The sequence below is a fragment of the Malania oleifera genome, chromosome 13, assembly GCF_029873635.1.
Source record: "Malania oleifera isolate guangnan ecotype guangnan chromosome 13, ASM2987363v1, whole genome shotgun sequence".
Classification (NCBI taxonomy): domain Eukaryota; kingdom Viridiplantae; phylum Streptophyta; class Magnoliopsida; order Santalales; family Ximeniaceae; genus Malania; species Malania oleifera.
The window spans coordinates 17,367,671-17,439,759 of NC_080429.1; the positions used below are offsets into that span (position 1 = coordinate 17,367,671).

Consider the following 72,089-nt stretch of genomic DNA (forward strand, 5'->3'; position numbering starts at 1 on the left):
ATTTGAAAGACTTATTAGATTAACTTAGGGATAATTCCAAATTAATTAGGTACCGTTCGTAAGAACGGCCGTGTAGGGGGTGCTCGTACCTTCCCCTCACGTAACCGTTCTCCCGACCCCAATTCTGGTAACATAGACCCATTTTACCCTTAACGGGATAGTAACCATGTGTTCTAACCATACTAAAAGGTTAGTGGCGACTCCGATATTCCTATTTTTTCTTGAAAATTAAAATATGAATTTTATTTTACCACCTTGGGGCACACGCGCTCCGAGACGTCGCGACAACCTCTAAATGATTCGGCATCATATAGACGACTCATAGGTCGCTTGTTGTACTTGACTATCACTCGGCCAGACATAGCATATTCTGTTCAAGTATTAAGCTAGTTTATGGCTCATCCAAGCATGATACATCTTTGAGTTGCTGAAAGGATACTCAGATATATTAAGGCTACACCTGGTCAGGGAATTTTATTGTCTGCAAATTCGTCTCTTCATCTAAAACTTATTCAAATAGTGATTGGGGTGGCTGCTTGGATACTTAAAGAAGTGTAACTGGTTTCACAGTTTTTATTGGAGATTCTCTTATTTCATGGAAATCAAAGAAAAAGGCTACTGTTAGCAGATCATCTGCTAAATATGAATACAGAACTTTAGCTACAACTACTAGTGAAATTCAATGGCTTGTCTATCTTCTAGCTGATTTAAATGTTCAACATTCTCAAGATGCTTTGTTATACACTAACAGCAAACCAGCCTCTGAAATTGCTTCTAACCATGTGCATCGTGAGAGGACTAAGCATATTCAACTGGATTGTCATTTGGTTCGAGAAAAGTTACAAGAAGGCTTAATTAAAATCATCCATATTCCTTCAAAGCATCAATTAGCTGACATATTAACCAGCCTCTTTGTTCCCTACCTTTTCATCATCTTATTCATAAGATGGGAATGATTAATATCCATTCTCATCTTGAAGGGGGGGGGGGGGTGTTAGAGTTTTACAAAGAAATCTGTTATGGCTGTTATAAGTAGTTAATTAGTTTATTTGTTCATTATCTTAGTGGTCCAAATGTAAAGGTGTAATTGGTCACTATTCCTATATAAGCGAACCAATTATACAGCACTGAAATATATTCAATCAATCAAGAAAAGAAATTTGTTTTCATTCTTGTTTTCTTTCACTATATTTTCTGAAGCTTGTTAATATACAACTTCTCATATTTTACAACCTTGATGAGTCCGTAGCTCTTTCGGGGGCCATAACTACGAACAACTTAGCAAGGCCTACAGTACTGCTACGAGAAATCCCACTCTAAAACCAAGTGAAAGAAAAGATCATGTGATACCTAATTCAAATCTAAGCTTTCAGCCGTTGTGCACTTGCCCTTAGCTAAGGATCCTTCAGCTAAAAAACTCAGAATCCTGTGGAAATGATTTGCTTTATAAGCAACTTGCACTAGAGAGTCAGAGAATTCCCATTCTTTTAATTTTCGTTTAAGGTTTGTGAGTACCTATCTCTGAAAGTACTTCAATATGAACCATGAATACTTGTAGTACCCATAAAAAAATTAAATTTGTCGATTTCTTATCTTTAAACAGTCCGTGGAAAATACTACAAAAATTCATAAAAAAAAAACCTTTTTAAATGATTAAATATAAGTTTATCTATGTTAGGTTGAAAACCAAGACGCAAGTAGCCTGTCATAAGTCATACAATCACCACACAATAACCCTGGGAAGTATAGCATGTCTTATTGTCTGCCTTTTCCAAACTACTATGCATGAAAGTTCGTGTAAATGGAAGTATGCTGAGGGATATTTAAGCATCCATGGAACTTTGATGCTCCATTCTGTTTCTGCAGGAGGCTTGGATATGGAGGCCACCATCAATGTGCAAAGTAAGCATGGTCCTGTAATTGACCACTTTCTCTTCCTCACTTAGCTTGAATATGAAGGAACCTAACAAGACTGCTAAGAAGATCTTCATCTGCCTGTAAGCAAACTCCTTCCCCAGGAAAATTCTCGGTCCTGCCTGCATAACAATCCTTGCTTTATAATTTGACAAAGATAATTGTTTCATATTCGTAATTAATTTAAAAGGTAAAAAAAAAAACACTTTTCTTTTAAAATGATAGTACCTAGTGTTCATTTGTCAAGAAATTGTAAGAAAGAAAAGAAACCAAGATTTGAATCTATAAATGTATGATGATGTGGGACTTTACAAACAAGAACTGCACAAGAACACCAGATTCAAAATTTATATTTTTCCCATTTGGTGATTTTTTAATGCTACTGAATGAAGTTATAGCTATTTGGTGTTTAAACTGAATCTTTTCTCAACTAATATGTGTACTGAATGAAAATTATGTCATTTCTTCCAGGCTGTTAACTGAAAGAGCTTTCTTGCCTGGAAGGCTGGTTAGTGAATTTATTGATTCTTTTCTGAACTAATGTATGTACTAAATGAAGAGCATGCTCTTTCTTGCCTGGAAAGCTGTGAACTTGAAAGAGATTTCTTGCTGAAAAATTCCATCTTTATTGAGCCATCTCTCCGGCTCGAATTCCTCTGCATCATCACCCCATAAGAACTTCATCCTACCCATTGCATAAGGTTGATATGACACTACATCCCCTCTCCTCACATTGAATCCATCTGGCCAGGTATCATCAGAAAAACAAAGCTTCCCCTCCTGTGAGAGAAACAGAACAATCTGGTATTAAAAATACAATATAGTTTTTATATATTTGCATCTTAGTCCATGTATTCCTGCAGGGAGATGCATATGTATCATAAATAGGGAAATGCTCAGCTACAGTGAAAATCCAGAATGCTGATCCACAACTGATTTTTTGTTGAGAATTCCTTTTGTGAGTCCCACATAAGAAAACCTAAGGGGTGCTTATTATATGCTTGAGCCCAAGGCTTAAATTTTTCAGTTAAGTTGGTCCTAGAGCAAGCTGTAAGTTGTCAAACATGAATATATATATATATATATATATATATATATATATATATATATATATATATATATATATATATATATATTTACCACTGGAACTGCAGGATAGAGCCTGAGAGTCTCAGCCAAAGCTGCGTTGAGATACTGCATCTTTTCGAGGGCTTCTTCAGTTATGCTGGCTGCAATCTCATCAGGGGTTGAATTATCTGTCCCTACTGCTTCTCTGACTTCATGTGCAATCTTTTCCTGTATGTGTGGATGCTTGCAGAGCATTTGAACAAACCAGGAAAGAGTGGAAGCTGTGGTGTCCTTTCCATCAATCATAAAACTGATAACTATGTCTCTTAAGTACTTTGGATTTGTCTCCTTCAATTCAAGAAATCTCGACAAAATGTCCCCTTGTTTCATCTGCCATTCATGTGAGCACAAAGTGTTTTTATAAAATTTTCCTCATGTTTGATTTGGATCTAGTGGCAGATCAAGAACTTTTGATGGGTGAAGGGGGAGACATGGTGTTAAATTGAGAGAAAAGTTTTTATATTGATTTTTACTTTCAATACAAGGATTACGAGGGTATATATATATATATAAGAGAATTGGAAAAAATGGAAAGTAAATATTGTGCTAAAAATGGGAAGTGTATATATTGCTAATACTCCCCCTCAAGTTGGAGCATGGAGATCCGTAATGGCCAACTTGCGTGATAAGGTTTGGAAATGTTCACGACCCAAAGCTTTGGTGAAGATATCAGCAAGCTGACTGTGGGGTAAGAATATACTTAGTGAAGAAGAGGCCAGCCCGTAACTTGTCACAAATAATATGACAATTGATTTCTATATGCTTGGTACGTTCGTGGAAAACAGGATTCTGGACAATGTGAAGAGCCGTTTGGTTGTCACAATATAAGAGCATAGGTTGAGAATGCAATACGCCAAGATCATTTAAAAGAGTTTTGAGCCATGTAAGTTCACAGGTAGTGGAAGCAAGTGTCCGGTACTCAGCTTCAGCAAAGGAACGAGAGACTGCAGTTTGTTTCTTAGTGTGCCAGGAAATTGGACTAGTGCCCAACTGAATGAAAAACCCAGTGGTGGAGTGGCGAGTTAGTGGACAACTAGCCCAATCCGAATCATAATAAGCTGAGACTTGAAGAGTGTTGGCAGTAGGAAAAAATAAGCCATGACCTGGAGAGAGCTTAATGTATCGAAGAACACGTACAACAGCATCATAATGCGGTTGTTTGGGCTGGTTCATAAATTGACTAAGAATATTGACTGAAAATACAATGTCGGGACGAGTGATGGTGAGATAGATCAAACGTCCAACGAGTCGCCAAAACGAGCTTGGATCGGAGAGAAGATCACCATCAATATTATTGAGCTTCAGATTTTGTTCCATGAGAAAATGGGCAGGACAAGCACCTAGATGACCACTATCGATGAGGATGTCAAGAGCATATTTGCGTTGGTTGAGAAAAATGCCAGTGGGAGAGTGAGCTACTTCGAGGCCAAGGAAATATTTCAATTTTCCAAGATCCTTGAGTTTGAATTTATGAGTGAGCATGACTTTCAAAGTGCTAATATCGGAGAGATCATTGCCTGCCATGAGAATGTCATCAACATAAACAAGTAGAAAAGTAAAATACTGACCCCGAGAGCGGGTGAAAAGAGAGTGATCGGCCTGAGATTGGGTGAAGCCCGCAGCAATTAAAATAGAGGATAATTTAGAGAATTAATTGCTAGAAGCTTGCTTGAGGCCATAAAGGGATTTCTGAAGACGACAAACACGAGTCTCCCCCTGTTTGCAATAACTTGGGGGACGGATCATATAAACCTCCTCATCAAGGTCACCATGGAGAAAAGCGTTGTTGACGTCCAATTGAAGGAGATGCCAACTCCGAGCGGCCGCCATTGCAATAACACACTTGACAGTAATGAGTTTAGCAACAGGAGCAAAAGTATCATGATAATCCAAACCTTCTACCTGAGTGTAGCCCTTGGCCACCAAGTGAGCTTTGTGTCGCTTTATGGATCCATCGGCCCTAAGTTTTGTTTTGAACACCCATTTACAGCCAATTGGTTTTTTTCCAGGTGGAAGATGTTGAAGAACTCATATATTATTGGTTTCTAAGGCTTGGATTTCAAAAGTTATGGCATCACGCCAATGGGAGTGTAGCACAGCCTGAGAATATGAGGTGGGTTCAGGATGTTGGGACATAACAGAAAAAGAAGTTAAATGTTGAGTAGAGAAATGATGATAAGATAAAAAAGAGGAGAGACAATGAACCGTACCCGATGGACATCTTGAAACGTGTGAAGCCGTGGAGGACTTTGGTAAAGTAGGGCAGATATAATCAGTTAAGTGAGAGGGATGTGTGACAGCTCGTTTGGGTCGTGAAGAGGTGGGTGGAGGAGGTGGTAGGGGGTGGAGGGGAAGGGGGTGTGGGTGGGGTTGTCGGGGAGGGGACCAAGGGAGAAGGAGAGAGAGATGAGGGGCTAGGGTTAGGTGTGGTTGGTGGAGGAGGTAAAGTGTAGGAAGGATGTATATCAGGAATAGGAAGAGGAAGGATTGGAGAAGATGTAGGAGTTGGAGAGATGAGATGATAGGGAAAAACATTTTCTTCAAAAGTGACATCACGAGAGATGAAATTTTTTTTGTTTTCAAGAACGTAGACACGATAAGCCTTGTGATGAGTAGGATAACCTAAGAAAACACATCGAAGAGCACGAGGAGAGAATTTATTGCGATGTTGGCGAGTGGTTTGGCCATAGCACATGCACCCAAAAACTCGAAAGTGTGTATACAATGGTGGTTTCTGAAAAAGAAGTTCATAAGGGGACTTATGATTGAGGTTGGGTGAAGGAGTGCGATTAATTAAATAGGTGGCTGTTAGAATGCATTCGCCCCAAAAAGAAATGGGAAGATTGGCTTGAAAACGTAAACACTGAGTCATATTAAGAAGATGAAGATGTTTACGCTTAACAACACCATTTTGTTGAGGTGTATCCACACATGTGCGCTCGTGAAAAATGCCTTGATCATGGAAAAAAAAATTGAAGTGGGGTGCATAGAAATTCTCAACCATTATCAGTGCGTACATGCTTAACAATGCAATTTAAATGATTTTTTACCATGGTGCAAAATTTTTTAAGGCAGGTGAAAGTATCATATTTCATGCGCATAAGATAGACCCATGTAGCACGTGAGTAGTCATCCACAATTGTTAAAAAATAATGTGCACAAGAGAGTGAAGCTGTAGGATAACCACCCCATATATCACAATAAATCTGATTAAAACAAAATGTGCTCTTATGTGTGTAGACACCCTATTTTTTCCCTAACCAAGTAGAACAAGAGGTCCCCTCTTATTATTTTCATTATTAATATTGTTACCTTATTATTATTATTATTATTATTATTATTATTATTATTATTATTATTATTATTATTATTATTTATTTTTTTTGGTATTACCATTATTATTGTTATTATTTTTATTTTTTTATTTTTATTATTATTAGTATTATTTTTATTATCTTTATTTTATTACTACTTTACTATAATTATTTTTATAGCTTCTTCTTCCGCTGCTTCTTCCTCTGGAGCTTCTTCTTCTTCCCTCGTCCACAGCCGCTGCCGCCCTCTCCCATCACCACTCTCCTGCTGCCGAGCCACCACACACCCTCCAAACCAGCCACAGCCGAGAGACTTCCCCCGTTCTAGCCTTCTTGCAGCCAGCGGCATTCCACAACAGCCCTAGCAAGCCACCAGCTCCGGCAGCACCCCCACGGCGGCCCCCTGCGTCATAGCAACCAGCCTTGCTGCTGTTGTCATCTCTTCACTCTCACAGATCCGACCACCGTTCTAACACAGAGCAGCATCCTCATATCTCCATCCGTTCTCTAACTGTTTCCTTTGTACGCAGGGCAGCAACCTCCATCCTCTCACGAACTAGCACTAGCGGGCCTTCCCAACTCCAGCCCCTCCAACTTTGGCTACCATAACCAGCAGCAGCCGCTATGCCATCGCCGTCGTTCGCTCCCTCACGTGCCTCTCCCTCTGCAACTCTGCTGCAACCACCTGAAACCACCTTCGTCCTCGGTGGTGAACCCCCTTGCCTCTAACTCTGCACACACTCGCACACAGCACCCTTGCTAGTAGTTTTCTGCACCCACACACACACACACACGCACAACACTATTGTCTCTGTTCCCTGCACACACAACACACACATGTATGTTTTTTATTGTACATCCTTGTTTATTATATTCTGAGATACTGAAATGGTTGTTTATTTTTGTAGGCATATATATATATATATATATATATATATATATATGTATATATGTATATATATAGATATAAACATATATTTTCTGATTTTGTTTAGATGTTAATATTTAAGGGTAGGTTTTTTTTATGGTTTATGCTTGGGTGGTGTGTGATTTTGTGTATGGTTATTCTTAGTGCTATTATATGTGTTTCTCAATATTATGCTCATGTTATATTCATTATAGAATTTCCAATTTTATTATATATTTATTTTGTAATATTATCAAAATGTGTATAAGTGGGTTCTAATATTTATAGTTTGAGTTTTTATTGTATGTGTGAGTGAATTTTGATATTGTATTATTGTTAAAGTTCTATTTGTTTGTTTTTCTCATATTGTCATGTATTTATTACTATTATAATACGTGTTGATTATTTTTTGTTTAGGGTTTTTGTCATAATTAAGGTTCATATGTGGGGTTATTATTATTTTGTATATTTAGTGTTTATTTCATATGTATCATATTAATTTTTAGGATTGTACATCAATTTTTGATTTGATTTATTTCCATAATTTCCCATTTGATGGTCATATTGGATATTTTCATATTAGTATTAGCTTTAAATTGTTTCCATAGTTTCACACTTGCTTACCCTTTGTATAATTACCTACTAATCTTAGGGTTACTTGATTTAACTTTATAAGTAGATTGTTTCCTTAGTTTTCGTAATTTTGTTTCTATATGTATTAATTGTGTGTTACCATTAGGTAAGTTGCTATTATATTTAGTATGATAATATATAGAATATTATGGTATTACTATTGTACTTATATTAGGTATTATCTATTAAGATATTCTTTTTTTTATTTCTAATATATATGGTATTACCTTTTATGATGTCTTTAGTATCTTGATACATATATTATCTTATGATAATTTGTTACTTATTATCCTATTATTATATATTAAAACCTCCCATATTAGTATTTTCCTATAAAAAAATCCTATAAGATTTCCAAAATTTGGGAGTGTACTTTCCTAAGTATTTTCTTGATTTTTATCCTTATGATTTTAATGCTAGGATATGAGCTTTCGAGCTTTACGTACCTTTAGTTCTGAGGGAATATGTACATATTTATATATTACGTATATTCTTGTATTATTTATTTATTTATATTGCATGTATATTTGTAAATCAACTAATAGAGGAATAATTTGAAAGACTTATTAGATTAACTTAGGGATAATTTCAAATTAATTAGGTATCGTTCGTAAGAACGGGCGCATAGGGGGTGCTCGTACCTTCCCCTTGCGTAACCGAACTCCCGATCCCAACTCTGGTAACATAGACTCATTCTACCCTTAACGGGGTAGTAATTATGTGTTCTAACCATACTAAAAGGTTAGTGGCGACTCCGACATTCCTTGTTTTTCTTGAAAAATTTAAAATGCATTTTTTTAATTTCACCGCCTGGGGCACCCGCACTCTAGGACATCGCGACAATTTGGCGACTCCGCTGGAGACATTTGAGAGTTGAGCCAATAATTAATTAGGAATTATCTCAATTTAAATTTATTAAGTCTTTTAATTACTTTACTTTGTTTTGTAAATAAAATATCCCTATATTTGAATAAAGTAATTTGTTAAAATTATAACATGTTTGACTTAGTCAAAATATATATGTTTCCATAGTTGTAGATATCATGGAGTTAATATGAATATTTAGTTTCCATACAGATAGATACCCTTAATTAATGTATATATTTGGTTTTCATATAGGTAGACATCCTTAATCAATGTATATATTTAGTTTCCATATAGGTATGTATCCTTAATTCTGTGACTATTTAGTTTCCATATAGGTATGTATCTTTAATTATGTGAATACTTAGTTTCCATATAGGTAGATATCTTTAATAAAGGTGAATGTTTACTTCCCATATAGGTATGTATCTTTAATTGTGTGAATATTTAGTTTCCATATAGGTATGTATCCAATTATGTGAATATTTAGTTTCCATATAGGTATGTATCTTTAATTATGTGAATACTTAGTTTCTATATAGGTAGATATTTTAATAAATGTGAATATTTACTTCCCATATAGGTAGATGTCTTTAATAATGCAAATATGTTATTGCCATATTGGTAGATACTCTTAATTAATGTGAGTATTCAGTTCCCATATATGTGAATATACTTGACTTAATGTAAGAGTTTGTTACTATATTTGTAAATATTCTTGATTTAATGTAAACAGTTAGTTTCCATGTTTGAAAATATCCTTACTTTAATAAAAAGATTTGTTTCCATGGGTGTTTGAATAAGCATGTGACAGATATGTGGGGTAACGGAATTAAGTTAAATTTGAATTCGCACACTTTCACGCTCTATACCCGAACTTTACCTTCTAAGATTAGATAGGGGTGTAATAGCGTTTGTCCTTTCGTAGCTTAAGCTTGATGGGACTCGTGAACCACCCCGCTCAGTGCGAGTTTTGTCCGGACCCCTATGGGGGAGGATGAAATTTCAAATTGGAGACCTTTTTGTCAATAGGGATTAGAGCCTACCCACACGTACTTGTCCATAGTTTTCCCTTAACTAGGATAGAACCATGAAGAAACCCTATAAAATAGGTGTACCTATCCTGGGTCGGGACAGGAGCCACATCCTTCTCCACGTATAGTATGTTGTATATATGCTGTGAGATACTTTGTATTATATCATGCATTTTGCATCCATTTTAGACATACATACTACTTAGCCAGTATTTTGAAAAAGCTCAACAATAAGACCATGACCCATCCTTTCAAAAAATGAAGCACTTGGCCTAAAACATTTTAAAATATGGGTTGGCCCAACCCTTTTCAAATAACTCAAGCCCATTTTTTTTTTAAGAAAAACAAGCATAGGCCCGACCTTTTCCTAAGCAAAAACTCGGCCCAGGCCTGATTTTCAAGAAGGGCCAAACCCAGATTTCAAAAGTGGGCCTCGACCCTATCACCTACAAATCCAGGACAACATTTTTTAAGCAATCCAAGCCTAATTTCTTTTCAACTAGGGTCTCATCCAATCATAAAAGAGCTTGAAGCCCATATTTTAAAATACTCGAGGTCCAAGTGCACATTAAATTCCACAAGCCTGCATTGAGCAAATCTAATGGGTTGAGTAGCCTGGTTCAACCCCAAACTCAGATCATAATTTGACCCTTCGTGGGATCTAAGGTACATGGACCATCATCAAAGAAAGGAATGGTTGAGGGAGGAATTGAATTGAAATAGTGGTCCATCAAGCATCATCTTAATCTTGAAGTCTTTCATTAGTGGGATTTTTCCTAAAATACTAGCAAAGTAGTTAGTTAGGTTACATTGTATCCATGCATTCATGCATAATTTCATACATAGTTATGCACGATAGGTCGCATGCATGTTCATATCATTATTTGTATGTATAAGTGCACTAGTTGCATCCATGCATAAACACCCATTGCATAACCTAATCGTGCATTCCATGCTCAATTTCATTACTATGCATGCATAATAATCTCCAATGAGTCAGTAATCATATCCTAATTTCCTGTAAAACCAGTGTGTCAAGGTGGTGAAATCGAGATCTGGTATTCTAAAAGCAGGCGAAACAAAACGGTCTCTGCTCATCCTTTTAAGTTCTGAAAGCCTACATCTCTAAGCCTACATTTCGTCCCGAGTCTTAAGGACCATCTTGAGATCAAAGCATGGGTTGATGAAACTGGGGCAGTTAAAGAGAAAGATAGTCGTCTAGTTTGAGAAATCAACGTTATATGACTTTTGATTACTAGTATGAATTTTCGCCTATGATAGCATTGAAACATGATAAAACATTTTATTTTGTGTGGATAGCCTTTTGATTTAGCAAGTTAATGTCATAGTTGCATAATCGTTCCTCATTCCAAAAAAAAAAAAAAAAAAAAGAAAGAGAAAAGAAAAAGAAAAAAGGAACCCTTCTTACTTTTTAGAACGTTAAAAGAGGATGGATAGTTAAAGAGTTTCACAATCCCTAGTAGTTTCTACGAAAAAGATACTGAGAAAGAGCAGCCTAACTGGGGTAAATGTTATGTTAGGTTTCAAAGATCTGCTTATTAAAAAAGAATCCAACAATAGAGTCAAGATCAGTGACAGATAAATTTAACTGGGGCAAATTTCGAGTTGAGTTTCAGTAGGTCCCATTCAAGCGCTTTCTTATCAGATTGGAATATGAAATCAGGGTCAAGATCAGCTGTAGGTCCATTCAACTAGGGCAAATTTTATGATTTTCATTTAAGCCGAGTCAATCACTTCCATGACTAGATGAATCAAGAAGATTGAGCCAAGATCAGTTACAGACCCATTCAAATGCGGCGAGTTTCATGTAGAGATCAAAGATGAGGTCATTGATCATAAGCGCGTTAGGAGAAAAGATTCATGTATTGTCATGCATTGCCCAAATTTCACGCATTCCCATGTATATCATGCATTACCTAAATTTCATACATTCCCATGCATTCCATGCATTACCATATATCTCAGGCATTGCCATGTATTTCATGCATCACCTAAATTTCATGCATTGCCATGCATTTTAAGTATTACCATACATTTCATGCATTGCCATGCATTTCATACATTGTCATGCATTACTCTATATAACATGCATTGTCCAAATTTCATGAATTCTCTAAATTTCATGCATTGCCATGCGTTTCCTAAATTTCCTATATTGTCATGCATTCCATGCATTACCATACATCTCATGCATTGCCATGCATTACTTACATTATCATGCATTACTCTATATGACATGTATTGTCCAAATTTCATGAATTGCCTAAATTTCATGCATTGTCATGCGTTTCATGCATTACCTAAATTTCCTATATTGTTATGCATTCCATGCATTACCATACATCTCGTGCATTGCCATGCATTTCATGTATTACCAACATTTCATACATTGCCATGCATTACTTTATATGATATGCATTGTCCAAATTTCATGAATTGCCTAAGTTTCATGCATCGCCATGCATTTCATGTATTACCTAATTACATGCATTACCATGCATTACCTAAATTTCATATATTGTCATGCATGTATTGCCATGCATTTCATGCATTACTTACATTTCATGCATTGTCATGCATTTCATGTGTTACCTTACATTTCACGCATTACCATATATTTCACACATTTCAGGCATCATTATGCATTTTATGCATTGCACAAGAAAAAAAGGAAAAAAAAAAAAAATGAAAAAATCACAAGTTAGCAACATGCATATCAATAGAAACATATTACTACATTCTAGCATCATAAATTATCAACATGCATACCTATAACAGCATATCATTGCATTCTAGCATCACAAGCAGCAATATAGCACCCTTCACACTCGTCTTGAGCTTTCGAATGATTATTTGACATCCTTGATTGAGAGATTCCTGTTGTGCTTAATTTTGAGCTAGGGTAGCTGACCCCAAGCACACATTGATTTACTTGGAATTGGGGCAAGTTGACCCCAGACAAACATTGATTTATTTTGAAACTGGGACAAGAGATCCCAAAGACAAGGGGATTCATTCATTGACATTCGGACCTTACCCAAGTGCATTTCCAAATAGAGTAACCATTTTCCAAACTTTGCTTTCACACCTTGTTACTAGTTGAGATGGCTGGATCATTGTATCCCTAAGGCTCGAATTCTTACATTCGAAGCAAGTCATCATTGTGTCTCATGGTTGGATCATCGTATCCCTACAGCTCGGATTCCTACATTCGAAGCAAGCCATCGTTGTGTCCCATGGCTGGATCATTGTATCCCTACTGCTCAGATTCCTACATTCGAAGCAAGCCATTATTGTGTCCCATGGCTGGATCATCGTGTCCCCACGGCTCGGATTCCTACATTCGAAGCAAGCCATCATTGTGTCCCATGGCTGGGTCATCGTATCCCTATTGCTCGGATTCCTACATTTGAAGCAAGCCATCATTGTGTCCCATGGCTAGATCATCGTATCCCTACGACTCGGATTCCTACATTCAAAGCAAGCCATCATTGTGTCCCATGGCTGGATCATCGTATCCCTACAGCTCGGATTCCTACATTTGAAGCAAGTCACATTGTGTCCCATGGCTGGATCATCATATCCCTATGGCTCGGATTCCTACATTCGAAGCAAGCCATCATTGTGTCCCTGGTTGGATCATCGTATCCCCACAGCTCGGATTCCTACATTTGAAGCAAGCCATCATTGTGTCCCATGGCTGGATCATCGTATCCCTACGGCTCAGATTCCTACATTCGAAGCAAGCCATCATTGTGTCGCATGACTAGATCATTGTATCCCTACTACTCGAATTCCTACATTCGAAGCAAGCCATTATTGTGTCCCATGGCTGGATCATCATATCCTTACGGCTCGGATTCTTACATTCGAAGCAAGTCATCATTGTGTCCTATGGCTGGATCATCGTATCCCTACGGCTCGGATTATTACATTCGAAGTAAACCATCATTGTGTCCCATAACTGGATCATCCTATCCCTATGGTTTGGATTCTTACATTCGAAGCAAGCCATCATTGTGTCCCATAGATGGATCATCATATCCCTACGACTCAGATTCTTACATTCGAAGCAAGCTATCATTGTGTCCCATGGCTGGATCATCGTATCCCTACGGCTCGGATTCTTACATTCGAAGCAAGCCATCATTGTGTCCCATGGCTCGAATCATCATATCCCTACGACTCAGATTCTTACATTCGATGCAAGCTATCATTGTGTCCCATGGCTGGATCATCGTATCCCTACGGCTTGGATTCTTACATTCGAAGCAAGCCATCATTGTGTCCCATGGCTCGGATCATCCTATCCCTACGGCTCGAATTCTTACATTCGAAGCAAGCCATCATTGTGTCCTATGGCTCGGATCATTGTATCCCTACGACTCGGATTCTTACATTTGCAACAAGCCATCCCTGTGTATCCCAACCTGGATTCTTACATTTAGTGTAAATCATCCCTGATTGGTAGAACTAAACAACTCTTGATTAACCTGAAAGCCATGCGGGGTTGTGTGGCCTCGCTAAAATAGGTGTTGTTTATCTTTGCAGGCTTGTTGCTACTAAAAAACATAGGAGAGTTCCTACTGTTACATTGAAGCAATCAAGCCTACAAAGAGGGGCAACTGTAGACACCCTATTTTTGCCTTAGCCAAGTAGAACAAGAGGTCCCCTCTTATTATTTTCATTATTAGTATTATCACCTTATTATTATTATTATTATTATTATTATTTATTTATTATTATTAGTAGTATTTTTATTATCTTTACTTTATTACTACTTTACTATAACTATTTTTATTATTATTCATCATTTATTGCTAGTAGTATTATTACTATTACTTTACTATTATTATTTTTTATATTACTTTTATTATTATTATTATTATTATTATTAGTATTATTATTATTATTATTATTATTGTCTTACTATTATTATTATTATAATTATTATTATCATTATAAAAATAACAAAAAACAAAAAAGGAAAGGATCTTTAGGATTTTGGGGCGAGAGCCTATTTATAGGCTCATTCTCACAAGCCAAGAGGGAGGGAGGAAGGGAGGGAGGGGCGCGCACAGCCAAAGAAAAAATAAAAATAAAAAAAGTGAGTCCGCTGCTTCTTCCTTTGGAGCTTCTTCTTCTTCCCTCATCCACAGTCGCCGTCGCCCTCTCCCATCACCACTCTCCTGCTGCCGAGCCACCACACACCCTCCAAACCAGCCACAACCAAGAGACTCCCCCCGTTCCAACCGTCTTGCAGCTAGCGGCATTCCACAACAGCCCCAGCAAGCCACCAGCTCCGGCAGCACCCCTATGGCAGCCCCCTGCGTCACAGCAACCAGCCTTGCTACCGTCGTCATCTCTCATTCTCACAGATCCGACCACCGTTTTGACACAGAGCAGCGTCCTCATATCTTCGTCCGTTCTCTAACTGTTTCCTTTGTACGCAGGGCAGCAACCTCCATCCTCTCATGAACCAGCACCGACGGGCCTCCCCAACTCCAGCCCCTCCAACTCTGGCTACCATAACCAGCAGTAGTCGCTACGCCATCGTCGTCGTTCACTCCCTCACATGTCTCTCCCTCTGCAACTCTACTGCAACCCCTTTGCCTCTAACTCTGCACACACTTGCACACAACACCCTTGCTAGGAGTTTTCTGCACCCACACACACACACGCGCGCGCAACACTGTTGTCTCTGTTCCCTGCACACACAGCACACATATGTATGCTTTTTTTTTTATTGTACATCCTTGTTTATTATATTCTGAGATACTGAAATGGTTGTTTATTTTTGAGGCATATTCAGAATATAATAAACAAGGATGTACAATAAAAAAAAAGCATACACACGTATGTATGTATATATAGATATAAACATATATTTTCTGATTTTGTTTAGATGTTAATATTTAAGGGTAGGTTTTTTTTTTTATGGTTTATGCTTGGGTGGTGTGTGATTTTGTGTCTGGTTATTCTTAGTGCTATTATATGTGTTTCTCAATATTATGCTCATGTTATATTCATTATAGAATTTTCAATTTTATTATATATTTATTTTGTAATATTATCAAAATGTGTATAAGTGGGTTCTAATATTTAAAGCTTGAGTTTTTATTGTATGTGTAAGTGAATTTTGATATTGTGTATTATTGTTAAAGTTCTGTCTGTTTGTTTTTCCCGTATTGTCATGTATTTATTACTATTATAATACGTGTTGATTATTTTGCATTTAGGGTTTTTGTTATAATTAAGGTTCATATGTGGGGTTATTATTATTTTGTATATTTAGTGTTGATTTCATATGTATCATATTAATTTTTAGGATTGTACATCAATTTTTGATTTGATTTATTTCCATAATTTCCCATTTGATGGTCATATTGGATATTTACATATTAGTACTAGCTTTAAATTGTTTCCATAGTTTCACACTTGCTTACCCTTTGTATAATTACCTGTTAATCTTAGGGTTAATCTTAGGGTTACTTGATTTAATTTTATGAGTAGATTGTGTCGCGACGTCCCGGGAGCGTCTGTGCCCTGGGCGGCGAACTAAAAAATCAATTTAATATTTTCATGGAAAAACATGGATATTAGAGTCGCTACTAACCTTTAGTGCGGTTAGAACACATGATTACTACCCCGTTAGGGGTAGAATCGGTCTACATTACCAGAGTTGGGGCCGGGAGTTCGGTTACGCGAGAGGAAAGTACGAGCACCCCCTACTCACCCGTTCTTACGAACGGTACCTAATTAATTTGAAATTATCCTTAAGTTAATCTAATAATTCTTTAAATTACTCCTTTTTATGAATTTATAAATACATGTAAAATAAATAAATAAATAAATAAATAAAGATAATATATACATATATATATATTCCCTCAGAGCTTAGGGTACGTGATGCCCGAAGGCTCATACCCTCGCAATAAAATCATAGGGATAAAAAATAAAAAAAAAATCAAAAATATTTAATAACAAAAATATAATAAAATAAAATAATAATAATCATTATAATAATGAACATAATAATAGCAATAATAATAATAATAAATAACAATAGTAAAAATAATAATAATGGTACTAATAATAATAATAATAATAATAATAATAATATTAATAATAGTAATCCCATAATGACAATAATAAATAATATTAATAGTAACAATATGCACATATTAACAATAAATACATATTCTGAATATCATAATGGTAACGTAATAATTTCACACATGATAATAATAATAATATACTATAAATAAAAAGTAATAATAATAATCTTCCTAATGGTACATACCCCTAATATCCTATAAATACCTTTACACCCATATGGAAATAATTAATAAAAGAAATAAACCAAATTTCAAATTAAAACATGGAAACCAATACAAAAGTAAAGAAATAATGAAATTATGGAAACAAGGTATTGCTGAAAATAATATATACCAATACAACATGGTTGCCAAAATTAATACACAACCCTAAATGTACAAATATTAAACATTGAATGAATGCAATAATAAAAAAAACACCAAATACATACAACAATGAAAATCCTTGCAACGGGAATATTAAATGATAATAACATTAACACTTAAAATGTAGCCATCATAAAAACCCTAGATAGTAAACATACAATATGAAAATTTCCCATTTAATAATAATATACTAATATTGCAATGATAATAACAATAATAACAACATACAAAATTATAATAATATAACATAAATATTTCCATAGTATAATAATAATACTGGTAATAGTGTACAAATAATATAATGCTAATACAATCCACATAATAATAATACCAACCATATGCAAACAATAGAATATTAATACTAATAAAATCAATATGATAATCAATATAATAATAGTACCAATAGTAATATCCAAACAATACCGTAATTTTACTAATAGTGATATACAATCAGTAATATTAGAATAATGCAATCATGTAATTAATAATAATATACAAACTACGTAATACTAATACTAATATAATTAATATAATAATAATGCTAATATTAATAAACCAACTATATAATAATATTACTAATACTAATACATAAACAATATGGTAATAACACTAATACAATCAACATAATAACAATACAACCCATATAATCACAATATTAAAAATAATATACAAACCAAATAATAATATTATTAATGGTAATATACAAATAATATAACAACACTATTAATAATGATATTCACATGACAATGATACTATAACCAATAATGTATAAATAATATTATTAATCAATAATGTACAACTAATAATACTGATATGGTATATACATATATATATGCCTGCAAAAGTAAAAAAATCCTTCAGTATCTCAGAATATAATACACAAGTATGTACAATAAAGTAAAATAAAAAACATGTGTATGCTGTGTGTGCGTGTTCTGTGTGTGTGTGTTCTGTGTGTGTGTGTGGGTGTTTACAAGCTGTGTACGTGATGCATGCATGGGGGTTGCTGTGGGTAAAGCTGGGAACTCACCAAGGGGGGTTGCCGGGAGGCTGCTCGTGTTGCCAGTGGAGACGAACGCTGCTGCTGCTGTGTAGTTCTCGGATAGTTGCAGCGGCAGCAGTTGCAAAGGGGGGGATCTGGTTGCAGCAAGGCTGCAGGTCTGGCTGGTGTTGGCCGAGAGGGGGGGGGGGGTTGCCGGGAGTTCCATTGGCCTGGAGGAGCAGTGAGGATTGCTGGAGGCGCTGGGTGGTCCTGTTCACGGCTGTGCGTGGTGATGCTCTCGGGTGGTCTGCTGTGGTGGCGTGGGAGGTTGCAGGAGTTGGAGGTCTTCTGCCGCTGCTGGGATGGCGGTGATGGCGTTGACGGCGATGGTTTTAGGAACAGGGGCTGGCCGAGGAGCTGCTGGACGGAGGTGGTCCTTGCCGCCTGGTGTGGCTGGATCTTGAGGAAGGCTGCGCCCCTGGCCTGGCTGTGCGTGCAGCGAATGGCTCTCGGATCTGCTGTGGAAGATGGAGCCGCTCGGTGGTGACAGTGCTGGAGTGGGGGCAGTGTGTGTCTGAGCTTTGAGAGGGAAGAGCCTCCGAGAGAGAGAGCGAGAGAAGCTTGAAGAGAGGGATTGAGAGGAATGGTGGTGGATGAGGGAAGAAGAAGAAGAGCTAGCAGACAAGTTTTATTTTTTTTTGGCCTGCTGTGCACCGCCGTCCTCCAAGCTTGGCTATGCGCTGCGTGTTCCCCCTCCATGGCAGTGTGCCTCATTGCCCTTATATAAAAAAAAATTGAAAAACCCTAAAACCAAACTTCCCTTTTTGAATTTAATATTATTTTTTTTTCTTTTTTTTTTTTATGCTTTTATTCTTATGGTAATAATGAAAAAGGAAATAATAATAATAATAATTATCATAATAATATAAGTATCCATAAGATAATAATAATAATAATAATACTACTATTAATAGTAAATAATAATAAATAATTATGGTAAAAATAAAAATAATAAAGATATTTTCAGTAAAATAATAATAATAATAATAATACTAATAAAAATAGAGTAATAATACAAAAAGTAATAATAATAATAATAATAATAATAATATATCAAAAATAATAAAATAAATGGAAAACAAAAATAATTATAGTAAAGTAAAAATAAAATAAAGATAATAAAAGTACTAGTAATAATAATAAAAATGAAAAATAATAATAATAATGATAATAAAAATACTAGCAAAATAATAGTAAAGTACTAATAATATAGGAAAATAATAATAATAATAATAATAATAATAATAATAATAATAATAATAATAAAAATAAGGTAATAATAATAATATAATGAGAAGGGACTCCTTTGTTCTATTCGACTAGGGCAAAAATAGGGTGTCTACAGATTGTTTCCTTAGTTTTGGTAATTTTGTTTCTATATGTATTAATTGTGTGTTCCCATTAGGTAAGTTGCTATTATATCTAGTATGATAATATATAGAATATTATGGTATTATTATTATACTTATATTAGGTATTATCTATTAAGATATTATTTTTTTTATTTCTAATATATATGGTATTACCTTTTATGATGTCTTTAGTATCTTGATACATATATTGTCTTATGATAATTTGTTACTTATTATCCTATTATTATATATTAAAACCTCTCATATTAGTATTTTCCTATAAAAAAAATCCTGTAAGATTTCCAAAATTTGGGAGTGTACTTTCTTAAGTATTTTCTTGATTTTTATCCCTATGATTTTAATGCTAGGGTATGAGCTTTCGGGCTTTACATACCTTTAGTTCTGAGGGAATATGTATATATTTATTTATTACGTATATTCTTGTATTATTTATTTATATTGCATGTATATTTGTAAATCCACCAATAGAGGAATAATTTGAAAGACTTATTAGATTAACTTAGGGATAATTCCAAATTAATTAGGTACCGTTCATAAGAACGGGCGCATAGGGGGTGCTCGTACCTTCCTCTCGCATAACCGAACTCCCGACCTCAACTCTGGTAACATGGACCCATTCTACCCTTAACGGGGTAGTAACCATGTGTTATAACCACACTAAAAGGTTAGTGGCAACTCCAACATTCCTTGTTTTTCTTGAAAAATTTAAAACACAATTTTTTAATTTCGCCGCATGGGGCACCCGTGCTTCGGGACTTCGCGACAATGTGTATTCGAGAAAAAAGGTAAACGAGTGTGCTTTACCCTGACACAAACATCATAAGGCAAATGAAAAGAAGAAATATTTAAGGTTTTCGGAATACATGAAATGGAAGGGTGACCGAGACGTTGATGCCAAAGAGTAGTGTTAGAAACACGTTTAGAGTGGAAAACGGAGGCAGAGGAGGGTTTATAATGGTAAAGCCCATCGCGTATTTCACACATTTTAATCAGCCTCCTCGTTGATAGGTTCTGAAAGACACAAAAAGTGGGAAAAAATATAGTAACACAATTGAGATCAGTGGTAAGTTTGCTGATGGATAATAAGTTAAATTTAAATGAAGGCACATAAAGAACATTAAAAAGAGAGAAATGAGGAGAAAATCGCATAGTGCCCATGTGAGTTACAGGAACAATGTCACCATTTGGAAGCTTAATGGGGCATGATTGTTTGAGAAGCTGAATATTATCAAGAGAAGAAAAATTGGAAGTTATGTGATCAGAGGCACCTGAATCAACAATCCATTCAGTGTTAGAAAGAGAAGCAAAATGACAAGAGGCGAGGTTACCAGCAAAATTGGTAGAGTTGGTGTTCAAGGTTGATAAAGGAGCAAAGAGTCGACGACATTATTTGCTTGTGAGACCAGGGATAGCAATCTCAAAAAAGGTTGAAGAACTTGTGACAATATTTGCAGCCATTGAAAAACCAGATGTTTCCATAATGTCAGATCAATTCAGAGGAATCAAACTTCTGAATTGGGTCAGATCTGAAAGTTACAATGACCAAAAATATAAACCTTTGATTTGATAATATTCGAGTTTAATCAGAGAAGCCAAAGGTGCCGTCAAAGTGTTGAGACCACTAAGGTGAGCGGAAACCGGAGATGATCAACCAAAAAAATGCCGAAGAAGATGGGTGCCATGAAAGAAAACACGACTAAGATGGATCGTCGGAAAACTACGAAGTGAAACTAGCTAAGACGACGAACTAGAACTGAGAGAGATGAAGCCGAAGAACTGAACTAATACAGGATCGTCGGAGAAGACGGCCGGAGTAGCTGGTTGTTGAGGGAACTGAAAACAGTCGAAGGACTGAGAGATGATGGCCAACGAACACCGAAGATACTGGAATTCACTGGAGCTCTGCTAGAAGGCCACCGGAGATGACTAGCCAAAGATGAGAGCTGCTAGAGAAGATGAGACTGAGAGCAGACAAATCGCCAGAGAAGACAAACTGAGATACAAATGCCGCTGATGTACTAAGAGACAGATGGACTCTGCTGTGATCAGAGAAACTAGAGACGAGATGTGAGATTTGAGGACTGAGAGAGAATAGATGTGGCCGGAAAAAGAAACACAGGCTTGCCACGAATCTTTATTTTAACATGTGTTCAACATGAAAGTTTTAGGATTTTGTCTTAGCTTTCGTTTGACACCAAGTTCGTCATATTTGGAGTTACACAGAAAGAAAGAAAGAAAGAAAATTAGGTATGCTCTGATACCATGTTAAATTGAGAGAAAAGTTTTTCTACTGATTTTTACTTTCAATACAAGGATTACAAGGTTATATATACATAAGAGAATTGGAAAAAATGGAAAGTAAATATTGTGCTAAAAATGAAAAGTGTATATATTGCTAATACATAGAATATCTCAATAGTGTTAATCAACTTATAGGTGGACCATGTTTTGATTCTTGCTCCATCTTGCTTCTGATTAGTTTATACACGAGATACTCTCCCTTAACACTGCTTCTGATCCAATATTCAGAAATTGCTTAATCTTCCAGAAGATATCGACATACCGGTACAGGGTTATTGTGCTTGCTTCTTCAAAAGCCTTGGAGAACTGGGTTCCTTTTTCATTTGTTCCACACATGCTATCCACCTCTACACCAAGAATGACCTTGAATACAGAGTGCAAGGATGCTTTCATGAACTGATCCTATTGATGATCACCGCTACAGTGGTTAGTCTATATCATTGAAAGATATATGTAAAATTTTACCGTTTGTACTTTCTTACTTGGATATCTATTATTTCATTAGAGGCCGCAACTTGGGATAGCGTGTGAGCAAGTTTTGCTGCATTGCTTCTAAACACTTCACTGCTAATGTCCCTCAGTACCCTGGTGGAGAATTCATTGCTCGATACCTTCCTCTGATGCCGCCATTTTTCGCCATCCACCGTAAAGATTCCATCGCCCAGGAGATCGGTCAAATTACTATAGTGGTACCATCCCTGCAACAAGTTCTTTCTTCAGAAAGAATGAAGTCCTCTATGCTGGTGAAGTAACAAAGGTAGTATTTGGGAGCTTAGATTTCGGGATTTGGATTTGGAATTGTGTGGATTTGGAAGAAAATTGGTACAATTTTATACTATTTTCTATCCAAATCCACATGAATCCAAATCAAGCCTCCAGATCCGTGCTCCCCAACCGAAGGTAAGGCTTTTTCCTCCTGAATTTTCATGAGATAAGAAATTACTCGATTTCTTATTTCACTGCCAAAAAGACAGTGACCACAGGTTGAGGATTGGCTTTTGGACATTTTCCCAAGGAAAGCTTACAACCATGGAACTAACATATTACCATGATTGCGTATGTATTGTTACCTTGCCATAGTTCTCAAAGTTTGTTTTCAGAATATGCTCAACATTGGCTGGGTCTGCACTGTAAACCATGCTTCCAAAAAGGTTAAGCAATCTGAAACTTGTGTGTTTGCGGGTAAGGTCAGTGAGGTAATGGTGCAGCCGGCTGAAGTTGAGTAGTAGATGGAAAACAGTGCCGCCTATGGGATGGTATCCCTTTTTCTTCTCTAGCAACACTCTGTTGCCAAGAATTTTGGTAATGAAAACAGCTAGAACTATGGCTAGAATTGAAAACAAGATGTCAATGAACCCCATTGTCGATCAATTCAATTGAATGAAGAACTTAAAATGGTTTTCTTCCTCGTATTGCAATTACTTTTATATGTATTATATATTTTTGTCAGAAATATCTTCCAGAAATATATATATATATATATATATATATATATATATATTTTAAAAAAATAGGAAAGGAAAGTGATAGAACAAATTGCCCAGTGATAGAACAAATTGGTGCTATCATAGCTTAGTTGCTTATGTCATTTAATTAATCAAATTAATGTCTTATCATGTTGCCTAACAAATATTTAAAAATCACAAACATGAGAAATTGAATTCCTTTATATTTTCCATTCCTTTCTGTCACATTCTCCAAATTTCAAACGGGAGCTTAAAATATTTAAACAAAAGTATTAATTTAATAAAAAATACAATATAAAAATATATATTTTATATTTAATCTGTCACTATTATTACCAATACAAATATATTCACCACTAATTCATAATTAATTAATTTTATGAACAGTATGATTGAGTGCACTGCATCACTGCAATTGTCTATGACTAGTATTTAATAGTTGAATAATTTGAACATTGAAAGGCTCCATTGAGATAATGTTAAGTGTGTCTCTGCATAATTTCTGTAGGCCCATTTAAAGGTGATTAGTCACAATTTTAATTTCTTTGAAAGTCATATTACATTAAGTTAGTATGACATTGTACAATTTATCATATTGCTGTAAAAATTATGTGGACGTTGTCAAAACTTAGCTTCCAGCAATAATTTATCCTAATCTATTTCCACATTATTATAACTTTTTCAAATGCTAAAATTTATTTTTAAGAAACATCACTAAGTCATCACTATCTTTACTCCTACTATTGACAACGGTCACTCTCGTTGGTGGCTGGAGTTCCTATGTAATTAAAAAAAAAAAAAATTGTAATTGAGCAAATTTCAGTCGTCCCTTTTGTACAACCATTTTTTATCATTTCAAAGTATTTTTACCTTTTTTATTATTTTTTTTTATGGTTTTTGGGTGGTCTTGAATGGTTAGAAAATGCTCGAAGCAGTTGAAAGAGGTTTCGAACTTTTGCAAAAAATCCTATCTTCTTAGGTTTTTCTTTTTTCCTTACAATTTTTAGCCTCTCAAGAATTTTTTAAAACTACTTTTTAGGTACTTTCTCAGACTCCATTTGTATATTTTTTTTATTTATATTTTGATAAATTAAAAAGATTTGACAAAATTGATTAAGTATTTGGCGTATGAGTGCACCAATCTATGGCCGATGATCAACCAACCAATTGATTTTCTAGTTCTTGCTATATTAAGTACTGCAATTTGAGGGTTTTTCAAATTCTACACAATTGTACATTTTCTTTTATCTTTTATAAATGTACTGCTATTTTCTATATGCCCACAGATAATTTTATTAAGCTGTAGAAATAGATTACATTTTTCTTCATTAGGAAATGTAAAAGCGCTAACTTTAAACCCTTGGTAGAATGGTCTAGTTCATTCTTACCTAGATAATAACTCTGTGTATGCAATTCTTATGTGTCATATTTCGCATAAACATGATGAACAAAAATTTTATTATATATATAATTAATTATATATATTTTTTATTTTTAATTATGTTAAAATAAAAAGTTTCATTATTAATGGTATATGATATAAAAAGAAAATACAATGGGAAATGGATTCTATTCCATTTTTTTTTCGGAAACAAAATCATTAATCCAAGTGGGGCATGTAATAACCCCAAAAAAGAAGAAGAATAATAATAATAATAATAATAATAATAATTATTATTATTAATAATTAATTAATTAATTGGATTTATAAAAAATGAAAAAAAAGAATAAGAAAAAAAATAATTAATTTTTTTTATTAATAAAATATATTATTATTAATATTAATTAAATATATTATTATTATTATTATTATTATTCTTCTTCTTCTTCTTCTGAAGCTAGAAACTTCAGGAGATTCATTTTTTTTTCTTCTTCATCTTCTTTTCTGTTGCTCGCAGAGACACTCTCTCTCCTCTCATTCTCGCTCCCTCTCTCCTTGATTTCGTGGCGAATTTTCGCCCGATCGAAAATCAGAAGATACCGCTGGACTCCATTATCCGCTGCCGTTATTTCTACTGGAGCAAATCGGTGGTAGGAGCAGCGTAGACGTATCTCCTAGGATAAGCTGATTTCCCATTTTTCTTTAATTTCTTGCAAACTATAAGACCAATCGACGAACGGACACCACCACGAGAATTTAGGGATGATTTTCTACAAGTCTAGTAGGACGGAATTCTTATGGGGTCGTCGCGGGTAAAATCCCAAATTTGGGATACGGGGGTTATTAAGGAGCTTATTTTTAATTAATTAGGCTTAATTTAAAAATTCTAAAATGTCAAGCATCTGGAGTTTAAGTAGGATTTCTGAAATTTAGGGTCCGGGTGAGTGCCGTGGGTGTAATTTTGGAATCCACAGGCAAATTTTCAAAAATTAAGTGGGTGTGTCAAATATTAATTTAAATGTTAATTTTAGGTATATGGAGTCTAAAGAAGGTGAGATGAGTATTATTTTGGGGAAACGAATTAATTAATCTAGGAAAAATGCAAGTTTTAGGAGTTAAATTTCGGACGCCAAGGGCGTGAGATGTTGGGTCCTAACGAGACTCTCAATAAATCAGGTAAGGGGAATAAATTATAATAATATTTTTAGAATTACTGTTTAAATTAAAATGTTAAAATGTGCTTATGGTATTTTGTTTGGAAATTATTACAATATAAATATCAAATAAATTGTGTGACATTTGAGTGATTTTAAATTGTGATATTTTGGAGTGTGAAAATAATATGTTATGAATATTAGATGAAAACTGTGTGGCACATGACATGTGTTTAAAAATATGAAATATAACGATGGGTATTTCTGAGAAAATATTGAAATGAGAATTGATGTGATTAGTGAAAAATAATGAAATATGATACTTATATGTGAGTAGAACTGTTTTTCCTAAAAGATGAGATTTTGTGAATTTTTGATATTGAAAAGTAATGAAATGTGGTATTTATTTGTGAGTGAAAATTATTTGCATGAGAAATGAGTTTATACAAATGATTGATATGAGTATTTTGGGAAAAAAGTGAAAAATACGTAAAATATGATATATGTTATTATGAGATGATGAAATGTGCTCAGAAAACAATGAGAATATTTATATTGAACTGAATTGTGATATACTGGAATATGATTGATGAAATGTCAATACCACATAATGATTGCAGGTATGTGGTAGTAAATCCCGTTGGATGGTTATGATATTGAGCACGGTATTGTTGCTAGTGGTGTTAGTGCAACCACACGGACTCTTGGAACGTATGGCATGACAGTCGACTGTGTCATTTTGTAGGGTTGTGGGCCCCCTGAGTCTGGATTAGGGTTATAGGCCGGTCAGTCGTACTACAGACGCGATATGTGATATGATATTTTGATCTAACCTGGTCGGCCAACTGCGGTTAGATCCAGTCTTCAGGTCGCAGAACCTTGACCATGAGGGGAAGCATGACGTGGATAGAAAGATCCTCAGGGTGGCCATAAGTTACAGGCGCGATGTGGTATTTGATACCGAGGATACTCATGAGCCGAAAATTAAAATGGAAACGAAAAGTGAAAGAATGATAAAATTGGCTAAAATGAAAAATGAAAAAAAGAATGGAAATTGAGAAATAAAGAATGATAAAATTGAGAAATGGAACCGTGTGAGTTAATAATATAAATAATTGAGGCGAAGTGAAACTCTCCGCCTCAAGGCTTACTGAGTAAGGTGAGTATCCTGATAGGTATCAGATGTGGTCATATCTGGCTACATAACGTGTTAGGGCAGAGGGAAGCTACCTGTATGGGCAAGTAACATTCCCTATTCTCAGGAACTTCGTGGTAAATATGTGTTGGAAAATATTGAATTTAAGAAATGATTTTAAAGCTTATAAAAACTTGTGTTGTATATTTATACGATTATGTGAATGTGTATATCAGTATATTTTCTCATATGAAATGATGGTTTGAAAAGTAAAGTGTATTATAACGAAACTCATATGACCATACACTGTAAATAATTTATTCTTTCTTACTGAGATGTGTCTCACTCAAATTATTTAAATTTTTCAGGGAACAGGGATAGACCAGGTGATGAGCTCCGTGATCATAGGGAGCTGGGACCTTGACACACAGGGTGAGTTTTTGGATTAGGAGGTGTGTAATTTCCCCTAGAGTTGAGTAGTTTTTTGAGTTTTTGATAATGATGTATATGTGTGTATGTAGATACTCTGGATATTGTATTCTGAATGATATAAATACACTTTCTTCCTATAGTAACCGTGAAAAAAATAAAATTTTAAAAAAATATAATAATAAAATAATAAAATAAAATTAATTAATTAAATTAACAAGTAAAATGAATAGTATGATAAGGAACAAATATATATATATATATATACATATATATATATATATATATAAATATTAAAGCATGTATACATATATATATATATATATGTGTGTGTGTGTGTGTGTGTGTGTGTGTGTGTATATATATATATATATATATATATATAAAAGTTATTATGATATACATTTAATATATAGGTTAAAGGTATATATATATATATATAAGTGTGAAAGCTTCTTCAAGAAGCTTTACTTTAATTATTGTTTTTTATGATATTAATATATATATATATATATATATATATATATATATATACACAAAATGGTGTGCAAGCTTCTTGAAGAAGCTTGCTTAGATCTTTTTTTTTTTGGAAGTGCTCTCTCACTCTCTCTCTCTCTCTCTCTCTCTCTCTCTCTCTCTCTCTCTCTCTCTCTCTCTCCTACGACTCTCTCTCTCTCTTCAATTTCGGGCTAGTTTTACGTCGGATCGACAAACCGAAGCCACCACGACGCTCCTGACGAAGTTCTCTACAAGTCTGCCGGAGTGGATCGTCAGGGAAACGAAGTTGGATTTCATCCCAAATCCAAGGTAAGACTTTATATTCAATATTTGGATTTTTGACAGTTGAAGAAAGTGATATACACGTAAAAATACTGAACTTTAATACTGGAAATTTTCAGTTCCAGAGTGTGATTGGGAACTTTGGGAATCATCCCTAAGTTGAGGTAAGACTTTTTAAGTTGAATTTGACTTAGTGGTAGTTATAGAAAATGTTGTACGTATGAAAATACTAAACTTTAATTCTGCGAGTTTTCATTTTCAAGGTGTTGAGTTAAGAACCTTGTGGGTACGGGGAAGATTTTCTTAGGGACTTTTCAGGATTCAGGTAAGGGGATAAATTAAGCTAGTTTTGTTTTGAGAAAATGTATGTATATATATGTAGCATCTGGTTTTAGGAAAAATAAATATATTTATATATATGATTTATATTTGGAAAATACTGTTTAAATGATGATATGTTGAATACGTAGAAAATTTGTTTTGTGTGGCATGAGTATAAAAATGTTGTGAAATACTGTTTTTTTTTTTTGGAATGGGGACGATATGGATTTCTATGATGGAAAACCGGCGTACGAGCCGAGATATTTTAATATGTATATGTGATTTGCCGGCGTATGGGTCGTGCTATGTGGATGAGATTTGTCGGCGTACGAGCCGTGTCATATGATTTGTCGGCGTACGGGTTGTGCTATGCAATTTGCCGGCGTACGGGCCGTGTTATGTGATTTGCCAGCGTACGGGCTGTGCTATGTGATTTGCCGGCGTACGGGCCGTGCTATGTGATTTTCCAGCGTACGGGCTGTGCTATGTGATTTACTGGCGTACGGGCCGAGCTATGATAAAATGTGTAATATCGGCGTACGGGCCAATGATTTTCATGATACACGTATATATGTGAAATGATATGATTGATGTGAAAATAAATGATATGAGATATTTATGTATCACGGTTTTAGTATATGTATATGATATCAGAACCTGGTTGGCTTGGTCTAGGCTAGCACTTGCACGGTACCGTTGCTATGTGTCCATGTTCCTCGTGATCATGATATCTGTGTTAACGCCGCTGTACGGAGTGGTGTGAGATTGGATGGTCGATGTGGTTATTTTCAAGAAGTGTGTTGTTATCGCCCCTGGTGTACGGACCAGTCTGGGTAGACCCATCGGACCTACAGACTACTGTTTGACTTGGCAATGGTCGGCCAACCATTGTCAGGTCCTGCCTTCGGGCCACACAACCCAATCAGGTGGGGGTAATACATGACAACAGCCAGTTAACCTACCAGGATTGTTTTTATGTTATTATTATTATGATATGAGATGAGAAATGTTTATGAAAATGCAGTATGTTCTGCCATGTTTTGATATGCATATGTTTTCCTCGATTTGATAAACAGTATTGAATATGTTATGTATGGTATATGTAGAACACAGAATACTCATGTTGCCACACACTGGTATTAGTTTATTTCCCTTACTGAGAGGTGTCTCACCCCTAAATCTTATATATTTTTCAGGAGCCCCTAATAGGAGAGCGGGAAAAGCCTCGCTAATCTAGATCAGTTGTTTGCCCTTTTTGGAAGGATAAGTTTTTGGTAGGGACAGTTAGGTTTTGTGGGGATTGTCCCTAAATTTCATTTTGAGATGTATATACTGTGAGATAGTAATTGTAGTGACTCTGGTATGTGTTATGCACATTATGATGAGATGTATATGATTTTATACTTTCTGCTGCGTAGGCTTCTGCTGTATGTTTTGTTATATCCCTGGTGCCCACGGACCCAGGTGGATTGTGACCTGCTGAGTTGGAATGTATGATGTGATGATAATTTATTTATATAAAAAAATATATATGTGAAAAAGGAGCAGGTCGTTACACTTCCGCTGTTAGGTTTTATAAATAAAATGACTTTTCAAATGATAGTAGGATTGTTGACGTGACCGATTTGTGAATGTTAAGGATGATGTGTGATAATTTGTTTATTATTGAGGAAAAAAATTTGTACGAGAAATCGGGGCATCACAGGGCACTTCAATCAACGAAATTCTCTTCTTCGACTCGTAATGACCAAACGTTACAATGAGCTTAGCTTATGGAGACATCACCGAACAAACTTGAAGAGGAAAATAGATTGCTCTTTGAATGTGAGGAAGCATTTTGGTGTTGGAATCGAATCCATTGGAGGAGTAGAAGAACATTTGATACACTTTGGTGCATGATAGATGGAAGTGTTTGGACGGTTTAGGCAAATTTGCACTCAACCCATCCACCAAAACTTCCTCAATAAGCTCTTTCTTCTTTTTATCAAGTATCTCTGTCACATATGCAATTGAATCTTCAATGGTTGCCTTTGGATTTTCTTTCAAGTAGAGTAAAACAAGATTAATTTTCCCTTCCTCTAGCTCCTTCTGTTATATGCAAAGCAACCAGACATTGATTAGCAAATAGGATATGCATGCATATGCACACAAACACCTATATGCTTAGAAATACATCTAGGGATTATGAACACATTTAACACATTCAAACAAAAAACAAAAGAAAACAACACTTTATCTAGTTGGACAATGTGCCTAATTGTGGATACAAGACTTCAAATTGGTGGAGCTCTCATGCATAGTGTACATATAATCTTATTAGATAGAGCTACAAAAGTAATCCTTATCCCCAAATCGACAAAGACTATCGCTCCCTCTATTTCTATAGATGTGTAAGATTCTCTCAAATCTCAATAGCTTCTTTTATTGTTTGAATCCAAAAAAGTCTCAAACTTATTTATTCAAACTTCAACCACACACATGCAACTTGAGTAGGTACAATTCCAGAAAAAAGAAAGAATAGTTACTTAGTTACTTTTGTACACAGATATGTCCACTTTTAGGTCACTTAGCGTACATGTAGTCAATATCCGCCGTGATACATGTGAATTCAGCATAATGCCCTGATACAACAATATATATGATGTCTCTAAGTATGTACTTGTCAAAAGTCCTATATATTTACAAAGAAGACACAGTAAGAAATTGGAATTTATGTATACTTGTGTATGTTTGTATATGTGAATTCATGAAATGTTGTTTTTTTTTGTTTCACCAAAAAGGAAAATTAAATGATCTTTTATTAACTTACTTGGTAACTTTGAATGTCATTCAACATACGAGCAATCTGCATGGACAAAGTTGTGGCAGTTTCATATTTGGAAGGCTTCAATTTGTGATTTGGTAAGCTTGGATTGAAGAAGCATGATGCTGGAAGAACTATTGTATGAATTGCTATAGATATCATCCCAGTTTTGAGGTACTCATCCATGGACGGTAGGCATTGAGTTTTGCTTCTCTTAGCTTCTGTCAACCATGATCCAAATGTTTCATACCACTTGGACCATACCCCCAAATCAAATCCACATGTCATTATTTCATGATGATCCAACATATATATATATATATATATATATATATATATATATATAAAATTAAGGGAAGGATATAATCAACAATGCAAGAGTTATATGCTGGAAAGTAAGCTTACTATATCTCGAAGACCCTTTGTTATGTCACTTCCTTGTTGATGGAAATGTTTGGTAGCAATATCACTCACAACGTTGTTTAGGGCATCAAAAATAGTCTTAGTAGCACCGCTCAAGCCTTTTCCATTCCATCTGTTATTTAATATATGACTAAGAAAATTAGATTGTATCTATGAGTATAAATTTCGAGTATTGAATTCAAATTTATATGATTTGAATAAAACATAATGCGATTCTACATTATGTTTTTTCAAACTCATGAAAGTTCAAATTCAAAATCGAAATAAGGATAAATTAATCTATTTGAATGATCAAACTATAATTATGTACAAACCCTCGAATTGCTTCTGTGAGGCTTATTAACTCATTCATGGAACCTTCCATATCAAAAAAATCATCAGCCACCGTAATAACAATTGCACTTTTTGCAACTATCATTCGCACGTCAGAATTATGAGGCAAGCTACAACAAGAAGCTACTGCAAAGTAACAGTAGGTAGTTTTCTCCCTACCAAATCCCATACTAGTGAGTCCCCAATCCTTAGACCACCTATATTTCCATAAGTAGAGAAACAATTAATCGGTGAAGTTAACAAATACTCGAGTATGTTTAATTATTTTGTTTGACAAAATTTACAATATATTGCAAGAGGATGTTTTTGAAAAATTTATGGTAGAAAATGTTAATGATAAAAAATAAAAAAAAAAATTGTTTCAATCCTCTCTTTACTAATTTATTAGGGTTAGTATATATTCTTGAGAAATACATAAATACACAGATACATACATGCATACATAAATATGTGTCAACTTTTTGTATCTAAAACAAAATATACATATATCAAGATGTGTAAAATTCTATACAAATTATAAGTTTACCTCTTTAACTCCTCTAGTTCGTTCCTATAAATTGATTGTCGAAATTCAAAATTTTTCACAGCAAGTCGCATTAGCTCGTCATTGTGAAGACATGACAACCTAATTTGAAAATTTTCTGTTAGACATTTTATTATGTCTAATATGTCTCACATGAAAGCATAAATTATAAACAAAATCAGGAATATATATATACACACATGATAAATATATATATATATATATATGTGTGTGTGTGTGTGTGTGTGTGTGTGTGTGTGTGTGTGTGTGTGTTAATGTATGCATTTTGGAAGACATATACCTATAGAAAGAGGCCTTTCCTACCCATAAAGGGTAAACTTCATTTTCTTCAATCCATAGTCGGTGATCCAAATGTTCCATTCGAGCAATCCAAGGAAGACTCAACTCATGTTCAATCTATGTGGTGATATGCAAAATTAAAAAAATATATGTTTTGTGCATAATATATTGAAGAATTCATGTTAAGTTGTGTTTAAAAGAAAGAATTTCACGCCTTCAAACAAATTAAATTTAGTACTATATATTTTGTAAACCATCTCATGCAAATTTAAGCAAATCCAATACAATTAAGAGAAATAAAAGCATAAATACCCAAATAAGTACATAATTTATAGTGAAATTAAATACCACTCTTGGAAGAGATGTGAACATGATAAGATTGTCGCCCCTACTTTTGGAGGGTAAAGTCATTTCTAGTAATTTCTTAGAAAATGATCTTGCTTCTTCAAGCTCATATTCGCTTGAAAACATAAGATCTGTTGCTCGATAAATGCTAAGCATTATGCTCGAGAATTCTTCAAAATTGTTTTGCAAGTACCCTTTGATGTCCTCGCGATGTAGAAACCAGCAGAAGCTCTCTACGAATGAAAAGAAATTGATTATTTTTTTATTAATCAACACTTTAGTACTCCTACTCCATGTGGGATGGAGATAAATTTTCCTCTTAGTAAAAGTTAGCAAGCATGGAATTAAAACTTACTTGGTGATACCCTATACCCATGCATCCTCAGAAGCCTAAATGCTAGTGAATTCTTGAATATCTTTGCTGGCTTTATATTGAGTTCTGACAGTTCCTGATTCTTGTAATTACTGAAATAAAATTTCATTACAAATTCAAATAGGATGTTTGAGTTATATTAATTAGTTTATGAAGGCAAATATTACTCTCCTTTTTTTTTTTTTTTTTTTCCTTAAACTACCTATAAGCTAGTTTCAAACATTCTTCAATCTCCCCAGTGAAATGCTCGGCAACCCCTAGCCTTTCCAATTGATCCACCATGCAAAGCTTTATAAGTTCCTCATCTATGGGATATATAGCTGGAATAGCTGGAACTGCAACAATTAAAATAAAAATAAAATAAAACCCATAGGATAGGAGTTTATTTATCCATTAGTTAATTAATTAATAATAGGTTATTTAAACTATCTATATAATTTCTATTATGGATAATTAAATTAAATTAAATCCATTCCTAATTAGTTACCTCCATTGACTTATGGATAATTAAATTAAATAAAATTTATTCCTAATCAATTACCTCCACTGGAGCACTTCTGAGCAAGACATTTCAGGTAAGCAATGCAATCTTCATTTCCAGTGACCATATAAGCACTTGCAGTGGCAGAGGGTGATTGGAACAATGAACCATCCTTGCCCAAATGATTAAGAATTATGTCCTCATTTATAAACCAGGACGAGGGCAAACTCTCACAAAATGATAATAACGGAGGATAGTGATACCCATCAACAAGTTTTTCCCTAGATATTAATGAACATGCATGATTAGTTAATTAAGTAAATATAAATTTTACGACAGTATATTCCATATCCTGTAAAATGCATTTCAGGTGGTGTTCGTCCGATTACATATAACGGTTGAGCCGGCTTACTAGTTAAATTTATTTAGATTGTAATATGAAAGAGAGGTTGTTTTTTTCTTCCTAAACTTTAATTTAAGTTAAAAATTATGAAAAGTTTGAATGGTTTTATAAGGCAATTCATTCTCATCTTGCCCAACCGGGCTTACTCAAGTAGTAAGGGCGGACTTGTGACTTTGATGACCTCAAGGTCAAAGGTTCGATTCCCCACTTGTGATTTGCACGGTGAATTACCAATGCATCAATGGGCGGGCAGCAACATTTCCACCCCATGAATTTGGTGTTGCACGGGGGGTTCAGAGGGCCTGTCGGTGGCTGGAGTTCCCACATCATTAAAAAAAAAAAAAATCATTCTCATCTCATAATTAATTTATGCATGAATCCATACGTGTCAAGGATTCTTTGCCTATGGGAGAATATTTGGGTCACCACCGCATGTGTGCTGTTGGGAAATACCACATTTAAACCATTTGTGCCTGCAAGTTCAATCATTGCTGGAAAAACAATGGCAAACCAACGAGGACAATGAGCTATGAGACTTGTAAGAAGCTCTTCTGCATTTGCATGAATAAATTCCAAACCTGAAATATAAAATTATATTATACTTGGAGTAATTAATCAAGCTCTATTCATTTTAAGAAAAATGTACAAGTGAATGAGACGCTATGAACCTTTCTCTATGTTTTCTTCTCCAACGTTCCATCTCCTCAACGCAGCCATGCAGGCCAGAGTAGCAGGAATAGTGTCAATGGAGGGAACGCCGTGGCCGTCAACCTCTCCCCAGATTCCTTCGACTCTTTGGTTGTCCAGTATCCATTGGAGGCAGGCGGCGAACGCTGGCTGGTGCCGGCGCTGAGGATCGGGAACCATGGCCAGCCACGCAGTGTCGTAGGCGGAAGGGGAAACAAAAGCGTAGAGATCAACGGATGATGACGATGATAAGAGGATCGCCGAGTGACGTTCCTTCACCCTATCAACCACACTTTTAACGTCAATGCTGGAGGTTTTCGATGACGCTGCCATGGCCGCCGTAAAAGGGTTGTGTGTGTGTCAAAGCACAGGTTTCCGGTGAGTTACCACATAGGCACACGTACTTGTTATATAAGATGAGGGGCCATGCATCGTGTATGCAACATGCCGTGAAAAGGACCCAACAACTTGGCGCTGAGTCTAAAATGCATGATTAGGGATTACTGTGTGTTAGAAAGTCTCCCTTGTCGGCTAGAATTTGGAGCCCCCGTTTATTTCGATATTCAAGTACTTAGTTCTCTTTTCACATTATATTTTTTGCTATAAAAATTGTCCAAAGTGGATTTGCTGAGGTGATAAGCGTGAAGTTAGGCGTTGATGAGCCCAAGATCTCAAGTTTAATCCTTTCACTTTTGATTTATCAAATAAATTATTATAAATATATCAATGGGCAAGATAAATAAATAAACTTGTTTTATAAAATTGAACTAAATGAATATCGAATATTTTGAGAGCATAGTTTTTATGAGCCTTATATGGTGAGTAATCGTATTTTGATTAAGACCTTAAATCGCTAATCCATAAGATTTTAGTATTTGTTAGCTAGCCTCACTTCTTTACACAAGGGGCAAATAGATGAGTTAATTTTTTATTTTTACAATATTTATAGGAAATAAAAAATATATACATATAATTTTGATTATTTTTTTTAAAAATACGGGTGGCATGGGGAGGGAGGCCGAACGGATGCTGGCTTAAGTGAGTGTCATTTTTTTAATAAAATTCCGAACTTATCGGTTTTGAACATTAATTGATGGCTAACCTTTGTTTTATTGTTTTATTTTTTGTTTCATTTTTACCCATCAATTCATGTTTTAACTTATATTATTTTTTAGTAGAATCGACTTTTTAAATATAAGTTGAACACATTTTCATAATTTTTATCCTAATTTGTCTTTTTTCTATTTTCGTAAAAAAACTCGTATGCCTTTTAATTTGCTCATGCGTTCATCACATCTCATGCAATTGACGCGAGTGGATGAGAATCGTCGTATTCATGTGATGCACATTGAACACGCTAGTCGAGCTGGGCGGTGAAGTGAAGTCACATTAATAGGGCAACGGAAGAAAAGAGACTGATTTTTCTTCCGATTTGGCAAAAAGACTATCATATGGAAAAATTAGACATTGACGCCAACCATATGACATTCTAACGTTAATGCACAATTAGACATTGACGTTAATGCAGCATAAATAAAAATTAGACTTGTTTCTATAATTATGAACAATTCAATGAATATGTTGTGGTTTCAAAAAATTTTAAAATCGGCCTCAACGTTAATTTGGGTCAGAAATTTTATATGGAAAAGGAAAAGAAAAAGAAAGATGAGGAATTTTTTTTTTATTTTATTAAATATTATTAAAAAAAATTTGTTTTAATATAATTAAAAATTAAAAAGTATAAAATATTTATGATGTGTCAAATCAAAATTTTGTTGATAGAAAAAAGATATAAATCTTTCCTTATATTTTACAAAAAAATAAGTTTTTTTAGGAGACGTATGTGTCGTTTGGTAAACCTTAGAGGAGGTCTATGATATTTTTGAAATCTCAAGAAAGATTTGTGATGAAAAATCTCAGGACAGGTCTTTATCTTTTTATCAAATCTTAAGGGAGGTGATTGTTTTTTGTCATTTACAAAAAGACAAGTTTTTTTTAGGGAGGTCTTTGTCTTTTTAGTAAACCTTGGTGGATGTTTATGACATTTTTGAAACTCCTTGTTAGATCTGCAACATTTTTGAAAGCTCACGAGAGATCTCTGTCTTTTTACCAAATCTTAAAAGATGTAAGTATCTTTTACCTAAAAAATAATAATTAAATCTTCTCCATTGATTATTTAAATTGTGGTTTGGCAAGCTACTAGGATGCAAGGAAATCTTATACTCTCTAACCCTCATCAAGGAGAGATTTTGAAGTCAAAATGGGTGGTAATAATAATGTGAAAAGATACAAGTTTCTCCTGAAATTTCAAAAATCTTTGAGACCTCCACTTAAATTTCAAAAATTTTAGTCTTCTATTGAAATTTATCAAAAAAAAAAAAAAAATGCAAACTAAATTCCCTAATGGTAAAAAAAAATAACCAACTTTTTGAAAGTTATATATGTCTTAGAAATCAAATGTTTTCTAAGATTTTTAAAAATTCAATACATATTTGTGAACTTTTTGAAACCTAAGGAGGTATGAGAGGAGGTCAATGTCTTTTGTCCTAAAAGATACAAAAGAAAATTTAAAATAAAAATATAAAAATTTAATTTAGAAATTTGATTCCATACCTTTACATTGATTTCATTAATTTCATTCTTATATATCAAAGATGAAGTTAAACCATAGAATATATATTTACCTTTTTTTTTTAATGTAATCTATTACAAGTTACTACACATGTGACGCCCCGATTTTTGTACAATTTTTTTCTTTTTAAATAAACAATAAATATTCACTTGTTATCAACAACATCTATAAATCGGTCACGTCAACAACCCTACTATCATTCATATGACCTGACCCGCATTGAGTATCGGGTAAAGAGTTATTTTATTTATACAACCTAACAACGGAAGATAATGCATACTAAACAACTAGAATACAATACCCAGAGTATGAACATACATATAATTATACATCACCATCACAAACTAAAAAACAACTCATCTCTAGGGGAATTACACGTAGGGTCCCAGCTCCCTATGATCACGGAGCTCTATCACCTAGCCTATCCCTATTCCCTGAAAAATTTAGATAATTTGGATGAGACACATCTCGGTAAGAAGGAATAAATTATTTATAGTGTATGACTATATGAATTCAATTATAACATATTTTACTTTTCAAAACAACATTTCATCTGAGAAAAATACGCTGAAAAATATATTCTCATAATCATATAAATATACAACACAAGTTTTTACAAACTTTAAAATCACTTCTCAAATTCAATCATTCCAACACATATTTACTTACGAAGTTCCTGAGAATAGGGAAGATTACCTGCCCATACAAGTAGTTTTCCTCTGCCCTAACATATTTTGCAGCTAGATATGACCACATCTGATACCTATCAGGGCACTCACCTTACTCAGTAAGCCATCAGGTGGAGAGTTTTATTTCGCCTCAATTATTTATGTTATTAACTCACACGAATCTATTCTCAATTTTATCATTCTTTATTTCTCAATTACCATTATTTCTTTCATTTATCATTTTAGCCAATTTTATCATTCTTTCACTTTCCATTCCATTTTACTATCTAGCTCATGAGTATCCTTGGTACCTACATACCAACATCGCGACTGTAACTCACGGCTACCCTGAGGATCTTTCTTTTCACGCCATGTTTTCCCCCATGGTCAAGGTTGTGCGACCCGAATGCTGGATCTAACTGCGGTTGGTTGACCCGATTAGATCAAATATCATATCACATATTGCGTTTGTAGTATGATTGGCCGGCCTATAATCTTGATCCGTACTGAGGGGGCCCAACAACCCTACAAAATGGCACAGTCGACTGTCACGCCACACGCTCCAAGAGTTCAAGTGGTTGCACTACACCACTAGAAACAGTACCGTGTTCAATATCACAACCCATCATTAGGGTTTCCATAACCATCCACCAGGGTTCACTACCACATACCTGCAATCATTATGCAGTATTGACATTTTATCAATCATATTTCAGTATATACATTTCAGAATTCTCGTTTTCATTTTCACGATTCAATAGTTCCATATCAATATACATCATTAATCACATATCAGTATATCTCAATTCATCTTAATATAACTGTTCTCATCATTTTCTATGCACAGTCCATTATCTCATAATAGTATATATCATATTTCACATATATCCACATTTTCCAAAATACTCATATCAATAATTTATAAAATCTCATTTTCATACAAATCATTTTTACTCTTATATAAATACCATATTTCATTATTTTCCACTAATCACAACAACAATTCTCATTTCAATATTTTCTCAGAAATTACTCATCGTTATATTACACATTTTTCAATATATGTCATATACCACACAATTTTCATCTATTATTCATAATATATTAATTTTATACTCCAAAATATCACAATTTAATATTACTCAAATACCACACAATTTATTTGATATTTATATCATGATAATTTCTAGACAAAATATCATATGCTCATTTTCACATATTAATTCAAAAAGTAATTCTAAAAGTACTGCTATAATTTATTCCCCTTACTTAACTTACTGAGAGTCTTGTTAAAACCTAGATCCTACACCCTCGGCGCCCGAAACTCAAATCGTGCAATTTGCATTTTCCCTAGATTAATTAACTTATTTCCCTAAAATAATACCCAACTAACCTTCTTTAGGCTCCATATACCCCAAATTCACATTTAAACTAACATTTAACACTCTCACTTAATTTTCTGAATTATGCCTACGAGTCTCAAAATTACACCCGCGGCGCTCACCTGGTCCCTAAATTTTGAAAATTATACTTCAACCTCAGATACTCAATATTTTAGCATTTCTAAGTTAACCCTAATTAAATAATAATAAGCCCCTTAATAACCCCTTTATCCCAAATTTGGGGTTATGCCTACAACGACCTCACAAAAAATCTGTTCCGCTATACTTACCCTTATATTCTCGTGGTAGTGTCCGATCGTCAATTGAGCTTATAATTTGTAAAAAATTGAGATAAAATCAGAAATTAGCTTACCCTAAGAGATACGCCTACACCGCTCCTACTACTAATCTGCTCCGGTAGAAATGACGACAGTGGAAAATGGAGTCCAGCGGTATCTTTCGATTTTAGATCAGACGAGAATCCGTCACGGAACTAAGGAGAGAGGGAGAGAGAACGAGAAGAGAGAGAAAGAAAACTTCGGTGGGGGGGGGGGGGGCGCTGGACCTTCAACATAGTTCTCTGCTTCAATTCAAATCCTGAAGCTTCTTTTGAAGCTTCAGGTAGGTGCTTTTATATAATAATAATAATAATAATAATAATAATAATAATTAATTATTTTTTCTTTTTTAATTTTATTTAATTTTTTAAATTTTATTATTATTATTATTATTTACATTTTGCTATTAATTTTTTTTTGAAATCATCCCACTAATCTTGTATAACCATTTTTAGGGTTATTACATTCTTCTCGCCTTATAAAAATTTCGTCCTTGAAATTTGCTATTCATCTAAATCTCATCCTTAGAGAAAACACTTCCAATTTTATTAATTACCCTCACTTATGGTAAAGGAACACTGTGGTTATAACGAGGGTTTTAGGAGATTACAACTACTCAAAATTCTCCAAAATTCATTCACGTTCAAAATTAAAAACCCTATCTATCTTACATTACATTATACAAATAAAAATACACAATATTATTCATTTTTATTTCGATTGGCTCAACTCTAAACTCCACTGAATAAATGTGGATATTTCTGGCGCATCTGATCCTTTAATTCCCAGGAAATCTCTTCAATGGCATGATTGTGCCACAAAAATTTTACGAGTGAAGTCTTCTTCATGCGTAGCTCCTGCTCCTTCCAATCAAGAATCTGCACTGGCACTTTCTCATAGGCTAAAGTATCACCTAACTCTAGTGCTTCATAGCTGATCACATGGGAGGGGTCTGGGACGTATTTCCTTAGCATAGAAGCATGGAATACGTCATGGATCCTAGACATGACCGGTGGTAACGCCAATCAATAGACAACTGAACCCACTTTTTCAAGAATCTCGAATGGTCCAATATACTTAGGGCTCAACTTACCCTTCCTCCCAAACCTCATAACTCCCTTCATCGGTGCCTCCTTCCAGAATACGTGATCTTCTGCATCAAATTCTGTCAAACTCTGAGTACCTTTCTACATATCCCTACAGCCCCAGTTGGCGTAACAACATACACACTAATATCTAACTACTGAGATTCAAACCCACACAACTTAACATATTCTCGGGCGATAAAAGAATGAGTTGTCCCAGAATCAAACAAGACAATAGCTTTAAATGACAATATTGAAATCGTACCTGTCACCACATCTCCTATCGCCTCAGCATCTCCCAACGTCAGTGCATAAACTCGTGCCGGAGTAGTATACCTCTGCTTTCCACCTCAAGGTGCCTGATAGCCTCCTCTATATGGTCAAGGAGCAGCCGCTACCATTGGCGGTACTTGACAGTTCTTCGCAATATGCTCGGACTGGTGGCACTGATAATAGACAACCTCCCTCGCTTGATACTCTCTTGGGTGCCTCCTCAAACATCTGGGATAAGGAGGGGGCATCTGTCTGCCCTGTACTGCTTGATCTCCTCCTCCCTATCATCATCCTCCTCTGCTATCATATCTTCTCCACGGCCCTCGACTAGACCCTGCCTGAAAATTAGAAGGAGCGTGTAATGTCCTCAAAACTCTTACCATTATATATATATATATATATAATACCATAATCCATTCACATATATGCTATACAATACCAGAATCCAGTATATACAGACCATAGCCTTACAAAAATGCCCCTCCAGCATCATCGACTCAAAAATATACACAACTATATCAAAAACTCACCCTATAACTAGGGTAATCAAAATACTCTCTATCCGCAAACTTGATTTGCTCGCCTATCTGGCTCACCTGAAAAATGTTAAAGTAATAGGGTGAGTCAACGCTCAGTAAGTGGAAATATGCTATTACTAGTGTGTGGCAACTAAGTTAAGAATACTTTTAAATAATAACTGAATTGTAATGCAACAAATAATCTGCAAAGCATATCTTTCTTTCTCAATTTAAAATATACTGTATCGTTTGTATTTTTTACTTTTCATACTGATAATATCATACTATACTCATCATATACTGTAAAACTATATACATATACATAACTGTGCTTTATCCCTGGGATTCTGTACGTCATGATTTGACCCCTCATGACAAGGTTGTGCGGCCCATAGGCGTGACTTCATCTGGTCGGCCCTCTAGATAAGTCAATATACTATACACTACCTCAGCCCGGCCAAACTGCATCCACTCCTAGGCTCGGGATTGGCTACTACCTCGTCAAACCGGCCCCCTCCACCCAGTGAACTGGGGAGCTGCAACCTCTCCGAGCACGACTGACGGTACCCACACATTATCTGAGATATGTGGTTGCACTCTATCTGTATATAGCAACGGTACCGTGCTTTGTAATCTATATATGTACTGTATCTTTCTGTAATCTTTTCACAGGGATCTGATACTATATACATATATACTCTTTTATTGTTTTCGCTATGTTTCCAAAATTACCATAATGCTATCTTTCTGTATTGTAAACACCATAATCCCTGTCTACTGTATTTGTAGCATCTTGATGCTACCTCTGTATATCTGTCTATATACTCTGTTTATATACTCTATATGTTATGGTAATAGGAAACATGACATACTATAACTTTGTATATACTGTTCTGTATAAAGCTGTGATATATACACTGATCTGAATAAAACTATATATATATATATATATATATCTGTTTCATGAAACTATTCGTATAAAAGTTGTATATGCATGTAAGTTTCTCTATATAATCTCTGTGAATGTATATCTATATCTGTATATTCTGTATAACTCCATATACTTGGAAAAACTATATAAACTCTATATACTGTCTATATCTGTGTATTCAGTATAATATGATACATTATAAAAGCTATATACATTTCTTCATTACATGAAAATCTACTCAGGCCACACAAGCATTTAAACTCATATTCTGTAAATAATGTATAATAAACTAGTATAAATATGTGTCTATGAAATCTCTGATAGCATTATGAAAATTCCTAGCATAGCATATTTCCCTTACCTTAACTTTGAAAAACCCCTATAAAATTATAGTTCTATACTCGCAGGGTTTCTAGCTTAACATCCTGAAACAAAATCCCCCCATAACAAAATATTAGTATTTTCTTACCTACAACATTTCTTATAACTGAGGGAAAGACAAATTCTGAATAAAATGCCTTACTCTGAGATTGGGACGAAATTCAACCCAACTTTTCTAATTATCAACTCTGGCAGACTTGCAAAGAACTTCGCCAGGAGCATCGTGGTAGCCTTAGATCTTCGATCTGGCGAGAAACAGACCTGGAAATGAAGAAATAAGTGAGAGAGGGATGTAGAGAGAGAGAGAGAGAGAGAGAGAGAGAGAGAGAGAGAGAAGAGAGAGAGGAGCGCTGGAAATGGATAAAAATATGATTTTTAGCTATTTATAGGATTGGATTCGTCGACGAGACACGTCACCTCATCGACGAGTCCTTCAATAATTTTGTCGACGAATTCCCTCCCTCATCGATGAATTTCTAGCTAACCCAAAAACCCCTTTTGGTATTTTCTCATCGACGAGACGTGGCTTCGATGACGAAGTCCCTTACACACTCGTCGACAAATCCCTTGTATTCGTCGATGAAATTCGACGAAATCCTTCCATTTCTATTTCCATTTTCCTCTCTCTTAATATTTAAATATCATTATTTTTTGGATCATTACAGACCAGGCCTTTTCCTCTGACTCTGTGCTACTGCACCTCTCTGTGTGCTACTCTCAATCACCGCAGCCCTGTCCATTATCTCTGAGAAGGTCTGAGCTCGGAAACCTACCACCTGCTCATACAAGTTCTACCTCAGGCCCTCCTCAAACTTCCTTTCCTTCCTCTTCTCATCTGGCACCATATACGGTGCTAATTAGGACAACTCAACAAATCTCGCTGCGTACTGTTGCACCGTCATAGACCCTTGTGTCAGATACAGAAACTCCGATGCCTTTGCACTCCTGACCCTAGCGGGAAAGTACTGCTCGAAGAAAATCTCCCTAAAGCGACTCCACATCATCGCTACAGGGTCATACCTCTACTCCTCAAGTAACTTCACCGACCTCCATCAGCACTTTGCTTCCCCGGTCAACTTAAATGTGGCAAACAACACCCTTTGCTCATATATACATGAAAGAATTGCCAATATGTCCTCTATGTCCTAAACTCAATTCTCTGTTACCAGTGGGTCCACTCCTCCAGCAAAAAACAAGGGTCACATATGCGTGAACTGCTCAATCGTGTAGCTCTGCTCCCCTGAGCTCTTGGCCATCTCAGCCATCACCTACTAAGTGATGCTAAGCAACACTGCGTCAGGGTCTCCATCACCTATACTGGAAGGTCCTACTCCATCACCTCCCGCACTCGTGTTACTGTTCCCCGGATCTATCCTACAAAGGAAGCAACTAATCTCAACATACAATTACTATCACACAACCTATACACTGCTATAATTCATAAATCACTCTTCTAGAACCATTTATCTTCACATCTTTAATCCCCATTTAAGATTCAGTCCTACCACTCAAGACCCAACAATAGTATCCATGGTTTTCCTGAAATTGTCACCCCAAGAAAAACATAGAAACAACTCCTATACTCCTGTCTTTAGGCCGCAAGATAGAACCCTAAATTCTCACCTCATCTCTAACAATCACTAACTCACATTTCAAGCTACCCATCGCCTATTACCCTCAAAATTCACTCCTACACTCTAATATTGTATTCCGCTGTCTACTAAAGTTTGTAGAACCTATAAACCTAGGCTCTAATACCAAACTGTGATGCCCCGATTTTGATACAACTTTTTTCGTTTTTAAATAAAGAATAAATATTCACTCGTCATCAAAAACATCCATAAATCGGCCACGTCAACAATCCTACTACCATTCATATGACCCGACCTGCATTAGGTACCGGGTAAAGAGTTATTTTATTTATACAACTTAATAGCGGAAGATAATGCATACTTAACAACCAGAATACAAGACCTAGAGTATCAACATACATATAACTGTACATCACCATCACAAAATCAAAAACAACTTATCTCTAGGGGAATTACACCTTCCCTAGTTCAAAAACGCACCCTGTGTGTCAAGGTCCCAACTCCCTATGATCACGGAACTCTATCACCTGGCCTATCCCTATTCCTTAAAAAATTTAGATAATTTGGGTAAGACACATCTCAGTAAGAAAGAATAAATTATTTATAGTGTATGGTCATATGAGTTCAATTATAACATACTTTACTTTTCAAAACAACATTTCATCTGAGAAAAATACGCTAAAAAATATATTCTCATAATCATAAATACAAGCTTTTACAAACTTTAAAATCACTTCTCAAATTCAATCATTCCAACACATATTTACCTGCGAAGTTCCTGAGAATAGGGAAGATTACCCGCCCATACAAATAGTTTGCCTCTGCCCTAACACATTTTGCAGTCAGGTATGACCATATCTGATACCTATCAGTGCACTCACCTTACTCAGTAAGCCATCAGGTGGAGAGTTTCACTTCGCCTCAATTATTTATATTATTAACTCAAACGAATCCATTTCTCAATTTTATCATTCTTTATTTCTCAATTACCATTATTTTTTTCATTTCTCATTTTAGTCAATTTTATCATTCTTTCACTTTCCATTCCATTTTATTATCCAACTCATGAGTATCCTTGGTACCTCATACCAACATCGCATCTGTAACTTATGGCTACCCTAAGGATCTTTCTTTTCACACCATGCTTCCCCCAATAGTCAAAGTTGTGCGGCTCAAAGGTTGGATCTAACTGCTGTTGGCCGACCCGATTAGATCAAATATCATATCACATATCGCGTATGTAATATGACTGACTGGCCTGTAGCCCTGATCCTGACTTAGGGGACCCAACAACCCTACAAAATGGCACAGTCGACTGTCACGCCACACGCTCCAAGAGCCCGTGTGGTTGCACTACACCATTAGCAACGATACCGTACTCAATATCATAACCCATCATTAGGGTTTCCATAACCATCCATCAGGGTTCACTACCACATACCCACAATTATTATGCAGTATTGATATTTCATCAATCATATTTCAGTATATACGTTTCAGAATTCCCGTTTTCATTTTCATGTTTCAATATTTCCATATCAATATACATCATTAATCACATATCAGTATATCTCAATTCATCTCAATATAAATGTTATCATCATTTTCTATGCACATTCCATTATCTCATAATAGTATCTATCATATTTCACGTATTTCCACATTTTCCAAATTACCCATATCAGTAATTTGTAAAATCTTATTTTTCATACAAATCATTTTTACTCACATATAAATACCATATTTCATTATTTTCCACTAAACAATACAACAATTTTCATTTCAATATTTTCTCAAAAATTACTCATCGCTATATTACACATTTTTCAATATATGTCATATGCCACAAAGTTTTCATCTATTATTCATAATATATTAATTTCATACTCCAAAATATCACAATTTAATATTACTCAAATGCCACACAATTTATCTGATATTTATATCATAATAATTTCCAAACAAAATACCGTATGCTCATTTTCACATATTAATTCAAACAGTAATACTAAAAATACTGCTATAATTTATTCCCCTTACTTGGCTTAGTGAGAGTCTCGTTAACACCCAGATCCTATGCCCTCGGTGCCCAAAACTCAAATCCTGCAAGTTGCATTTTTTCCAAATTATTTAACTCATTTCCATAAAATAATACCCAACTAACCTTCTATAGGCTCCATATACCCAAATTCACATTTAAACTAATATTTAACACCCTCACTTAATTTTCTAAATTATGCCTATGGGTCCCGAAATTACACCCACAGCGCTCACCCGAACACTAAATTTCGAAAATTATACTTCAACCTCATATGCTTAATATTCTAGCGTTTCTAAATTAACCCTAATTTAATAATAATAATCCCCTTAATAACCCCCTTATCCCAAATTTGGGGTTATGCCTACGCGACCCCATGAGAAATCTGTTCTGCTATACTTGTAGAGAATTACCCCTAGATTCTCGTGGTGGTGTCCAATCGTTGATTGAGCTTATATAATTTGCAAGAAGTTGAGATAAAATCAGAAATTAGCTTACCCCATGAGACACGCCTACATCGCTCATACCACTAATCCGCTTCGATAGAAATGAGAGTCCAGCGGTATCTTTTGATTTCCGATCGGGCGAGAATCCATCATAGAACTAAGGAGATAGGGAGAGAGAAAGAGAGGAGAGAGAAAGAAAACTTCAGGGGGGCGCTAGACCTTCGGCGCAGTTCTCTGTTTCAATTCAAATCCTAAAGCTTCTTTTGATGCTTCAGGTAGGTGCTTTTATATAATAATAATAATAATAATAATAATAATAATAATAATAATAATAATAATAATAATAATATTATTATTATTATTATTATTATTATTTAATTAATAAAAATTTATTTAATTAATAAAAATAAAAATAAAAATAAAAATAAATTATTTTTTTCTTTTTTAATTTTATTATTATTATTTATTGTTTTATTAAATTTTTTTTAAATCACCCTACTAATCTTGTATAACCATTTTTCGGGTTATTACAATACATGCATTTGCACTAAACAAGCTAGCAATTTTAGATTGAAAAAAAAAAAAAAAACAAGCACTTTAATTTATGTTAAAAATATTATGTATCTAACAGTAAAAAATTGAATAGAGAATCAATATCTTTTGAGTCAAGTTAGTATTCATCATCTCCAAATATATTAAGTTCATGTGAAGATTCTCAAAGAGTAGCTCTTCACCAAACAGTGAGTACTAACTACCTATGCTTCCCATATCTTTTAAGCATGAGACAACCCCACTCTAGATTTAACCTGCCTCAAATCCTGAACATTAAAATTGGCATCTTGCTAAGTACTTGTTAGTGATAATAATTATTTGCATTATATCAGGGTAGAATAGTCTTTTTTTTTTCCCTTTTATTCTTGTAGGCTATATAAGTCATCTTTATTTTTTGTAGAACCCCAATGATTCAATGAAAGCCTTGTCTTTTCCTAATCTTTTTCTCCTCTTTGATTCTAACATGGTATCAGAGTTTTGCTCTATGGAATTTCACATCTTAGTGGCGAATTAGTCATTGGAGTAGGATTGGTCACCATAGGCAGAGGAGTTGTTTGCAGGTGGCAGAATTGCAGGTCACTATCGATGTTGAAGACGAGGAGGAGGTCGGATTTGGGGGTGCCTAGGCCGACGGTGATGACTTAGTTGCCGGTGCCGAGGGGGCGGTCGGAGGTGGCATCGGGATTGGTCTTGGGGCGAGGACTTCAGCGAGAGACAACGTTGGGTTTTACGAGATTAGTTGGGAGCATGGTTCATGCTTGTGAACCAATTTCAAGGATGCCCCATTTTTAAAACCTGTATTTTTTTAGTGCCCATACAATTTGATTTTGGTTTTTTGGCTATTGGCAAATCTGGACATGGTTTGCTTTTGGTTAGAGTTTGACTCGTGATTTGTTGGATTCTCGCTTGGCTTGGTATTAGCATGTTTGGTTTCACTCTTGCCATTCTCAAATTACTTTGTTTCTTATATCTTGGGTACAATTGTTGTTGTTCGTCATGGCTAGTGAACGAGATAATTCTCTACAATCTATTAGTGTTTAGTTGGATAGTAAAAATTATTTTTATTAGAGTTATGTGATGAGAAATTTTTCAAAGGGTAAGAAGATGTTGAGTTAAGTCTAGCATGGCTCGTAAACCTGTGGAGGGGGTTGATAAATATGAGGACTTATTGGATACATGGGATACTCATAACTCTAAAGTTATTACTTGGATTAACAATTCTGTTGATAGTCACATTGGGATTCAATTTGTGAAATATGAAACTGCTAAGGAGGTTTGGGACCATTTGGCAAGATTGTATGTTCGATTTAACTTTGTTGTTCAATATCAATTGGAGATGGATATTCAAGCACTTAAAAAAAAGGATAATAGTGTTCAAGATTTTAATTCGGCTATAACTGGTCTTTGGGATCAATTGGCTCTCATAGAATCTGTGGAATTACAGAAAGTTTTCTCTATATATTGCTTGTATGGAAGAGCAGCGATTGGCCCAATTTCTAATGGCTCTCCTTAATGATTTTGAGGGCATTCATGGATCGATTTTACATCATGTTCCACTGCCTTCAGTTCATTCAGTGGTCAATGAGTTGTAGGCAGAGGAGACTCGTCTCGAATCTCAGACTAGAAACGGAACATATCCTCCATCTGTATCTATTTTGGTTGTTCCTCCTAAACCACCTTCCTTTAGTCAGAATAGTTCTTCATCTCACCCCAACAATGAGTGCAACTTCTATAAGTAGAAGGGATATTACAAGGCTCAATGTCCAAAATTGTCGAATAAGACTCAAACTTCACAGTCGTGGCAAAATGGAGGAAAGCCATCTCAACATTCAGGGGGTCCAATGTCCCAGTAGTACTACTGGAGACCAAGAGGGCACCAATCTACCTGATCCCACCTTGTATCGCACTATTGTTGGTAGTTTGGTCTATCAAACTATTACTCGCCCAGATATTGCTTATGTTGTCCACATCGTAAGTCAATTTGTTGTTTCACCTACATCTGTGCATTGGTAAGTTGTTTTGCACATCTTGCGATATCTTTGAGGAAAAATCTCTATTAGAGTCTTTTATTCTGTTCGACCTCATCATTGAAGCTTTGTGCCTACTTTGATGTGGATTGGGTTACTAAACCTGTTAAACATTGTAGACCGGGGGTATATACGTATCCCTCGCAGTGGATATGCAATATAGAGTCAGAGGGGGGTTAGGGGTGAATGGCTCTTTTCACGTATTCGAGATTTCTCTACAAAATAAAATACTTGGCAAGATTTAAGAAATTATATCACAATATATGGAAGTAAATTATGCACAAGATAAACAATAAAGAGTAGGGAGAAAGAAGCTTAACATCGGGTTTTAACGTGGTTTGACACCAAGCCTACGTCCATGCCTTAGCACCATGCTAAGGATTCCACAATCGACTATAAACACTCCTTCCCTGGAGGAGTACGCCTTAAAACCCAAGTACACAACCCTACACGTTCACACAGAGCCTTCACTTTGGTTCACATAAAACCTTCACCCAACGGTTCACAAAGAACCTTACAACAAGTAAATGATTACAAAGAAATGCTCCTTCACTTTGAGTTGATGACAAATACAAACCAAACCTCACACAACTCTCTCAAGGATTGAATCAAACAAGATTAGAGAACAAGAGAGTTTGAGCACTTGTGAATGAATGAACAAATATGCACAGTGCCTAGGTTTTGTATAAAATGATGTTTTTCATTATAAGCTTGCATAAATCATCAAAATCATGCTAAACAAGTCTATGGACTTGTTTTTATAGCCAAAAAGCCCGTATAGTCATGAGCTAGCCGTTGGGAGCAACTCCTAAAAAAAAAACTAGCTGTTTTCTAGTCTTTACAGCGTTTGGCACGAGGCCACTAGTTGACCATTTTCTTTCTCTAGACCATAGCATATCTTCAAGAATCTAGACCATCCTCTCAGTCTGCCCATCTGTTTGAGGATGAAAGGCCGTACTAAAGGATACCTGAGACCCTAGAGCCTCCTACAAGCTCTTTCAAAACCGTGACATGAAATGTGGGTCTCGGTCTGATACTATAGACACTGGCACACCATGAGAACGGACTATCTCCTGAACATAAATCTCTATCAGTCTATCTATGGAGTAGTTGTGTTTAATGGGAAGGAAATGGGTGGTCTTCGTTAGACGATCCACGATCACTCAAATTGCATTTTGACCATGCAATATCGACGACAACCTCCGAACAAAATTTATAGATATGTGATCTCACTTCCACTCAGGAATGAATAGTTGTAAAAACTCCAAAAATAGAGATATAAAAAAATTAGTGAATTGATTTCCAAAAAAAATAAATAAATAAATAAATAAATTAAATTAAAAAAAATAATAATAAAATAAAAAAATAAAAAAAATATTATTAATTAATTAATCAGATTTTAAAAGAAAAAGAAAAAAAATAATTAATTAAAATTTATTTTTATTTTATTAATAAAATATATTATTATATTAATTAAATATATTATTATTATTATTATTATTATTAAACCACCTGAAGCTTCTTATTCCTATTTGAATTCACGCCCCCCCCTGCATTATCTTCTTATCTTCTTCTTTCTTTTCTTTTCTTTTCTTTTCTTTCCTTTCCTTTATTCTCCTGCGCAGCCTCTGTAATCTCTCTCTCCTCACATTCTCTCTCCCTCTCTCCTCGATTTCATGACGGATTTTTGCCCAATCGAAAATCCGAAGATACCACTGGACTCCATTCGCCGCTGTCGTCATTTCTACCGGAGCGGATCGGTGGTAGGAGCGACGCAAGCGTATTCCCTAGGGTAAGCCATTTTCCCCTTTTTCTTTAATTTCTTGCAAAATATAAGCCCAATTGACAAACGGACACCACCACGAGAATCTAGGGATGATTCTCTACAAGTCTAGTGGGACGGAATTCTCATGGGGGTGTCGGGCCAAAACTCCAAATTTGGGGTGCGGCAATTATTAAGGGGCTTATTTTTAATTAATTAGCATTAATTTAGAAATGCTAAAATATTAAGCATCTGCGACTGAAATAGGATTTCTGAAATTTAGGGCTCGGGTGAGCGCCGCGGGTATAATTTTGGGACCCGCAGGCAAAATTTGAAAAAATTAAGTAGGGATATTAAATAATAGTTTAAATATTAATTCGAGGTATATGGAGCCTAAGGAAGGCTAGATGAGTATTATTTTGGAGAAATAGATTAATAAATCTAGGGAAAAATGTAAATTGCAGGAATTAGATTTCGGGCGCCAAGGGCGTGAAATTTTGGGTCCAAAGGAATTTCTCAATAGTCAGGTAAGTGAATAAACTAAAGCAGTAATTTTTCATACAAATTATTATTGATTATTTCTAAATTTATTTTTAGAAAAGCATATGTTATATTGTGTATTACGAATAAAATGTACGATTGGGAAAATACTGCTATGATGATTAAAATGTATATGTATGTATGAGATGTAAGTAATTCACGATTATAGAATATGAAGTGTGACTTTTAACAGCATATGTGTGGCATGAATATTATTTTGTGTGAAATGTATTATGATGTGAAAGATTTTTACGAACAAAGCATGATTTCAGGTATTATGAAAATATGAGTTATGTTGTGATGGTTTTGACGATTATGTGATAAATGTTGTATTTTCAGTATATATATACCTGAAACGATTTTGGCGCGAGACCATGTTATCGGCACGAGACCGTATCTATGTTTTTGGCGCGAGGCCATATTTACTATGATTTTGGCGCGAGACCATATGTATGATTTCGGCGCGAGGCCGTATTTATGTTTTCGGCATGAGGCCGTAATGATGTTACGTATAATCATGTATTATATGTTTTCACAACCAGGATGTTAGTTTAGTTCAGACCAGGAGCTCGGTACCGTAGCTATGGGTTCATTTTGGCACGAGGCCTTATTAGTGGTACCGTCTCACGAGGGGATGGGAGATGGATAGTCGATGTGGCTTTCAGTAGAGTGTGGACGTCCACCTGGCAGTCCGGACCAGGGTGTGGCGGGCTCATCGTACTTACAGACATATTTGATTCGGCAGTGGTCGGCCAGCCATTGTCGGGTCCCGCCTTCGGGCTGCACAACCCGTCATGGGGGGTAATACATGACACCAGCTAACTAGTCATCCTGGGTTTGTTTTCAGTACTACAGTTATAACAGATGACTTTATGTATGATATGATTTGTTAACAGATGTGAAAATATATGTTTACCCAGTACGATATGATTATGTTTATAGAATTATGAAATGTACTGTATACGTACAAATGCATTAAATATTCATGTTGTCACACAGCTTTATTTAGTTTATTTTCCCTTACTGAGAAGTGTCTCATCCCCAAACTTAATTAATTTTTTTAGGAGCTCCTGAGAGACTGGCGGGTCAGGGCCGCCGTTGAGCTAGTGAGATTACCCTGTGAGAAGGGTAAGATTTTGTAATAGCGTCAGAGTTATTTTGTGTTCGACCCTAGAGATATTTTGATGTATGTGAGGATGTATAGAATGCTCTGGTATTATATTTTATGACTGGATGTTTGAGATTTTATGTGTACTGTTGCTAGGTTTTCCGCTGTGTATGACAGGTGTCCCCGCTACCCACGGGTTCGGGTCGACCATTTTATTTATTATGTGATATTTTATGTTAAGAAATTGAGGGACGTTACATTTGGTATCAGAGCTTAGGATACTAGGTTCTATAGACTCTAGAATGCAGCAGTAATAATACCAGAGTATAGGATAAGAGGATTTGAGGTCTGGTTTTGTAGTCTAGATGCAGGACTTCCGTGGTGGTTTGTATGATTTTCCTGGGGTGACGATTTCAGGAAATTCATTGTAAACTATCGTCGGGTTGGGTATCTAGATTTCAGGATTGAACCTTGAATTAAGATCAAGAGTGACGAGTTAATTAGAAAAAAAAAAAAATATATATATACCATATGAGTTGAGTGATATGTATAGAGAATAAGGTTTTGAGTTAAGTTATTTCTTCTTTCAGGATGGACGTTGGTGGCAATAGTGCCCACGCCAGTGGGAGTGAGGGTGCTGGACCCTCAGGTGCTGCGGGTAGTGATTCAGATGCTGTCTTACATAGCGTTGCACAGCAAGTTATGGCAGAAATTGCCAGGAGTTCGAGAGAACAGGGTGGTCCGTCTGTAGGCCACGGTTGTACGATCGAGAAGTTCATAAAGATGAATCCTCCAGCTTTCTCAGGAGGAACGGATCCTGCAGTCGCTGAGAATTGGGTGCAGGAGATGGAAAAAAATATTTGCAGTACTGCAGTGTTCAGAGGAGCAGAAGGTGCTGTTTGCCACCTACAGACTGACTGGAGAGGCCGAGAGATGGTGGTCAGCAGTGAGATTGTTAGAGCAATAAAGGACTATACCTGTAGAGATGACTTGGGAGCGATTTAGAGAGATATTCTTCGACAGGTATTTTCCAGCCTCTTCCAGGGAGGCTAAGATTACGGAGTTCTTGAATCTGAAGCAGGGACAGCTGTCGGTACAGCAGTACGCGGCGAGGTTCATCGAGCTATCTCGCTTTGCCCCGTACATTATTCCAGATGAGGCGAAGAAGGTACGACAGTTTGAAAGAGGCTTGAGGAGAGAAATTTACAAGCAGGTATCGATATTGAAGTTGCAGGACTTCACCGAGTTGGTTGACCGAGCCACTATAGCAGAGATTGGTGAGCGATTGGAGGCTGAGGAGCGGAGGCAGAAGAAGAGATCCATACCTTCTGATTTTTAGTAGGGAGCCGACCGTGCCGCATGGAAGAGAGGTGGCTATTATAGGGACCGGAGACAGAAGAGCGGGAATTGTAGTTTTCAGGGTGCACAGCCATCTCCCGCTTGCCCATCTTGCGGGAAGAGACACTTGGGAGAGTGTCGTGCTGGGCGAGGTGTCTGCTACAGGTGCGGGGAGCCAGGACATATGATGAGGGAGTGTCCGACACAGATTGGTACTGTTCCTAGACCTGCACGAGGAGGTTACCAGGCATCACGAGGAGGCTAGCAAAGGAATACGGCCCCAGCCAGAGTTTTTGCTTTGACACCGGGCGATGCTGAGGCGGCAGGAGATGTGGTGACAGGTACTGTTTCAATACTGTCATTTAAAGCTACTATTTTGTTTGATTCTGGGGCGACGCATTCATTTATCGCTTGGGATTATGTTAAATTGTGTGGGTTTGAGCCTCAGCAGTTAGAAATTAGTTTGTCTGTTGCTACGCCAACTGGGACCGTAGGGGTATGTAGGAAGGTACTCAGGGACTGTCCAGTGGATATTCAGGGGAGGTCTTTGTTAGCTAATCTGGTGGTTTTAGACATGCATGGGTTTGAGGTAATCTTGGGCATGGATTGGCTAGCTGCCCACTATGCTAGCATTGATTGCCATCAGAGAGTGGTAGTGTTTAGACCTCCAGAGGGACAGGAGTACAGATTCATGGGATCACGTGTGCGCACCCCACCTTAGTTATTATCCGCTATTCAGGCGTGTAGATTGCTATCAAAAGGTAGTCAGGGATATTTAGCCTATGTGAAGGCTGTATCAGAAGGGGAACTGAGGGTAGAGGATATCCCAGTGGTGAGAGATTTTCCTGATATATTTCTAGAGGATTTGCCGGGACTACCTCCTGATCGTGAGGTAGAGTTCGTTATTGATCTGGTTCCGGGGACAGCACCGATTTCGAAGGCGCCGTATAGAATGGCACCGGCAGAGCTGAAAGAATTGAAAGAGCAGTTGCAGGAGCTGTTAGATAAGGGGTTCATTCGGCCCAGTGTGTCACCCTGGGGAGCATCAGTTTTGTTTGTGAGGAAGAAGGATGGCTCGATGAGATTATGCATCGACTATCGAGAAATCAATAAAGTAACTATCAAGAATAAATACCCGCTCCCGTGTATTGATGATTTGTTTGACCAGTTACAGGGGACACAGATCTTTTCGAAGATAGATTTACGCTCCGGGTATCATCAGGTGAAAGTCAAGGCCGAAGATGTTCTGAAGACGGCATTTAGAACACGGTATGGTCACTATGAATTTCTAGTTATGCCGTTTGGGTTGACGAATGCTCCTGCGGTGTTTATGGATCTTATGAACAGGGTTTTTCACCAGTACTTGGATCGGTTTGTAGTAGTATTTATTGATGATATATTGGTGTATTCGAAGAGTCCAGAGGAGCATGAGGAGCATTTGAGTATAGTGTTGCAGGTATTGCGAGAGAAGAAGCTATATGCGAAGCTCAAGAAGTGTGAGTTTTGGCTGGAACAGGTTACCTTCCTTGGACACGTTATATCCAAGGGTGGTATTTCTGTTGATCCAAGTAAAATTGAGGCGGTAGTTGATTGGGTACAACCAAAGAACGTGCATGAGATCAGGAGTTTCCTGGGATTGGTTGGGTACTATCGCAGGTTTGTTGAGGGCTTTTCTCGATTGTCAGGCCCATTGACCAGATTGACCAAGAAAGGAGCAAAGTTTGAGTGGTCTGATGAATGTGAGCAGAGCTTCCAAGAGTTGAAGCAGTGACTCATCACTGTGCCTGTGTTGACGATTCCTTCAGGAGAAGAGGGGTTCGTAATTTACAGCGATGCGTCCCATAAGGGGCTCGGATGCGTGTTGATGCAGCAGGGGAGAGTGATAGCCTATGCCTCACGACAGTTGAAAGAATATGAGAAGAACTACCCTACCCACGATCTGGAGTTGGCAGCGGTTGTTTACGCGCTGAAGATTTGGAGGCACTATCTATATGGGGGTAGGTGTGAGATATTTACTGACCATAAGAGTTTAAAGTATTTCTTCACGCAGAAGGAATTGAATATGAGGTAGAGGAGATGGTTGGAGCTAATAAAGGATTACGACTGCACTATTAGCTACCACCCGGGAAAGGCTAATGTGGTTGCTGATGCTTTGAGTCGGAAATCAGTGGAATCATCTGTATCTGCAGTGGAGATTCAGCATCAGATTCAGATGGATCTGGAGAGGCTCGGTGTGGAGATGGTAGAGGGTGATCACCAGGCGTTCATTGCTGACTTGGTTTTGCAGCCGACTCTACAGGAAAGGATTAAAGCAGCTTAGAGGAATGATGCAGAACTAGTAGAGCATATGGAAAAGGTACAGGATGGTCAGGAATCAGAGTTCAGCATTTCAGATGATGGAGCCCTGAGGTTCCATACCAGGTTATGTGTTCCTGCCAATCCTGAGATCAAGAAAGTCATTCTGGAGGAAGCACATCGATCCCTATATACTGTACATCCGGGTAGCACTAAAATGTACAGGGATCTCCAAGAGTCCTTCTGGTGGAGCAACATGAAGAAGGAGATAGCTCAGTTTGTGGGTCAATGTTTGACGTGCCAGCAAGTGAAGGCTGAGCATCAAAGACCAGCGAGATCGTTGCAGCCACTCCACATTCCTGAGTGGAAGTGGGAGCATATAGTGATGGATTTCGTCTCAGGATTACCGCCAGCGTTGCATGGACAGGACGCTATTTGGGTAGTGGTGGATCGATTGACGAAGACTGCCCCCTTTTTGCCGATTAGAGTTAGCTACTCCATGGACAGATTGGCTGAGTTATACATCCAGGAGATAGTTAGACTCCACGGCGTTCCAGTGTCCATAGTTTCAGATAGAGACCCACGGTTTACATCTCGTTTTTGGAAGAGTCTGCAAGGGGCCATGGGTTCTCAGTTGTCGTTCAGCACAGCTTTTCATCCTCAAACAGATGGACAGACAGAGAGGACGATACAGATTTTGGAGGATATGCTGCGAGCATGTGTGCTGGATTTTGGAGGTCGTTGGATGCAGTATTTGCCATTAGTTGAGTTTGCATATAACAACAGCTACCAGGCCAGCATTGGGATGGCACCATATGAGGCACTGTATGGCAGGAGGTGTCGATCCCCATTGTACTGGGATGAGGTTGGTGAAAGACAGGTATTGGGGCCAGAGCTGATACAGCAGACTCAAGATAAAGTCAGACTCATCAGAGACAGGATTAGGACAGCGCAGAGCCGGCAGAAGAGTTATGCTGATACTCGTCGGCGAGAATTGGAGTTTGACACAGGAGATCACGTGTTCCTGAAGGTGGCACCGCTGAAGGGTGTTATGAGGTTCGGGAGGAAGGGTAAGCTGAGCCCTAGGTATATTGGACCATTCGAGATTCTTGAGAGAGTGGGTCCAGTTGCCTATCGTTTGGCATTACCACCGGTCCTATCTAGGATCCATGACGTATTCCACGTTTCTATGTTGAGGAAATACGTCCCAGACCCCTCCCATGTGATTAGATATGAAGCACTGGAGTTGGGTGATACTTTAGCTTATGAGGAAGTGCCAGTGCAGATTCTTGACTGGAAGGAATAGGAACTACACACAAAGAAGATTCCATTGGTAAAAGTTCTATGGCGCAACCATGCCATTGAGGAGGCTTCTTGGGAATTAGAGAATCAAATGCGCCAGAGATATCCGCACTTATTCGGTGGAGTGTAGAGCTGAGCCAGTCAAGTGAATGGAATAGTGTTGTAGTTTTTATTTGTATAATGTAACGTGAGATAGATAGAGTTTTTAGTTTTGAAACGTGAATGGTTTTGAGAGAATTTTGAATAGTTGTAATCTCTCAGAGCCCTTGTTGTAACCACGGTATTCCTCCGCCATAAGTGAGGGTAATTAATAAAAATAAGAAATGTTTTCGCTAGGGAAGGGAAACAGGAGAAATGGCAAATTTCGAGGACGAAATTTTTATGAGGGGAGAATGTAAAAACCCCAAAAATAGAGATATAAAAAAATTAGTGAATTGATTTCCAAAAAATAAATAAATTAATTAATTAATTAATAAATTAAAAAAATAATAATAATAAAATAAAAAAATAAAAAAATATTATTAATTAATTAATTAATTAATTAGATTTTAAAAGAAAAAGAAAAAAAATAATTAATTAAAATTTATTTTTATTTTATTAATAAAATATATTATTATATTAATTAAATATATTATTATTATTATTATTATTATTATTATTATTATTATTAAACCACCTGAAGCTTTAAAGAAGCTTCAGGTGAATTCCTATTTGAATTCACGCCTCCCCCCCCTGCATTATCTTCTTATCTTCTTCTTTCTTTTCTTTTCTTTTCTTTTCTTTCCTTTCCTTTATTCTCCTGCGCAGCCTCTGTAATCTCTCTCTCCTCACATTCTCTCTCCCTCTCTCCTCGATTTCATGACGGATTTTTGCCCGATCGAAAATCCGAAGATACCACTGGACTCCATTCACCGCAGTATCGGGCCAAAACTCCAAATTTGGGGTGCGGCAATTATTAAGGGGCTTATTTTTAATTAATTAGCATTAATTTAGAAATGCTAAAATATTAAGCATCTGTGACTGAAATAGGATTTCTGAAATTTAGGGCTCGGGTGAGCGCCGCGGGTGTAATTTTGGGACCCGCAGGCAAAATTTGAAAAAATTAAGTAGGAATATTAAATAATAGTTTAAATATTAATTCGAGGTATATGGAGCCTAAGGAAGGCTAGATAAGTATTATTTTAGAGAAATAGATTAATAAATCAGGGGAAAAATGTAAATTGCAGGAATTAGATTTCGGGCGCCAAGGGCGTGAAATTTTGGGTCCTAAGGAATTTCTCAATAGTCAGGTAAGTGAATAAACTAAAGCAGTAATTTTTCATACAAATTATTATTGATTATTTCTAAATTTATTTTTAGAAAAGCATATGTTATATTGTGTATTACGAATAAAATGTACGATTGGGAAAATACTGCTATGATGATTAAAATGTATATGTATGTATGAGATGTAAGTAATTCAAGATTTTAGAATATGAAGTGTGACTTTTAATAGCATATGTGTGGCATGAATATTATTTTGTGTGAAATGTATTATGATGTGAAAGATTTTTACGAACAAAGCATGATTTCAGGTATTATGAAAATATAAGTTATGTTGTGATGGTTTTGATGATTATGTGATAAATGTTGTATTTTCAGTATATATATACCTGAAACGATTTTGGCGCGAGACCATGTTATCGGCACGAGACCGTATCTATGTTTTTGGCGCGAGGCCATATTTACTATGATTTTGGCGCGAGGCCATATGTATGATTTCGGCGCGAGGCCGTATTTATGTTTTCGGCACGAGGCCGTAATGATGTTACGTATGATCATGTATTATATGTTTTCACAACCAGGATGTTAGTTTAGTTCAAACCAGGAGCTCGGTACCGTAGCTATGGGTTCATTTTAGCACGAGGCCTTATTAGTGCTACCGTCTCACGAGGGGATGGGAGATGGATAGTCGATGTGGCTTTCAGTAGAGTGTGGACGTCCACCTGGCAATCCGGACTAGGGTGTCGCGGGCTCATCGTACTTACAGACATATTTGATTCGGCAGTGGTCGGCCAGCCATTGTCGGGTCCCGCCTTCGGGCTGCACAACCCGTCATGGGGGGTAATACATGACACCAGCTAGCTAGTCATCCTGGGTTTGTTTTCAGTACTACAGTTATAACAGATGACTTTATGTATGATATGATTTGTTAACAGATGTGAAAATATATGTTTACCCAGTACGATATGATTATGTTTATAGAATTATGAAATGTACTGTATACGTACAAATGCATTAAATATTCATGTTGCCACACAGCTGTATTTAGTTTATTTTCCCTTACTGAGAAGTGTCTCATCCCCAAACTTAATTAATTTTTTTCAGGAGCTCCTGAGAGACTGGCGGGTCAGGGCCGCCGTTGAGCTAGTGAGATTACCCTGTGAGAAGGGTAAGATTTTGTAATAGCGTCAGAGTTATTTTGTGTTCGACCCTAGAGATATTTGGATGTATGTGAGGATGTATAGAATGCTCTGGTATTATATTTTATGACTGGATGTTTGAGATTTTATGTGTACTGTTGCTAGGTTTTCCGCTGTGTATGACAGGTGTCCCCGCTACCCACGGGTTCGGGTCGACCATTTTATTTATTATGTGATATTTTATGTTAAGAAATTGAGAGACGTTACAATAGTGGCTACAACTGACCAGGCGGTCTCTGGTGCTCAGCCTTAACCTGCTGGCACGTTAAGCACTGTGCTATAATCGTTCTCCCGAAGGTCCCTATTTCGGACTGCCAGAATGAACCGAGTATATAGATTTGTGAGCTTCCTCTAAAATCGTTCTCCTGATATCAGCATCTGCAGTCACACATAATCTGGTGCAAAACCTCATAGCTTCGTCATCCGAAATACTAAACTCCTCTCCTGACCACCTTGTGCTCTTGCTATTACCTCTACTAATTTTGGCTCCTCTTTCTGAGAAGCTTTAATCCTTTCCAATAATATATGCTGTGCCACTGAGTTGGCAATAAGTACCTGAGGATCACTCTCTACCAAATCTACACCGAGTCTCTCCAGATCCATCTAGATCGGATGCTAAACCTCCATGGCTGCCAATGCTGGTCTCACTGATTTCCTGCTCAGAGTATTAGCTATCACGTTTGCTTTCCCTGGGTGGTAACTGATAGTGCAGTCATAATATTTAATAAGCTCCAACCACCTCCTCTGTCTCATGTTCAACTTATTTTGAATGAAAAACTACTTCAAACTTTTGTGATTGGAGAATATCTTGCATCTCTCATCGTACAAGTAATGCCTCCAAATCTTTAACGCATGTACCACTGCAGCCAATTCCAAATCGTGGGTAGTTTTTTTCATACTCTTTCAACTGTCGGGAGGCATAAGCTACAACCCTACCATACTGCATTAATACACAACTAAGCCCTTTCAAAGATGCGTCACTATAAATTACATAGCCATCACCCTCCAATGGAATCGTCAGTACTGGTGCAGTGACAAGCCACTGCTTGAATTCCTGGAAGCTCTGCTCACATTCATAATCCCATACAAATATAACATTCTTCCTGGTTAGTCACGTCAAAGGCCCTGATACTCCCGAGAATCCCTCTACAAACTGATGGTAATATCCTGCCAGTACCAAGAAACTTCTTTTCTCTAGAACGTTCCTCAACCTTTCCCAATTTACCACTGCCTCAGTCTTGTTGGGATCTACAGATATTCCATCACCAGATATAATATGCCCATGAAACAAAACTTCCTCTAGTCAGAATTCACATTTGCTAAACTTGGCATTCAATTTCTTTTCCTTGAGCATTTGAAGTACCAATCGTAGATGCATATAATGCTCCTTAAAGCTCATCGAGTAAACTAGTATGTCATCAATGAAAACTACAACGAACTGGTCTAAAAACTAGTGAAAAATCCTATTCATCAAATCCATGAATATAGTAGGAGCATTCGTCAAATCAAAAGGCATTACGAGGAATTCATAATGCCCATACCTAGTCCTAAAGGTTGTCTTCGAGACGTCTTCTGCTTTAACTTTCACCTGGTGGTAGCTTGATCTAAGGTCAATCTTGGAATAGACCCGTGTACCCTGAAGCTAATCAAATAAATCGTCTATACAAGGTAAAGGATACCTGTTCTTGATCGTCACCTTATTAATTTCCCTGTAATCTATACACATCCTCATGGACCCGTCTTTCTTCTTTACAAATAATACTGAAGCTCCCCACGATGATACACTGGGCTAAATAAAACCCTTATCTAGCAAGTCTTACAATTGATCCTTTAGTTCTCTCAATTCTGCTAGAGCCATTCTGTAAGGAGCTTTAGAAATCGGTTCCATCCCCAGAAATAGATCAATAGAGAAATTTACCTCGCAATTAGAAGGCAACTTGGGTAGCTCATCTAGGAAGACATCTGAAAACTCCTTCATTACTTGCCTAGTAATAAGCTTTAATTCATTTCCTGACATTTCCTTTACAAAGGCCACAAACCCCTAACAACCATCCAGGAGTAATCTCTTTGCCTGTATGGCTGATATTAACTAAAGTGGGGATTGCACTTGTGACCCCATGAACCTAAATTCTGGTCCTCCCGGAGGTCTGAATATCACTTCTTTCAAATGACAGTCTATACAGGCGTAGTCAGTGTTAGCTTTACCGTGATCCCAAGAGGGGGGGTGAATTGGTATTTTTAAAATTAATTCCCTAGGTCAGTATCCTAACAGCTGTATTTTCACAACCCTATAGTCAATCTAGTGCAAGTAAAGTAAATCAATTGCAATATGTAGCAGAAATTAAATAGCGTAATTTAATCAAATAAGCATGCACCAGAAAGTAGTAAAAAGAAGTGACACCAAGAAGTGTTATCGAGGTTTGGCAAATTTCCTATGTCCCCACCTTGGCTAATAAGCATAAGGATTACCACTATAATGCTCACTTAAACGGGTGGAGCGACATCTAAACAACTAGGTCAATTAGCACAAGACTGATCTCAACTTTTACACAATCCTTACCGGATTGGATTACCGCCCCCTCGAGCCACGCCTGGAATACAACAATACTTTCTCAATCAACTGGTACAGTGATTATACTTTCATGTAAAGCAAATATGTACCCAATATGCGCAATCACATACACATCAATAATATGGATATAATGTAAGTTTAGTGATGCAAATAGTTGTGCTATCAACACTTAATATAGTATAATCAATGAAATGCTCAAGAGTATTCAATACAAGCAATATCTTGGAATTTAAGCAAAGCACCGTTTAATAGCAAATCAATATTTCAAAGATATCAATCAGATATTCAAACTAGTTCGAGAAGATTTTCTTCAATGAAATAAGCACACTACTAGTTTGAAAATATTTTTTCTTGTTGAAAACATTTTTACACAACAAAAATTAAAGCAATGGAAGTCTTCCAACAATTATGGAAAAACCCCAAAGCTTGCTAGTTTATCCCAACAATGATTTATAATATGAAATCAGTGGGATAAAACTATGTCAAACTTCCCAAAAATAATATCACAATCAAACAATCAAATGGGAGTTTTTAGAAAAACCTAGCAATCACAAGCACTCTAAATATATTCTCACAATCTTAGAATGTATCAAAGGAATGGAAATTTGAGAGTATTTGGACAAAAAGAGTGTTTTCAAAAGAGAGGATTTTTGGTTAATGAAAGTGCTAATTAATTGCTAATCCTCACAAATGAACCTATATTTGTGGGCAAGGTAAAAATTATAACCATTTGGGACTTGTTGGGAATTCTTAGAAAAGTTCCAAAATGTTTAAATGTAATTAAGCCAAAGTAACCCATATTTACCATAGTTAAATTACTTTTAACCCGACAAGGTTCGAGTTGCTGAACCGTGGTTCGGTCGCTTGAATAGACATAATTATAAATGTCCTTTAAATTAGTTCGGTAGCCCGAGTTACAGTTCGGTGGCCTGAATCAAAGTTAGAAACATTTCTTCAGACTTTTAGGTGCCCGGTCATAGGTTTGATAGCCCGAACTCATGTGTTCAATCAACCGGGGCTTAATTTGAACTAAAACGCTCAGTAGCCCGAGTTGGTGAAATGTCCTTTTCAGGTGGTTCGGGCGCCCGTGGACTGTATGCACAATTTTGGTTGGTCGCTCGAGAGCCTAAATCAAATGTTGACTTGTCAACAGTTCGAGCACCCGAGGAGTTTTGAACTCTTGGGGTTCGGTCGCCTGAGCTCTCTCAAATTCTTTAAAAATATTCAATTAAGTGCGTTTTTAACACTCGTATACTTTGTATGATGTAAGTGCATGAGTGTTGCGACCTAAAGTCATACTAGGGTCATATTGAGCTTACCATATGTCCTATATACATGATATGCAGGTAATTAATACAGACCATATACCTAGTTACTATTACAAATCCATATTACGTTAATTGAATTTACAATATGAATTAAAGTCTTCAGGGTCTCCATGTCTTGCTTCAAGTGTCATTACTTAAGATACTTATCTAAGCATGCACAAACACTTGAAAGTCATCAAATATCTAAGTATTTGTCATTATCACAATCGGGTGTGACCTATAAGGTAAACATTCCCCCCCTTTTTTATGATGACAAATACATCATGCAAAAAATGGGTACAGCCTTAGAAGGTTCCCCCTAACAATGTGCATTATGTAAAACTTTAAATAATTTTTCATTTAAGTTCAATTCAATCCAATTTTCAAGTTAACCCAACTTTTGCCCTCTCTTATCCATTTCACCCTTTTGGCAACAGCCAGGGTTATTAAACTAATAGCCTTAGGCATTGAGTAAGAATCATTTGTATACACGAGAAGTTTGAGAATTTTAAAAAATTTTGGCAACATGCCGTTTGAAAATAAGAAATTTTCAAAAAATTCCTGAATAAAAATGAGCTATTTTAAGTTTTTAAGATCTAACAGTTTATCCATAATTACTTAACTCAAACAATTTCAGTATGATCAAGATATAAAACATAAGTGCAATCATCATGATGCAGTAGATATGAGAAATATGCACTGCAAAACATAATCAATTTCATAAAGTCCAGGCTAATAAAAGATATCAATAGTTATATTAGTTGTTAAAATTTTAAAATTATTTCAAAGCTCCCCCTGAATTTATGCAAACTATGAAATATCTAGGAGGCATCTCTACTATGCATGAAACCTAATTCATGTCTAATTTGTATAAACCTATCTTTTGGAAGTGGTTTAGTGAAAATGTCCGCCCATTGCTCATTAGTGCATACAAATTCAAGAGACACATCCCCTTTCTACACATGATCACGAAGGAAGTGATGTCCAATTTCAATGTGTTTAGTTCGTGAATATGAGATAGGATTTTTAGAGATGTTGATTGTGCTAGTATTATCACATTTAATCGGTACTGTATCATAGTGCAATTCAAAATCCAAAAATTGTTGTTTTATATAAAGATTTTGAGCACAACAACTTTCAGTCGTAATATATTCTACTTCGGTTATGGATAAATCAACTGAGTTTTGTTTCTTGGACAACCAAGAAATGAGAGATTGTCCTAAATAGTGACAAGTGCTGCTAGTACTATGACGACCCGATTTTCATACAATTTTTTTTCAATATCAATAATAAATAAACAATCATATCATAAATCCATAAATCGGCCACGTCAACAATCCTACTATCATTCATACGACCCGACCCCTATTAGGTATCGGGTAAAAAGTTATTTTATTATACAACCTAACAACGGAAGACAATATACACATAAAGTCAGAATACAATACCCAGAGTATCCATATACACATATACACAATACTATCTCATATCCAAAAACGATACAACCCTAGGGAATCACACCTCCCTAGTCCAAACTCGCCCTGTATATCAGGATCCCAATTCCGTATGATCACGGAGCTCTACCACCTGGCTTATCATTGTCCTCTAAAAAATTTAGATAATTTGGGTGAGACACATCTCAATAAGAAGGAATAAATTATTTACAGTGTGTGGCCATATGAGTTCAATTATAATACACTTTACTTTTCAAATCATTGTTTCATCTAAGAAAATACACTGATATACACATTCTCATAATCATATAGATATACAACACAAGCTTTTATAAGCTTTAAAATCATTTCTCAAATTCAATAATTTTCAACACATAATTACTGTGAAGTTCTTGAGAATAGGGAAGATTACCCGCCCATATAGGTAGCTTCCCTCTGCCTTAACACGTTATGCGACCATGTATGGCCACATCTTATACCTATCAGGACACTCACCTTACTAAGCAAGCCCTCGGGCAGAGAGTTTCACTTTGCCTCAAATATGTATATTATCAACTCACATGGTTCCATTTCTCAATTTTATCATTCTTTATTTCTCAATTTGCATTATTTCTTTCATTTCTAATTTTAGCCAATGTTATCATTCTTTTACTTTTGGTTTCCATTTTACTTTCTGGCTCATGAGTATCCTCGGTATCAAATACCAACATCGCGTCTGTAACTCATGGCCACTGTCGCGACGTCCCCGGGAGCGCGTGTGCCTCGGGCGGCGAAATAAAAATCAATTTTAATTTTCAATGAAAAATATGAATGTTGGAGTCGCCATTAACCTTTAGTGTGGTTAGAACATGTGATGACTACCACGTTAGGGGTAAAATAGGTCTACATTACCAGAGTTAGGCTCGGGAGTTCGGTTATGCAAGGGGAAGGTACGAGCACCCCGTACGCGCCCGTTCTTACAAATGGTACCTAATTAATTTGAAATTATCCCTAAGTTAATTTAATAAGTTTTTAAATTACTCTTTGTTATGAATTTATAAATACATATGAAAAATAAATAAATAATTAATTAAATATAATGTATACATATATATTCCCTCATAACTTAAGGTACGTGAAGCCCGAAGGCTAATACCCTAGCATTAAAATCATAGGGATTAAAAATCAATAAAATATCTAAGAAAATACGCTCCCAAATTTTGAAATTGTATATAAAATTTTTATAGGAAAATACTAGTATGGGAGGTTTTACTATATATCGGTAAGATAATAAGTTAAAATATTAAATTATCACAATGTATATAAAAATAGTAATGATAATAAGTATATCTGTTAAAATATTACAACTTTCAAAATAGGCAATAAAATACCATATGTATACATATATTAAAACACTCAAGATACTATACAAGGTAATACCATCTATAAAAAAATGTCTTAATAAGTGAAGCTAAATAATAATTATACCATAATATTATATACAATATCATACTAAATATTATAGCAAAATATATACCAAAACACTAAACTTACCATAATGATTGATACCTTTATATGTAAACATGATAAAATATTAGAATACGAATACTAAATATCAGAAAATATTAATATGAGTATAGATAACACATACAATAAAGAAAACCCTAAGTAATTAAAATTGAATATACATCAACGATGAAAATCCTAAATAGCCCTAAACATATGGATTAAGTAAATAATTACAATAACTATTCTAACTACGTATTAAACATGCAATAATAATATTAACAATCCATCGAATAAAATGAAATTAAACTTCAAATATTTAGACAAATTCCAACTATAAAAAATTCCCCAATAAAGACAATTAACTTATATAAATAATACAACCAAAATTTACCATGAATACTAAATATTAAACTAACTATAAAAATAAAAACCTACACACCTGCATATACAAGGAAAAAAAAAAAAACAGATATTAGATGTAAGAACAAATAAAAAAAGATCAACAAAGAAATAGAAGAGAAGAAAAAAAAAAAAAAAAACAAAGGCACATGAATGTGCGCGTGTGTGTGCGCGTGTGTTTCTGTGTTTGGGTGTTGCAGTGTGTGATGTGTGTGTGTTTTTGTGTGTGCTGTGTGTGTGTATTTTGTGTGTGCAGGTGTGGGAGTGTCGTGAGTGGTGAGTGCTCACGACTGGGTGCGTTGGGAATCAGGGAGCTCACAGTGGGGTGCGGCCGGAGGGACTGATCGGTGGTGGTTGGAGTTCAGCGTGGAGAGGGGCAGCAGCAGCAGTTGCAGAAGGGGGGCTCGGCTGTGGTTTTGGAGTTGGCCGTGGGAGTTGTGGGGATCGTCGGAGTTGCAGGGGGCCGTCGACGTACCGTGGGGATGTGAACGCTGCTGCTGTTGGTCGAGCCGTGGTCGTCACCGGAGATCCTGGAGGCTGGCCGGAAATCTTGGAGGTCGTGACGGGTTCCGCTGCTGTGAGTGATTGGCGCGAATGGTGGCTGGCCGGAGCAGAGGCCTGCAACTGCTACTGCTGAAGAGCCGCTGGGGCTGGCCGAGCTAGTGCTCGGTGGGCTGGAAATCTTGGGGAGAGATTGATGATGGCCGGAGACGATGAGGGTCTCGGATGGTGGGTGTGATGGTATGCGAGAGAGTTGAGAGGAATGGTGCGGCGAGGTGTGTATGGGATTGAGGCCGTAGGGGTTTCTTTTTTTGCTTTAGCTCCGTGCCTCCGGATGTTCTTGGAGAGAAGCCAAAAGGGTCATTATATAAAAAAATTTAGAAACCCTAACTCTCTCTCTTCCTTTTTGGTTTATTGTATTTTTATTATATTTTTTCTTTTGAAAACAATATATATGAGTATAATTATTATTATGGTAATAAGGATATAATAATAATAATAATAATAATAATAATAATAATAATAATGGTAAATATAGTGGTAAAAATAACAAATAAAAATAATAATAATAATAATAATAAATAATAATAAATAATAAATAAATAATAGTGATAATAATAAGTCACTTATAACAATATAGGAAAATAATAATAATTTAGTAATAATAATAAATTACTTATATCAATATAGGAAAATAATAATAATAAAATAATAGTAATAATAATAAATTACTTATATCAATATAGAAAAATAGTTAACAATAATAATAGTGAAAAATAAAAATAAAAATAGTGTAAATAACAACAATAGAAATCTTAGTAATAATAATAATAATAATAATAATAATAATAATAATAATAATAATAATAATAATAGTGATAATAAAAATAATGTAATAATAATAATAATAATACAATGAGAAAGGACCCCTTGTTCCATTTGGCTAGGGCAAAAATAGGGTGTCTACAGCCACCCTGAGGATCTTTCTATACACATTATGTTTCCCCCCATGGTCAAGATTGTGCGGCCCGAAGGCTGGATCTAACTGTGGTTGGCCGACTCAGTTAGATCAAATATCATATCACACATCATGTCTGTAGTACGACTGGCCAGCCTATAACCCTGATCCGGACTCAAGGGACCCAACAACCCTACACAATGGCACAACCGACTATCACGCCACACGCTCTAAGAGTCTATGTGGTTGCGCTAACACCACTGGCAACGGTACCGTGCTCAATATCATAACCATCCAAGAGGGTTTACCACCACATACCCGCAATCATTATGCGGTATTGGCATTTTATCATTCATGTAGACACCCTATTTTTGCCCTAACCAAATAGAACAAGGGTCCCCTCTTATTATTTTCATTATTATTATTATTACCTTATTTTTATTATTAGTATTTTTATTATTACTTTCTTATAATCATTTTTATTTATTATTATTTATTACTAGTAGTATTATTAGTATTACTTTACTATTGTTATTTTGAATATATTTATTATTATTATTATTATTAGTAGTATTATTATTATTATTATTATTATTTTACTAATAGTATCTTTATTATTTTTATTTTTACTATAATTATTTATTATTATTTATTATTAGTAGTATTATTATTATTATTATTATTATTATTATTATTATTATTACCTTATTGATCCTTATATTATTATAATAATAATTATTATTATTATTTCTATTTTCATTATTACCATAATAGTAAAAGCAGAAAAATAAAAGAAAAATAAAAATAAAATAAAAAGGGAAGTTTTTTTTACGGTTTTCAGAATTTTTTTTTTTTTTTTATATAAGGGGGGTAGCACGTAGCACAACCAAGGGAGCAGCGCGGAGCGGAGGCCAAAAAAAAAAAGCCGAAAAAAAAAAAAAAAAAAAAAACTATCCTTTCTTCTTCTTCTTCTTCGTCTTCTTCTTCTTCTTCTTCTTCAGCTTCCCGAGCACTGCAACTCCAGCCCACCTTCCCTCTCCCTTGTTCTCCTCTGTTGCAGATCACCCATAGCCACCATCACCACAGCTGTTGCCCAGCCACCATCACAACCCGTCACGGCCTCCAAGATTTCCAGCCAGCCTCCAGGATCTCCGGTGACGACCACGACTCGTCCAACAGAAGCAGCGTTCACAGCCCCACGGCCTCGCCTGTTCTTCATGACCACAACCCCAGCACCGTCACCATCGTCTCCATTGTCGCCAGCACCCCTTGCCGGCGACGCTCCGATGAGGAGCTCACACGCAGCCCCAGCCACGTTCCCTACAAACAACCAGCTACAACCACCACAGCTGCAACACAGACACGCGAACTCCGGCCACCTGCTTCCTCTCCGTCAGCCCACGGTAAATCTCTGGTAAATCTCCTGCTGCTCCCAGCTACCCACAGCACACCCTCTGCACATGTACAGAACACACACACACATGCCATTTTATTTTATTTTCGTCATTTTGTTTTATTTTATTTTTATTTATTTCTCTTCGGTTTTGTTCATTACTAATATCTAATATTCAGTTTATTTATTTATTTATTTATGCAGGTATGTGTAATATTTAGTATTTTTTTTTTTTTGAAATATATAGTTTTCATGTTTAGAATTTTATTATATGTATTAGTATTATTGTTGGATTATTATTTTTTTTAATACCTTATTACATGTCCATATTTATTATTTGAATATCGGTGTAAAGTGTTTATATTATCATTGTATTTTCAATCATTATAATATACTTGTTTATTATTTAGGGTATCTATGTTATTGTTGTATATTATCCTAACGGTTTTTATTTATTTTAGTATATATTGTGTTATTTAGGGGTTTGCATCATTAAGATTTTAGGTCTTTTTATTATGTCTAGTGTTCTTGATTTATTGTTATTTAAGTTAAACCTTTTATTGATATTGTACTAGTCATATTAATATAATATTTAGGGTTTTGACTAATATTGTACATTAATTGTAAGGCTCTAATTATTTCTAAGTTATTATTATTATTATTATTATTATTATTATTATTATATATATTGCCTATTATATTTAGGGTTTTGATTGGTTTCCATGTTATTAATATTTTTAGGGTTTAATTGCCTCTATATAGATTGTTTATTAATTTTAGGGTTATGAGTGTTTCCATATTATTATCACATTTCAACTTTAGGGTTTGATATGTTTCCAAATTATTAGTACATATTTTTTAGGATTTTTGATTTATTTCCATATTATTGCATGTTTGATTATTTTAATATTATTGTATATTATTGTGGGTTTGATTGACATTGTATATTTATTTTAGGGTTTGTCTAATTCCATAATTTTGTCTTATTTGTCCAT

General features: G+C 35.8%; 1 protein-coding gene and 1 pseudogene across 1 annotated transcript; both read right to left on the reverse strand.

Moving 5' to 3' along the window:
• Window positions 1–1,823: 1,823 nt before the first annotated feature.
• On the reverse strand, window positions 1,824–23,376 carry LOC131145714 (cytochrome P450 704C1-like; annotated as a pseudogene).
• A 7,075-nt stretch (window positions 23,377–30,451) lies between these two features.
• On the reverse strand, window positions 30,452–35,685 carry LOC131145715 (S-linalool synthase-like). Its single transcript, XM_058094912.1, has 12 exons — window positions 35,334–35,685; window positions 35,051–35,243; window positions 34,323–34,543; window positions 33,984–34,110; window positions 33,764–33,873; window positions 33,412–33,641; window positions 33,065–33,180; window positions 32,767–32,865; window positions 32,222–32,437; window positions 31,890–32,019; window positions 31,491–31,736; window positions 30,452–30,769 (listed from the first exon to the last, which is right to left on the reverse strand). The coding sequence occupies exons 1-12, from the start codon at window positions 35,683–35,685 to the stop codon at window positions 30,452–30,454; spliced, it is 2,358 nt and encodes a 785-aa protein (XP_057950895.1).
• Window positions 35,686–72,089: the final 36,404 nt, after the last annotated feature.

Bases quoted from the DNA above. Each gene is read 5' to 3' on its own strand.
- LOC131145715 (XM_058094912.1), bottom strand. From the start codon at position 35,685: ATGGCAGCGTCATCGAAAACCTCCAGCATTGACGTTAAAAGTGTGGTT. The intron at 35,244-35,333 runs GTTCATAGCGTC...TTTATATTTCAG, and splicing joins AGAAGAAAACATAGAGAAAG to GTTTGGAATTTATTCATGCA. The intron at 32,020-32,221 runs GTTTGTACATAA...ATTAAATAACAG, and splicing joins CTCACAGAAGCAATTCGAGG to ATGGAATGGAAAAGGCTTGA.